The sequence below is a fragment of the Orbicella franksi genome, chromosome 11, assembly GCF_964199315.1.
Source record: "Orbicella franksi chromosome 11, jaOrbFran1.1, whole genome shotgun sequence".
In the NCBI taxonomy this organism is placed as follows: Eukaryota; Metazoa; Cnidaria; class Anthozoa; order Scleractinia; family Merulinidae; genus Orbicella; species Orbicella franksi.
In genome coordinates, this window is record NC_138155.1 from 17,739,981 (window position 1) to 17,812,069 (window position 72,089).

At 40.8% G+C, this 72,089-nt stretch overlaps 3 protein-coding genes, 1 long non-coding RNA gene and 2 pseudogenes across 4 annotated transcripts in view; 2 read left to right on the top strand and 4 right to left on the bottom strand.

Moving 5' to 3' along the window:
* Positions 1-28,718: 28,718 nt before the first annotated feature.
* LOC145502155 (uncharacterized) lies at positions 28,719-30,098 on the bottom strand (annotated as a pseudogene).
* Positions 30,091-33,279, bottom strand: LOC145460381 (uncharacterized; annotated as a pseudogene).
* A 2,299-nt stretch (positions 33,280-35,578) lies between these two features.
* LOC145502157 (protein CFDP2-like) lies at positions 35,579-35,941 on the top strand. The gene has a single exon (XM_081481427.1). The coding sequence runs from the start codon at positions 35,579-35,581 to the stop codon at positions 35,939-35,941; it is 363 nt and encodes a 120-aa protein (XP_081337553.1).
* Positions 35,942-36,004: 63 nt separating this feature from the next.
* Positions 36,005-36,880, top strand: LOC145502158 (uncharacterized). The gene has a single exon (XM_081481428.1). It carries the CDS (start codon positions 36,005-36,007, stop codon positions 36,878-36,880), a length of 876 nt encoding a protein of 291 aa, XP_081337554.1.
* A 19,566-nt stretch (positions 36,881-56,446) lies between these two features.
* On the bottom strand, positions 56,447-63,060 carry LOC145503156 (uncharacterized). Its single transcript, XR_014051441.1, has 3 exons — positions 59,903-63,060; positions 58,617-58,648; positions 56,447-58,473 (listed from the first exon to the last, which is right to left on the bottom strand). It is a non-coding gene; the product is annotated as an uncharacterized LOC145503156 (long non-coding RNA).
* A 12-nt stretch (positions 63,061-63,072) lies between these two features.
* Positions 63,073-72,089, bottom strand: part of LOC145503086 (uncharacterized) — a 9,740-nt gene continuing 723 nt past the window's right edge. Inside the window, exons 1-4 of the mRNA XM_081482523.1 lie at positions 71,740-72,089; positions 69,848-70,111; positions 67,833-68,222; positions 63,073-65,656 (exon numbers count right to left, since the gene is read on the bottom strand). The exon at positions 71,740-72,089 is cut by the window's right edge and continues 723 nt beyond it. Of these exons, the coding sequence (XP_081338649.1) occupies positions 64,721-65,656; positions 67,833-68,222; positions 69,848-70,111; positions 71,740-72,089 (1,940 nt within the window). The 3' untranslated portion in view covers positions 63,073-64,720. The remainder of the gene's footprint in view (positions 65,657-67,832; positions 68,223-69,847; positions 70,112-71,739) is intronic.

The window sequence follows — 72,089 nt, forward strand, 5'->3', positions numbered from 1 at the left end:
GCGACCGCCATTATGGTGGCTTGCATACTAAATAAGCTAACTTGACAAAATTCTCCCGAGGGGGAGATATGACGAAAAGAGCTGAAAAATGGCCTGTAATTGGCTAATGATGAGATCATCCCACTGTCCAACTTTGGTGAGAATCGAAAGTAAAGCCAATTTTCTGTCACGTTTTCAATCTGTGGTCACTGGAGTGACCAAAATCGATACATCGGTCGGGATAGAGTTTTATTATTAAAGTGCCTATGAAGTAAAAAATAATTGGTGCTGATTTTGAAAGGCTTTTCAGAGTAAAGAAGGATGGCGTTTTCCTGTTTGGAATATCTTTCTTCGTTTTAGAGATATTCACGTTTTTGTATTATAAGTGATGACGTCATAGGTGGTTCCACTAAAACAGTTCAACACTCAATCAAGAATATCTCTAGAAATATTAAAGCAGTGTTCTTTAAACTTGGCACCTGAAGTCTAAATCACAAAAGAAGCTTCCAAAAGAATCAAAATGACACCCGTTGTGCCGTCACCATGACAACAGTTATGCCGCTGGTCCTGTTTTAATTAAAACTAACATTACCAGATTTTATCTTAAACAAGGATCATCCACTCCCAACAATCTAATGGGGAGAGTTAAGACAATATGGGAATCACGTGTGTTCCGAGCAAGACCCTCTGTCCCTTTTCGAAGGGTTGCAAATTGGCATATTTGGTTTTTCACAGAAAGAGACTGGAGTCAAAAGTGTTGCCATGGCAACAACACAGAAGGTGTCATTCTCTTTCTTTTGTGATGCACATGTGTGGTGCCAAGTTTGAAGAACATTGCTCCAATATTTCTAGAGATATTCTTGACTCAGTGTTTTACTGTTCAAGTGGAACCAGCTATGACGTCATAACTTTCCTCATTTGCATAATACAAAAACGTAAATATCTCTAGAACGAAAAAAGATATTCCAAAAAGGGAAACGCCATTCTTCTTTACTTTGAAAAGCCTGTCAAATAAGCAGCAATTATTTTTTACTTCATAGGCACTTTAAATTATATGACTTGTGTGACTACTTTACTAGCCGTTTACTCGTGGAAAACACCAATTAAATTTAATCATGTTTTTTAAGAAAGAAAGCTGTTGTTAATAGTGTTATTATCGTGTAGTTCATATTGTTTATGCCCATACATATCCCGAAGAAAGTTCTAGATTAAGACCATTACGTCATCGGAGATTTGTGAACGGCTACCACTGATGGTGGAATAATACAGTTTGTGTTGATCAAGTGATCTGATGTCTACAGTAAGAAAAGAATCATCAATGACTGCTTTGGAATGTGCACTGCGTTCCGACGATAGTGCTAAGCAAACAGTTAAATCTTAAAAGCGTGGTTATAAGATCTAACAGATCTTCTTGTTGTTAATTAATGTCATTAATGACATTAATATATTTCAGTTGGTAAAATGAGCCGTATTTATGACTCATTTATTGGTTTTATTGAAACGTTATTGACCTTATTGTTTAAAACATTCACCGCTTTCATAATGCTTTCACAAATCCGAACTTCGCTGTCGGTCTGTTTTGACATTCGTGTCGCTTTCCCTATTTCGCTGGAGTAGTTTGTCATTCGTCGCCAGTTCGTGGCTCTCGTGTCGCCGTTTCAAGGCCATGTCGCTTGTCGGAATTTACCCCTAACGGGGCCTCATCATCTCATAGCGGAAATTCAAGTCGCTGAAGGTTGTATGGTTCAGTGAAGGACGTTACATATAAGAATGCGAATGCACACCGCGGCCGAGGCTGTGTATAGAAGATCTTTGACTCATTTTTACCTCAGAATGAAGTGTAGGTCTTGTGAAGGGCGATTAAATAATTTAAGAGAATTCTGGCCTTTTTTAATTGATCACTAAAACCCAAAGTCACTTTGAAAGGAGCGAAAGGGTGAAAACATTTATTGAAGTGTCACCGCGCCGTCGTCGCCCCGAACTTTGCAGAGCGCGAAGGATAATAGAACGAACTCGTCGCGGTATGCATTTTGCCGTCGTTGCCGATAAACTGGATTTATCTTGGACCGAAAGGAGGCTAGAAAAAGAGAAATATAATTTTTATTCTGTCGTTAATAAAGAAGTGTACGTGACTCCAACGGTTCGTGACAGTTGTGCACATTCTCGTTTAATTTTCGATCTTTCGACCTTTCTTTGCTTCACGGGTGTTTCTGAGTGGCAATTTTTATGCCATGTTATTAGAAGAAATGAAAATTATAGGTAGAGCGGAGTCGTTTGATTGTGTAACAGCATATTTTTGGAGGTCGTAGGTCTGCAAAGTTTCCGCTCTTAACTGCACGTCGCTTCTCAGAGTTTGACACCTGTTATTTGCCATGCGGTGCTTATACTTTGTTTAGGTTCGTTTCTATTGCAAGTTATGTTTTAAGGCTCTAAGTATTGGCTCTCCAGGGAGAATGATAAAATATTCCGTGAATATATTTGCCTACTTGCATTCTATATTGTGACGCCGCAGGTGATGCCGGACCCGGCTATTTGATTAGAACTGTTTATCTTCGTCCAGCTTTTCTTCAGAGTCTGCCGTAGCTTTATTTTGAGGACGCTATACGTTTTCCTAGAGACATTCTTTTTTTTTGCATCAATTTGGTCGAATGCATTGAAAGGAGAAACAACAATTACTACAGGATGAAATTGCGCTGCTCGACGTCTCCAGTTGGAATATGACAAACTTTCCATAAGTCCAGTAGGTAAGACGGCAACACTGAAAACCGCAACCACTAAATTGCCTCGAGACAGACTTGCTTAACCTTCAGGTAAACGTTGGAATACATATTATTCGAAATTTCAGCCTGAAAGCTAAGTATTGATAAATGGCACGGGTAATAGCAGTCGCAGCGCATTACATTCGACGAAGCTCAAGGCGACGAATTGCTGATTACAGAGGACCCGTCCCTGATGTTCTAAATTGTCAAAGTGGCACGTGACAAGACCCAACCAGGGTCTCTCCTCGCTCGCTCCAGGCGGCGGTAAGATGAGAGACCCTTTGAACGAGGTTGGTGATAATCTGTCACGTAACGAGATCAACTAACAATACATTCTGCAACACGAATAAAATCTAAACAAATATATTGCCGTCATGAACACTCAGATAGTATTGCTGTCATCGTGCAGCAAGGATATCAGAAGCCACAAGCATTTTTTCGAGTTTTCAGTTGTTGAGACAGAGATAGGGCTTATCTTAGCAAGAAGCGGGATTTTCGCGGTGCCCGTCAATTTTTCGGAAATGACTGTTTGCCCCTTTCATCGATGAAGCCTTGGAATTGGATGGAAAAGAGCGAGTAGATTATGTTCTGTGCCTCAGGATGTCTCCGGTCACAAAAAGGAATCACAAAAAGTACTCGCAGCAGAAAGGGGAATTAGTTTGCAGCACTCAATACACATTTTTGAGCTCACGAAAAACCTCGTACCCGTTGGATCAGGTAAGCGATTACAATGTTTATTCTTACTTTATGCAAGGATAAACATCCGTATAGCTTCTTATTTCACGAAGGGTACTTGGCAGGATCACAGACTTCATATCCTTACTTCAAATCACTTCACTGCCGCGTAAAATAACTCCAAGTTTAACAGCAAAATTATTTTCATGTCTCACGAGTTTTCAGGATTTTTGCAAATACTTTCATGTCGCAATCTTGTTCAAACACTGGCATTTACTCAACATTTTCACCTTCTTCAAGAGTTATTCAAAAGGGGAGCACTCGAATTGAAATATTTTACGGATATTAGAATTCCTTCCAACAATGCTAGGAAAAAGGAAAGGAAAGTAAAAGACTGACTTGTAACAAGGTAAAATACAGATTGCGTAATGAATTCGAGGTTTGTGAGGCTTTTTCCTGGGCTAGGTTTGTTCTTTCACCACATTGAGAGCTATTTGTTCTAGGGGGATGTGCAAAGTAGAAAAGAATAAATCAATCCTTTCTCTCCAAATATTAAAGCAATTTGTGTACGATATCGACAGTCCCTGGGAAAAACAAAACATCAGTTAGAATCGCAGGATTTGGGTGCAACAGGAGGCGTGGAAAACAGCACAGAAGGTCTATGTGGTCTAAGCTTGGTGAGTTTCTTCAAATTGTTTATGAAAAATTTCCATCCAATATAGTTAATGAAAGTGGAAAACCTTAAAGCATTCTCTAAATTCTCCTTCGCCCTTTTCAGGGGTTCAACCCACACTAGAGAAGGGCGTGTTCAGGATAACTTTCATGCGCATTCTCAAAACGCCGCCATTGGCGCCCGTCAACGACTGGCCAAAACAAGAATTGGAAAAGCGTACCCTCTCCTGAAAGCCAATCACATCCCAGAATGTAGCCAAATAATAAAGGTTTTAAATTAATTTATGGCTTCTTACCTTATTTTCTAAATGTTCCAAATGGAAAAGAATACTGAATAGTAACTGGATGAAGATATCGGGATAGGTTACCAGTCAATTAAATTAATTATCGACTATTACTTTCCAGCTCGCATGCGACTTGCGCTTTTGTACACGACACCCCGCGCTTAGAGACGGTTGATCTCATTTTGAAGCCATCCAAAGCAATGATTTCACTTTTTTGTCAGGTTGATGAACAAGCGAGTGAATTGATATTCCTGCGATTACTTGTCCTGTAACTGTTGGTGATGAATCTGTGCCAGAAGGTTCCACATCCAAACGGCAGAGCCTTTTTTTCCGCAAGAAGATTCAAAAGAGATACCCACGGAAAGCTCAAAAAGTTATATCTGCGATGCTTGATGTCCTGGCACCTGCAAATTCGCAAGAACTGTCGACTGAGCTTTTTGATCGTCATGCTGTTAGCAGACAGAGTCAGTTTGTGGTCGAAGCCAGGAGTGAAAAAGAGACGGAGCTTCTTAGTGCATTTGCTGAGAGCTACTTAAACGCGCAACATTCGAACACCAGACGACAAATACTCTCTTTGATGGCAGCTAAGTTATTCCTTAAGAAGAAAAGACAAATTATTCCAACGGTTACTAGCTATCGCTACAACATTGTCCGACGCCACAGGCTGTTACATGGAAGAGCTGCTCCCCTTCCAAACCAGGAGAAAAAGAGAATGAGGATGGAACCTGTAAAATTAGAACATTTTGTTTCTTTCATGACGAGTCCACACGTAATTCAAAATGTTCCTTTTCTGGAAAAACTTCTGAAATTGTTAACTGGCGAGATCATAAAAACACCCAATGTGATCAGAACAATGATACCAGAGCGTAGTATCAGCAATACTGCTGTGAAATCAACTTTGAGCCTATGAATAAGAGAACCGTACAGAGAGTTTTGGCCGTATGTTCTTCATCTGTTCGCAATTCTCTGCAAAGACTTGATAACTTTTCAGCACAAGGAGTGGGAGCATTTGATCATTTAGAGAAACTCGTAGACAGGCTTGTTGACTGTGGCAAGACTCAGCAATGGGCGAGGGAAATTAAGCAGCAACTTCGTTTGCCGAAGCAGTACCTAAAGGGCGACTACACGGAGCTCTTTCTCACCGCTGGAAAAGTTGGTTCCGCTGTCTGAACGGATCTCTTTGACTTGGCGTCTTCTCGCTATGAGCCTTCTCAGTGCCAACAGAAAGGAATCGGTGTCCAAACTGTGCGAGACTTCAATGTGTATTGCACGAATAACCAAACACGTAAAAATAACTCCGTATCTCTTTACAAGACTTCGCCCACGCTTTACTTGAAAGGGACCAAAGTAGTCGACACCGACTGATGTAAAGGGCTGCTGATCTGGGGTAAGACGATCCACAGGAAGATCGGCCATTTTCTGTTCGCAAACTGGACGTTGGGGACGCCGACAACTTACGCACTTTGATAGGACTGACCTAATTGCAGAGCTTGCCTTAACGATCGAAAATTTTTCGCGCAAAAGACTTAGCACTTATTCTCTTCCTGAGTGTCCATGTATCAGGTGACAGTGGTGAATAATTAGGGTGGACACGTGATCACTCTTTGGTAGGATGATCTGATACTTAGAATCAAAGGATGCTGGGGCTAAACCAAGTCTCTCACCAACACGTAATAGACCAACAACAAGGAGTGGGTCAAGACTCCGAAGACCGCTGTTTTTTTTGACATGCGCCACATCAACTCTTGACTTTCTAAGTGATTGGAGCTCTTCTAAGAAATAATACCAGTGGACACACTTTAGTATCTCTAATTCTGTTGCCCTCAGTTCTTCCGTGTTGATGCGCCGCCAAAGAGCGTTTAAGAGGATATTGCTAACTTCTTGCGTGTACTTGCCAATCGCAAATTCTCACGGTACCGTAGGAACCAAGCAATTGATTTATTGAGGCGATGCCAGGAAGACGTTCTTCGAAATTAATCTACTAGAGGACAAAAGGGCGCAGCCACTGACGTCGCCAGGACGGTGACGTTCACCTTCACCTCTGGATCGGCGTCTGGAATACTGCCCAGTGACGAAGGACCCTGTGGCCACCCCTCTTTTTTCTCCCACAGAAACGCCGGCCCCTTTATCCAGCGTTCAAAACTAAGAAGAGCTTCCGCCGATAACCCCCTGGATAGGTCATCACCTGGATTCAGGTCTCCACTCACATGTCTCCACGGATATGGATCCGAACCGTCTCAAATGATTGCGATACGATTAGCCACGAATGTGTGGAACCGCTTGGTTTCGTTACTGACGTAGCGCAACACTGATGTGCTGTCCGTCCACAAAGAGATTTCGCGGTTAGTGGCAAGACCAGCTCTCTCTTTGGAACTTCATCCGATTGCACTGAGACTACTGCGGCTGAAAGCTCCAGACGAGGAATTGTAACTTGTTTGAGAGGCACAAGACGCGACTTCCCTTGGAGGATTGTGCAGTCAATTGTACCATTACCATCAGACAGGGGGAGATACGAGACCAATCCAAAACCAATTTCAGAGGCGTCTGAAAAGTGATGCAGCTGACTGGACACGATGTTACCAAAGTTGGCTGGTTCAAGGCAGCGTTCGATTGTAAACTGTGACAACTAAGGGAGGTCCGTTAGCCATCTCTGCCAACGCACGTTATACTCTGTAGGTATTTCTTCGTCCCAACTCAACTTTATTCGGCATAGGTCCTGGAGAATCTTCTTGGCCTTCGGTACAAAGGGTGGCGCGAAACCAAAGGCGTCAAAGGCTGTCCCAACGACGGACAAAATGCCCCTACGGGTAGACGGTCTGATTTCGACGTTAATATTCAAACCAAATTTGCCGTCTCTATTCTCCACTAAACGCCAAGTGCCCGTTTGATCGGCAATTAATCCTTCTGGAGGTCCAGCTTCTTGATTTCTTGCGCGCGCTCTGACTCAGGCATACTCTCTAAAACTGCACGGTTGTTGCTGATCCACTTTGTTAGTCCAAAACCACCTCGCTGCAATAGGCTGCGCAACTCGCCGACATGACAAACAGCATCCTCAACTGAAGGCAGAGACTTCTGACAGTCGTCCACGTAAAAGTTCAGTCTGACTGTGTTTAAGGCATCAGCGGAGGAATCCTTGGCATTATCCTTTGCGGACGGCAAAATTTGAACAGGCTGGGGAGGACACAACGCGAAACAGGTGGATGGTCATTTAATATTCTTCTGTAGGGCATGATAATTTCCCATCCGGCCACCATAGAAAGCGAAGGAAAGAGCAGTCAGGTTCAGGAACTCTAACCTGGTAAAACATTGCGTCGATGTCCGCCATTACTGCCAGACGATCCTGACGAAATCTTGTGAGGACACCCAGATCAGGACCTTTCAACAGCAGATCATTAAGACATTTTGCTTTGTAGTTCACAGAACAGTCCAAGACTACATGTATTTTTCCAGGTTTGTGTGGATGATGAACCCCATGGTGTGGTATGAACCATGTCTTGCCTTGATAACTTAATTCCCTCTTGTGCGGGGGAACCTTCCTTGCGTATCGCTTTGCGGCACTATCTTCAAAGAAAGCTTTGTAATCATCAAGCAATCTTGGATTCTTCTCCAACCCTTTGTTCAACCAGGATGCTCGCTTTTCCGGCTGGATACGATTGTTTGGAACTGGATGCCGTCGATCTTTAAATAGTAGGGGATCTCGTAATGGCCATCCTTCAACAGCGAGGATTCCTCCACGCTTGCCATAAAACGACGCTCATCTTGGGATAGCTCAATCCTGTTGTTGGCAATGGACTCGTTGAAGGCAAGGTTGTAATAGTCTTCGACCATCTGCTGCAGTTCAATATCGGTGTTAACAAAGAAGCTTCTTGTTTGTGAGCCGTGGAGATAGCGCCCCAACGGGCGGTTAACTACCCAGCCGATGCGGGTTTTCGAGACATATGGATATCCATGTTTACTGTTTTTGACCTGGACTGGGTCGAGGGCCTCTGGGACGTCGCTTGCAATCAACAGGCCGATATCCGCACTGACGTTAGCCAGGTAAACTCCGCACAGGTGGGGCCACAGATCAACATCTTCCTGGCTTGGAATATCGTCCTTTGCGACATGTATCTCGGTTCTCGTGTAGAGGACTGGTAGCGCTATGATGTTGTTTTCATCCAGGTTGGAGATAACCAGATCTCGAACAAGAAAACTGTCAACAAGACTGCCTTTCTTCTCTAGTGTCGTGAGGAAAATCTTTGTTGAAGACCGTCGATGCCAAGTTGCTTCATCAGAGATTCCTTGCAGAATGTAGAATTCCTATCGCTGTCCAAGAAGGCGTACGTAATAATTGCTGTGTCTCTGCCTTTTCGTTTAACTTTCACTGGCACGATAGCCATACCTGTCCTCGGACGTCCGAACCCAGTAACGCTACATAAGGCATCATCGGTGCTAACCATGCGATTGCGTACTTGAGATGCACTGCCGCTAACATTGTTCGCGCTTCCAATACTGGTTTCGCCATTCGATCTTTCACGAGGCTGAGTGTGAAGCACAGTGGGATGTCTCTTTGGACAATTAGTAAAGTTGCACGACTTCCGTTGAGGGCAGTCCTTTGCAACGTGGATATCGGACAAACATCCAAAACAAAGACTTTTTGATACTATAAACTGAATACACTCCTGGTAAGGCCGGCCTCTCAGCGATCGACAATCCTCGAGATCGTGGTTAAAGTTGCAGAAGCAACAGGAGTTGCTGATAGGCGCAACAGAAGTCGTAAGTTGAGAAGCGTCGATGTTAATGCTTCTATCTACTTCTATATTAAGGCCATGGTCAGTGTTCACTTGAGTCGTAAAACTTACCTCTGTTGACTTGGGTAACGACTTTTGCACTGTTCTCGTACCAGACCGAGCTTCGAGCATTTTTTAGCTCTCTTTGATTTGACCAAAAACTGGATTGGTGGCTATCCTGGCCTTGCGGTCAATAAATGAGACAAGATCATCGAATTTTACAGGCCTCCCCTGTTGCTCTATAATATCATCGACGCCATATCATCAACAGGACGCCATATTTCTGTCACACTGTACGGTAGTTTAAGTATCAACTTCTGAATATTGTCTGGTTGATGGAACTTGGACAAATATTGGCTGCCCTTTCTGGCATTTTTACAACTGGTAAGGTAAACTGAGAATCTACTGAGAGCCGACCCATCCTCTGACTTAATAGGAAGCTAATTTAATGCCTTGGATTCGTACGCGGACGCAATTCGAAACTCGTGTCCAAATTTCTTTTCAATCAACCTGCGGGCCTCAGCGCACCCTTCACACGGAGTCAAATGGTTACAGGATTGTAAAGCTCCTTCACATCACCAGCGGTGTACTTTTCTAGATAGTAAAGCCATTCCGTACCGCTGGATGTCCCGGACTCAATCAAATTCTCAAAGGGTCGGGCAAAGGTGCGGTACTCCAGTGGATTCCCATGGAACTTTGGTACCTGAGGCTGCGGAAGTTTGCTCTTGTTCTGGTTAAGTGCTAGCATTTCCATGATCCTAGTTTGCTGCATTTGTAATGCGTTCTGCTCTTGCTACAACAGGAACTTTGGCATAAATCGGCCGAATGCCGCAGAGATGTTTAGCACCTTAAGATTGCGTCCATTAAGGTGTTTCGGGATTAAATACTGTGGGATTAACGACAGATGGAGACTTAAGTTCTTCTTCATGAAACGCTTTCCCTAGCTTAACGGGCTTCAGGCTTACAGAACGCGATGACTGTTCCGCTATCGCCGCTACCGCTTGTTCCTTTCCCACTGTTTTTGCGATTTTTTCTTCCAAATTCAAACGCGATTCTTCTTCCTTTAAACGGAATTTTTGCTCTTCCAAACCGAAGCATTTTTCTAACGTCGATCTTTCAGCTTTTAATTCTGCAAGACGTGCTGCTTCCTTGGCTCTGGCGACAAAGAAAGAGGAGATGCGACTGTCACGCGAACCGGCTCTAGTTGGGCGTCTCGAGGTTCTCGAAGTTCTAGAGAGTTACCCCGCAGCGGGAGAACTCACAGAATCCTCCGGCTTTACTTCAGAATCGACCTGAAGAGATTGAGCTACGAGATCACCTTCCACTCTGGTAATCCAATCTCTAGTCGTCCAATAGATATCTCTGAACGTTCTCTCTTCACGGGTGAGATACTCGCCAGATTCAATTTCATACTCTTCACTTCCAATTTTTGCCGCGTAATTGAGGTGAGCATCTTTAAATTTCAGAAAGGCGTCTTCAGCGGCTGTCAGTTTCTCTTTAACTTCTTGTAGGTTCCTGTCACCTTAAAGGAACTCGTGAACTCTGTTGACGTTCGCGGGATGTCCTCTTCGAGTGTTATTTAATCTGCAAAATTTTTGGCTTAAAATTCCTTCCATGTCAAGGGTGGTATTCGGCTTTCTATTTCATAAAGTTGTACCCTGTCCGACTTCTCCAGACTCCATACAAATTTTTAACGATGAAGCAACCAACAGGGTGTGACATTATCTCCAGCAAGCAATAATAATTTAGAAGCCACACTCTATTTACTGGCGATCAACAACTGAGGTTCATTGTGCTTAAAACTGAAAAAGAAACGAACAGAACAAACATAAACAAAGCGAAAATGATGCAAACTAAAACCCGAGAAAGTAATGCGATGTTGGGCTATAAATGGCTGAGATGCCCCGGAGATAAAGCAAGACCTGTACTAAATGCTTCCATTTGAGTACTACACTCCGATCGGCACTGCGAGAACTAAAACAAAGCGCTGCCCAAAGGCTATTTGAATAAATTACGTAATTATACAAGGGCACATTCCAACACATTGCAGTATACAAAACAAAACATACACTCTAATTAACCGAACGCATATTAACACTATTTAGAGGCGTTGCAGTGTTACAATATTATCAGCTGGAAAGCCCATTAGTTACGTTTAGTCCACCAGGCTGAGGTAAAGCATTCAGTTTTAGCCAAACTCGACAGCCGATCGGTGCTGTTAGTCCAGCGCTGGGCAATGAAATATACGTCCCTAAAAAATATCGAGAGACTCGGTCAGATTGGTTTGCGAAGCGAGGATTGCCATGGCATATTAATGTTGCCATAAGACGGTTAGAGGGTTGTAGGCAATTTGAATCGCAAGCACTTGTTCACGTATTTAAAAGCTGCGCCCATGACAGCGTGACTGTGGCTTCGATAACGCTTGACAGCCTGACTACAGTGAAAAAGGAAATTTCAGACCTGGAAAAGGCTTATTAGAAATAACATAACGCTAGCTGTTATCACAGGGAAAATTGAAACATCTCAGCTAAGCTGGCCAGTGAGACCATAGGAGTGGCTGTTGTAAGAAACGACTTCTCGGACCCTTCAGGTGGAGAGGGGGTACGTTATCGCAAAGTAGCAACAATCAAAGGAGACGTTGGAAGGTGCGTAAACGAAGGCAATGCATCAACGCTTTACAGCTCGAAACAGCCCTTGAATCTGGCCAAGCAACCATAGGAGTGAACGGAAGCTATGTTGCTGCTAATCTGTCAAGCATCTTTCATATCCAATGGAATGGCATAAGGTTACTGAACAATTTTGAGAAGGATGAATCTGGCGTACGAGTATAGAGAGCCTTGAATGTGGTTGCCGGTAAAGAAGTGCTATGGGGAAAGTTCGAAGGACTCATGAAACAGCGCGAAAAATTGGAAATCCCAGACACCTCATTGCAAAATGTAAGTGGCGCACCGCCTTTTAAGATTGTGAAACATCGAGATATCAAGAGAAGCTCTGTCAAAGCAGATTTCTCAACGGAAAACGAAAGCCAAGTACGAAGCAGTATTGTTCAAAATAAGCCGATGAGATGCTTTTCCCGTGTCCATAGGAAGGATGTGGAAAAGCATACAGCCGCTTTGCAAACCTCCAGACACCTAGATACTGGGAAACACCAAAAGATACTCGAACTGAAAACTCTCCACGATAGAGCTAAAAGAGAATATTCTTCTTAGCTGAGGGAGGGATCCAGTCTAATTCCAAGCGTTCAAGTTACTATCCAAGCGTTGCCGCCTCTTCCAAGGGTGAGGCCCTGAAGGCAATTAAGAAAAAGGTGAGTTTTACAAAGAAACAGACCGAAATCTTAACTGACCAATTTAAAAAAGGGAAGCAAAGTGGGCGGACAAGCGATCCACATGAAGTTGCAAAAGCAATGAGCTGAGCAAGAGACCAAGCGGGGGAACGCCGATTTCAACTTGATGAAATCCTCACGTCGCAGCAGATTAGTGGCTTCTTTAGTCGTCTTTCAGCAAAGAAGCGATTACAAGGTACAGGCGCCGGTAACGAAGCGAAAGCTAGTGGAGTCTCAGAAGTGGCCATGGAGGGTGCCGACAAGGACGAAATTATGCCGAAGCAGATATTCATCTATCTTCTGTGTGTGCAAATGTGATGAGAGATGTGTCTATTCAGCATCTAGTTTTATCTTTTGATCTTAACATCTGCGAACTTGTTGAAAAACGTACACTCACAACTTTAAAAGTGGAGAGGCTAAGAGACATGTGCATCGACCTTGGGCTGGATATTTCTGACATTTCACCTCAGAAGAGGAAAAAGCCATACCTCACTCAACTCACACAATTAGTCCAGGAGTGTACATGCACTGTCAAGTAACTGAGCACTGTGCGTTTCAACTGATCCGCTGATTATAAAAGGCGGTGCGTATACAATTTTTAAGAGGGCGTTGCGTGGCAGCAGAGTTCCACATATCACATTTCAGTCACCCGAGCTCGCTACTGCTTATGGCATCTCCTGAAATTTGTGTTGACGATTTTCAGTATATTTGGAATTGGTGAGTGGAGAAGACGCAGAAGGGATGCAAATACTCGAATTTATGTTAACGAGATGCGAAGCAAATGTAAACTAACGGCAGAGTGGCAAATTTAATCTGTTGTTAGCAATTCAATTGTTGAACCTGTTGTGTACAGAATTACGCAGAACTATGGCGAGATTCACAGGGTAAAAAAGTCGAAACTTGTTTCCCCTGTCTCAGTATATTAAAATCAAGTGTAGTTGGAGACATTTTAATATGTCTCTTGTCATTTCAACAGCCAGTGAAGCTATAACTGCCCAAAACAGTTATTTATGTACAACGTGTTGAATGTTGTTATTATGCAGCTTTTATTATATGGCGTTCGCTTGTGGCCGATATAACGCGCGGTCTGATTGGCTAAGAGCGAGATATGAGCGGTCATTATGCAGCCGTAATACCCACGGGCCGATTACGGATTATGCAAATTAGGCTTGAAATGTTCATCCATAAATCCCACAATGAAGAAGGCGAAGATATGTTGTCGAAAGCGAATGCGAAGATCGAATTAAGCTTAGTTTGAGCAGTGTATTCTGAAGCATTTGTATTTTCTTTCACCGAAAGACGGTTGTTTTGGGCGTTGACGTTTCACCCCAAAAGCCGGAAAAACTCCCCCATCAATTTGTGGTACCAGGATAGTAAAATACGTTTTGAGATTGTGACAGCGACTTTTCCGTAAAGAAATGAGTGTTTTTAACGGAATACGTAATACAGTGGTGAAATTCACTGACTGTGTAGTTTTTCCCTAGGTTTGAGACGATGAATGAATCGGTAACCGCGGGCATCGCCGGATGTAAATTGACGACTTCCGCTCCAATGATTTTTCTCTTTATTGATGAGCCATATAATAAACAACTTAATAACCTCGACCGTTCGGTCGTTACATGTAAATCTCAAACTGAGGTCTTGCCGTATTGACCGAGCGATAGCGAGGTCAATACGGTAGGCCGAGGTTTGAGATTTTCCCGTAACGACCGAACGGTCGAGTTTAATAAGTAGTTAATAATCGCGTCATAATATTTAACCGAAAGACGGCCGTTGGTCATCCTTTGATTGTCAAAGGTCCCAAAAGAATAAAACCCAAATCGTAAAGAACTATCTTTCAAGGGTTCTTGGTTGTGTTATTGTAAACTTTAAGAGACTGCCACATGTATTTTTGCCAAGCTATTCTAGACTACCTTTATCTTTATTTCAAAAGACCGAAGATGTCGTCTCTTAACAGAGACGTAGGTCGTCCAGGAATAATACGATTTACAATTGAAACCTGAAAATATTGTGGGAAACGCAGTTTTAGCTACTACAAGCTGTTTAGACTGGAGACTTTTAATTTCAGTGCAATGACACAAAAAAGTGTCAATTGTCACCGAATGCCTCCCATTTTCTTATCACGCAGTGCTACCTACCTAAAGCTCCAAAGACTCGAAACTTGACATTTGAACGAAAACAAGGTAAAGTGACGAGTTACGATTTATATCTCTAATTTTTCTCAGAAATTCAGTTTTAGCTACCAGAAGCTGTTTAGACTAGAAACTACTTAATTGAGCGTAATGGCACGACAAATTTCGATTTTAACTCCATACCTGTAAATAATTGAAACTCGACATTTAAGCAAAAACCGACCTAAAATGACGATTTGCGATTTAAATCTCCAAACGTTGTCGGAAACGCAGTTTTAGCTACTAGACGCTATTTACAGTGAAAAGCAGATTTCGCTATTAGAAGCTTTTTAAAGTGGAAACCTCTTATTTGAATGTAATAGCACGAAAAATGTCGATTTTCGCTCTACAACTCTCAGTTTTTCTAAAAGACAGTGAAACCTACCTAAAGCTCTTAATAGCCAACGACACCGAGGTAAAATGACGATTACCGATTTGAATCTCCAAATGTTCTAAAAAGCGCAGTTTTGGCAACTAGAAGCATTTCAGACTATAAGCGGCACATTTCAGCGTAGTAGGACGAGAAAAGTGAATGTTCACTGCCTTGAAAAAATAGTTCAAGCTACTTAAAGCTGTAAATAGCCGAAACTTCATATTTCAGCAAAAACTGACCTAAAATGTTGATTTACGATTTAATTTTCCAAATGTTGTTGGAACGCTGTTTAATTAGAATAAGTTGTTTAGACTGGAAAGTGTACGCATGAGGGAGATGGAACAAGAAATGTCGATCTTTACTTCATGCCTCCCAATTGCCTCTAAAACACAGTGTTAGCTACCTGAAACTAAAAATACACGAAACTTTGCATTTGAGCGAAAATCGATGTAAAGTGACGATTTAGATTTAAACCTCTAATTATTCGCAGAGAGGCAGTTTTACCTACCACGAGCTAGACTGGAAACTGCTAATTTGTGGAATATGGCACTAGAAATGTCAATTTTCACTTCATGCCTCTCAGTCGTTTCTAGAAAATAGTTTATGCTACTTGACGCTTTAAATACTGGTAACATTACGTGTTAATGAAAAGCCATGTAAAATGACGATTTAGGATTTAAACCTCCAAATATTCTCAGAAAAGTAGTTTTTGCTACTGGAAGATTTGTAGACTGGAAACTTCTAATGTGAGGGTTATGACACGAGAAATGTCGATTTGCTTTTTATGTTTCCCAGTTCTTTCTAAAGCACAGTTTTGAGCTACTTGAAGCTTTAAATACTGGTAACTTTACGTGTTAAGGAAAAGCCACGTAAAGTGACGATTTACGAGTTCATAAACTTCTAAATGATCTTAGAAACACAGTTTTAGCCGGTACAAGCTATTTAGAATAGAAAGTGCACATATGAAGTGAAGCTCTAAGTACCTAAAACTTTACATTGCAGCGCAAAGCAACGTAAGGTGACGATTTACGAGTTCATAAACTTCTAAATGATCTTAGAAACACAGTTTTAGCCAGTACAAGCTATTTACAATAGAAAGTGCACATATGAAGTGAAGCTCTAAGTACCTAAAACTTTACATTGCAGTGCAAAGCAACGTAAAGTAACGATTTACGATTTAAACCTTCAAATGTTGTGAGAAACGCAGTTTTAGCTACTGCAGGACGTTTAAACGGGAAATTGCTAATTTGAGCGTAATGGAACGAGAAATGTCTATTTTTGCTCCATGCCTGCCAGTTACCTGTAAAACACCGTTTTACGTACTTAAAATCGTAGATATTGGAAGCTGTGCATTTTGAGCAAAATCGCACGGGAAATGTCGATTATCGCTTTTTGCCTACTAATTGCCTCTTAAACAAATTTTTCGCTACTTGAGGCTGTAAGTACTTGAAACTGCAGATTTGTTGGAAACGGGACCTAAAAATAACGACTTGCGCTTTATCCTTATTAATCGCCTTTAAAACAGTGTTTGCTGCTTTAAGTTTAAAATAGTTGAAACTGCTCATTGTTGAGGAAATACCTACGTAAAATTTCCATTTTCGCGTCACTCGTTCAAATTGCCTTTAAAAATTATTTTTTTCCACTCGAAACTGTAATGCTTGAAAGTTTTCATTTGTGCGAAAACGGACGTAAAATGACGATTTTTGCTTTAAACATCCAAATTTACTGACAAACCCAGTTTTAGCTACTACAACGTCTTTACACTGGAAACTGAAAATTTAAGCGAACTCTTAAAAGAAATGTCGAGTTTTGTTTTCTGTTTACGAATTGCTTCTAAAACACATTTCTTTCTACTTGAAGATTGAAATGCTTGAAACTGCAGATTTGAGGGAAAACGGACGTAAATATCTCCGGACGTAGTTAATTCATCCAAATTCTTTCAGAAGCACACTTTTAGCTACTAAAAGCTCTTACGATTGAAAACTACACATTTAAGTGAGATTACACGAGAAATGTCGAGTTTCGCTTGATGCTTCCCAGTTGGCTCTTTTTAGCTAATTGAAGGTGTAAATAAATGAAAGTTCACATTTGAGCTTAAAACGATGATTTTTGCTTTAAACCTCCAAATTTTCTGACAACACTGTTTTAGCTACTGCAATGTCTTTAGACTGTAAGCTGCACATTTGGGCGTAATTGCAGAACAAGTATCGTTTATTGCTTTCTACGGCGCAATTCTCTACTTAAGAGTCATTGTCAGAGAAACCGGTTAGTACCAAAAGATCGAGATCGGCCGTTTACATTCATCTTTTCACAGTATAATAACTTTCTCAAAAGATTAACAACCATGACATTTGCCAAGGTAGACGTGTGTTTTTTTTTGAGATATCGCTACTTCATGATTTTGGCCTCTTAAGCGGTCTAAAATGATTGAAATTTTTGGCGTTTAGGTGAGCCTAAAAGATACTTCCAACAAATTCCAAAAACTCTTATTTTCGTGAGATAATATTTGTCCCCTAAATAATTGGTTGAGAAATATTAGAGGTTTTTAGCATTAATTCTACGGTTTTCACGAGGTGCCAAATATCGCCGCCAAATCGTTAATGAGCGTGACCCAAATTTTAGCCATTTTCAGCAAGTCGTTTTTTAAAGTGCGGCAGTTTATTTCCACAGAGACATTTTTGTGATAGTCTTTTGCACCGTTATCTATATTCGGTTAAGGTAAAATTGGTATTTACAAGCAAATCGGAGTAATTGGTCTAGCAAAGGCCAAAAAAAATCATTAGGCAGAAATATTGCCTGGTAACTTTTTTAGCAAAGAATATCACCTTATACCGACATTCTACGATCCTTATCCATGATTTACTGAAATATTTGTAAAAAATACTTAGCTCTGGATTACAGAAAAGAATATTCAACCTGTGACATCGTTGATTTTAAAATATTAGCAGTTCTTTCGGATCAGAAAAATAGCCTAGCATGCCTAGTGGCGGGGCAGTTTTTTATTTGATTAATAGCTAGCAAAAGAAATAGTGAAGGAAGGATGTCAGAGGTGGTGTCTATTTGCCGCAGCCCAATGTAAGCGATCAAACAGAGCAACGCAGATTTGGCATGAGGGTATCCGTCCTACGAAAGGATCACAACTGGAATGTGAAAAAAACTGAATAAACTTCTCAATACGTGTAGTCGTTGCAAGGTCAAGATTCCTAGCCGATGTCTTTTATTACGTTTATTGTGGTCGTTGGTATTGTCGCAGGTTGGTACACCGTCTTGGTTTCTTTTTCCATTCCTTTGATATTACCTCGTGAACTGATTCAAAGCTCTCTTAAAAGGTCGCGAAAACTTACACCCAGAAAATCTACTGAATTCAGCAGAATTAATCGAAGAATAAGGATCCGTAGTGTGTAGATATATATAATTGGTTTATAAACAAATATTGGAAGAGCTTTTTGTTACATCCAGAATAATCAAGGTCAAATTAGGGGTTATCAGCCTCAGTCTCCAGCTTCGGCTCATATGAGCCGAAGCCGGAGGCTGAGGCTGATTTTACCTAGATAACGAGTTACCAAGTTGCTGATATTACCGATAACCGAGTTCTTAAATATTCTGGATATCATAAAAATCGAATCTAATAATTGTTGTATTATATATGGAACGAAAAAAAATGGAAGTCATGTTTTTACGTTTTCACCGACGGCAAGCAACACAAAGCACGCGAACTTCACATGATTACCCGTGACCTTTAGTGTTCTTGACGTGTTATTGTATAACTGCAGAGATGAGTCAGAAAAGAGATAGAGAGTTCAATGTATAATAATACTTATAACGCAACCAAAGAGCCATACGAATCCTGGATATTATTTTCGTGATCCGGGAGAAGAATGTACTATCGCAGGCTAATTTTTTTCCTCTCTCTTCAAATTCTGCCTGTAACATTGTATGAACGATAATCCGCGGTAAACACGAACAGATTTCTGAGGTCTGAAATTTTGAGACACGCAGAGAGTCTCACTTTTTCGGGTCTGAGTTTCCGTAAGATTTTTCTTTTTAATGAACCACACTAAAACTATCTCAATTAATCTTCCGAGGAACTTAGTTGCGTGCAAAATGTAATTCAATTTACGTTCATCTGCATCACAAACATATTGCGATCTCTTTCATTACGAACTCTGACAAAAACAATAGTAAAATTAACAAGAAATTAACAATAGAAATTTGCACGTAATTTCGCTGAACTAACGGAGTTTTGTGGTCAATATTGACAAAAGCAACGTTATATCACTTCTGTCGAAAGTAAAAGTCCCAGAGCGGAAAACGAGACGCTGTTCTAACCTGCAATGATAAAAAAGGCAGCATTAAACCTTGGAAAGATTTCCGCTGGCAATACTGCCCTAGCAACGATTACACATATTGAGATGTTTCTCTCAGTCGTCTGTTCATTTTCATCCTTTGGTGGACCGGAGAGCAGGTAGCTGTATTTCCTGATTGTTTACATTACGTTGCGGCAAATAGACACCACCTCTGACGTCTTTCCTTATCTATTTCGTCTGCACGCTAATAATTGAAAAAAAACTGCCGCGCCACCGCTAATGCGAGGCTATTTTTTTGATTAGAAAGAACAGCGAATATTTTCAAAAGCAAGAGAAAACCTTTAAGTGAGATCGACATCTGGAAGTCCTCTCATCTGTCATTTGAATCTGTAACGCGTCTCGCCTTCCGAAAAAGTGAAAATCAATGTAAACAAGGAATTTGCCGACGTCCCAAAATTAAATTCAGGGAAACGCTTCACTCACTATTAACTTGCAGTTTCTTCTACTAAACAGCAAAAGAGACCAGCGAACTGAGCATCCACTCTGTTTTTCCATGTAGAGCGAAGTTAAAAATAGAATTTTCGCGGGTAAATTTAGGCTAAATTATAATAACGATTTTGGCAAAACTGAAGTTTTTCCATAGGTTAATAACGATCTCATAGCTTAAAAGTTCTTTTCTGCAGTCCAGCTTACTTTTTTACGGAGAAAGTTGGTATACATTTAAGCGAAAAGCGACTTAAAATGGCGATTCCGATTGAAACCTCCAGTTGTTCTGAGAATTGTAGTTTTAGCTACTACAAGGTGTTTCCGCTGGAAATAGTAATGGCAGAAGAAATATCGATTTTTAATTCTTGCCTATTTCATAACTCGGAAACAGTTTAAAATATGACAATATGTAAATACTAGAACATTTGCATTTTAAGCGAGACCCGACCTAAACTGACGATTTACGATATAAACCTCGAAATGTTCTCAGAAAAAAAGTGTTAACCACTACAAGTTGTTTCGACTGCAAACTTGCTATCTGAGTTTAAGTATGCATCAGATATGCCGATTTTCACTCCATGCCTTCCAGTTACCTCAACAACACATTGTCAAATTCCGGAAGTTGCAAGTACTAAAAACTTGCAATTTAAGCGAAGACTGACGTAAAATGACGATTTGCGATTTAAAGCTCCAAATGTTTTGAGAAGGCAGTTTTAGCTATTACAAGCTGTTTAGACTGGAAACTGCTAATTTTAACGATCTACGATTTAAACCTCCAAATGCGGTCGGAAATGAAGTTTTAGGTACTACAAACTGTTTCGACTGGAAACTTCTTAATTGATTGTAATGGCACGAGAAACGTCGATTTTCACGCTATGCTTCTTAGCAGCCTCTAAGACACAGTGTTAGCTACCTTCAGCTGAAAATAGAAGAAACTTCACATTTCAGCACAAAGCAACGTAACATGACGATTTACGATTTAAAGCTCTAAATGTTCTTAGAAACGCAGTTTTAGTTACTAGAAGCTGTTTACAAAAAAAACAGTTAATTTTAACGATTTACGATTGAAACTTCCAAATGTTGTGGGAAACGCAGTTATAGCTTCTAAATTATTATTTGAGTGTAATGGCACAAGAAAATATCAATTTTCACTGCATGCCTCGCAGTTTTTGTAAAACACAGTGACACGTAATTGAAGTTCTGAATACTCGAAAGATCACATTGGAAGGAAAACAAACGCTAAATAACGATTTACGAGTCAATCATTAAAGCGTAAAAGCAGGAGAAATGTCGATTTTGACTCCATGTCTGTGAACTGCCTCTAAAACGCAGTTTGAGCTACTAAAGCTGTAAATGCTCTAAACTTCATATTTAATTAAAAGTCAACCTAAAATAACGATTTATGACTTAGACCTCAGAAGGTTTTTGGAAGCACAGTTTTAGCTCCTATACGCTCTTTAAAGTAAAAACTTCTTATTTGAACATAAACATGCCAATTTTCCTCCATGACTCCCGGTTTTTCTAAAACACAGTGATACTTTCCTTGGGCTCTAAGTACTCGAAGCTTAGTATTTGAATGAAAACTAAGGTAAAAAAGGATTTAATATTTTAACTTCCAAATGTTAAGGGAAACGTAATTTTAGCTATTACAAGGTGTAAAGACTAGGAACTGCTTCTCTCAGCGTAATGGCAGGAGAAATTTCGATTGTTACTCCATGCCTTTCAGTTGACTTATAAAGACAGTTTTATTTACTTGGAGCGTTAAATATTAAAACTTTTGAGGAAAAAGCGACCTACAATGACGACCATTTAAACCTGTAAAAGTTCTTCGAAAAACAGGTTGCAACTGCTGCTCCTCCAACCTGGTTAGACTAGAAACAGGTTATTTGAGCGTAAAAACACTAACTAAAAATGTGAATTCTCTCTCCATGACTCTTACTGGCTTCTAAAACACTGTTTTAGCTAATTGAAGCTGTAAATATTTTAAACTGGTTTTTTTTTAAAGCAAAAAACCGACCTAAAGTAACGATTTACTTTGTGTTAACTTTTTTAAGCTGTTTAAACTAGAAACTGCTTATTTGACCGCAATGGCACGAGAAAATTCGATTGTCACTCCATGTGTTCCAGTTGCCTCTAAAACGCATAGTTTGCTACCTGAAGCTGTAAATACTGGAAACTTCACATTTAAGCGGAAGCCGATCTAAAAAACCAATTTACGGTTTAAACGTCCAAATGTTCTCAGATATAGAGGTTTAGCTACTATAAGCTGTTTAAACTGGAAAGTTCTTTTTTGATCGTAATGGCACGAAAAATGTGGATTTCCACTTCATGACGCCCAGTTTTCCCAAAACACAGTCATACCTGCCTGAGGCTAAAAGTACACGAAATTTTAAAGTTGACCAAACACCGACCTAAAATGACGATTTGTAATTTGAACCTCTATATATTCTTACTAAGACAGTTTTAACTATTGCAAGAGAGATGTCGATTTTCACTCCAGCTCTCCCAGTTTTCTCTAAAACACAGTTTTAGCTCCTTGGAGCGTTAAATACTTGAAAATCCACATTAGAGAGAAAACCAACCTAAAAGGACGATTTGCAATTTAAACCAGCAAATGTTCTCAGAAAAGCAGTTTTAGCTACTACAAGGTGTTATGTTTGAACACTTCTAATTTGAGCGTAATGCCATGAGAAATATCTATTTTACATGCATGCCTTCCAAATCGCTCTAAAATACCGTTGAAACTTCACATTCAAGCAAAAACCGACCTAAAATAACGATTTATGATTTAAATCTCCAAAATTCACAGAAACATAGTTTTAACTTCTAGAAGCTGCTTAGACTAGAAAATGCTTACTTAAGTGTAATTGCACGAGAAATGTCGATTTTTTCCCCATAACTTTCAGTTACCTCTAAATTGCAGTTTTATTTGCTTAACGCTGTAATACTTCAACCTGCATATTTGAGCGAAAACCGACCTCAAATGACGATTTCTTATTTAAACCTCCAAATATTCTCAGAAACGCTGTTTTAGCTATGACAAACTGTTTACACTGGAAACTACTTATGTAAGCGTACTGACACGAGATCTGTCGATTTTCCTTTTATGCCTTCCACTTTTTCTAAAACACAGTAGTATCTACCTAAAGCTCTAAATACTGCAAAATTTAGATTTAATGGAAAAACAACGTAAAATGACGATTTCTGAATAAAACCTGTAAATACTCTCAAATTCACGTTTAAAAGAAAGCCGATCTAAGATTAGGAATTGCGATTTAAAGATCGAACTTTTCTAACAAACGAGGTTTTATATTTTCAAAATTCAAACGTTTATATTTTAATCCTTTAAACGTTTCCAGAAAGGCAGTTTCGGCTACTACAAGCTGTTTAGACAAGAAACTGGTTTTTTGAGCGTAATGGCATTAGAAATATCGATTTTTGCCCCTTGCATCCCACGTGTTTCTTAAACAGAGTTTTTCTTCTTGAAGCTGCAAGTACTTGAAACTTCAACTTTAAAGCAAAAATCGACCTTAAATGACGATTTCCAATTTCAACCTCCAAATATTCTAAAAAACGATGTTTTAGTTTTTACAAGCTCTGAGCGTAATGGCCCGAGATATCTCGATTTTCACTCCATGCCTCTCAGTTGCCTTTACAACACAGTTTAAGTTCCTTGAAGCTATAAATACACGAAACCAAAAGTAAACTGGAAACTTAAATGACCATTTCCTATTTAAACCTCCACACATGCTATGAAACGATGTTTTAGTTGCTACAAGCTGTTTAGACTGGAAACTCGTAATTTATAGGTAATGTGGCACGATAATTCTTAATTTTTCCTTTATGCTTCCCACTTTTTCTAAAGGACAGTGGTACCTACCTAAAGCTCTAAATACTGGAAACTTTACTTTTGGGCGAAAACCGACGTAAAATGACGATTTCCGATTTCAACCTCGAATTGTTCTTAGAAATGCAGTTTAACCTATTACATGCTATTTCGACTGGAAACTGCTTATCTCAACATAATGGCACAAGGAATGTTGATTCTAACTCCATGCATTCAAGTTGCCTTTAAAACGCAATGTTAGCTATCACAAGCTCCAAATACTGGAAACTTTACATTTGAGCTAAGACCGACGTAAAGTAACGATTTGCGATTTAAAGCTCCAAATGTTCTAGGAACGCAGTTCCCTCAAAACACATTAATTGTCTCTGCTTGAGGATGAAGATTCTTGAAACTGCAGATTTGAGAGAAAACATACGTAAATTCACGATTTTTACTTAATGCCTCCAAATTCCTTCAGAAACACACAAAGCTTTTAAGATTTAAAACTACACATTTAAGCGAGATCGCACGAGAAATGTTAATTTTCGCTTGATGCTTTCCAGTTGGCTCTTACCACAGTTCTAGCTACTTGAAGCTGTAAATACTTGAAACTTCACATTTGAGCGTACGGACGTAAAATGACGATTTTTGCTTTAAACCTCCAAATTTTTTCAGAAACGTTATTTTAGCTACCACAATGTCTTTAGACTGGAAAGTGCACCTTGTTGAGCGTAATTGCAGGACAAATATCAAGTTTTGCTTTTTACCACGTGATTTTCTACCTGAAGTTGTAAAGACCTAAAACTGCAACGTTGAGGGAAAAGCGACGTAAAATGATGCTTTTCGCTCCATACCCTCAAATTGTGCTAGAGTTTTAACTATTAAACACTGTAAACACTGGAAACTCTATATTTAAGCGAAAATGGATATTAAACGACGATTTTCGCCTTAAATCCTACAATTTTCTCACAAACACAGTTTTGGCTGCTACAAGCTGTTCAGACTGAAAATTACAAATTTTAGGGTAATCGCACGAGAAACGTCAATTTTTGCTTCATGCCTCCCAATAGAGTCTGCTCACGTGACGTCATCAAATTTTGAAATCCAAAACTAAAGAGCCCCTGAAGGTTTTATCTTTATCAGGCATAAAAAGTACATTCTAATAAATTTATATCTGTTCACATTTTTCTAGCTTAAAAGCGTCCTTCCTTTGGAAACAAGCGTATTTTGAATTTCGAAGTTATCACGCTCTGTAATATGAAGCTGAGATTGCTTTTCTCGAAAAATATACATTTATGGCGTGGTTTCTAGCCGTTTTATGACTGAAAGTATTAGGAAAAGTGCTCGTGTAGAGGTTTTTTTGGTCCGGTTCAGATTGTCAGTTGTCTAGTTAGCCAAAGTAAGGTCCAGATGTGAACAGTATTTTTCGGGCACCATATTAAAGGACTGAGGAGCTCCTCCAACATGGCGGCTCCATACTACGTTTTATAATTTTGCGCAGAGTATCTTAATTTAAACTTAAATAACTGTCTTCTTTATTTATCGTCTGTACTATCAGAATTTCGTGTCGTTTCCACTGAATGGTTTTTCATTTTATTTTTTAGTGTGTGACAATGCACACTCTCTCTTAGCTGCTAAAACTGGAAACTGCAGATTTGAGCGAAATCGTAGGAAAATGTCTGTAATACACAGTTTTAGCTTCGTACAGCTGCAAACTTGAGAAGAAACGCAAGCAAAATAACGATTTCCATTTTAAACCACCAAAGGCAATTTTTAGTGGTAAATACCTAAAACTTCACATTTGACCGAGAGGGAAACAACCTGACGATATCCACTTCATACCTCCAAATTGCAGCAGAAACGGAGTTTTAGCTACGAAAAGCTGTTAATACTTGAAACTGCATTTTTCGGCAAAATCGCACAAGAAATGTGGATTTTCGCTTTTTAGCTCACAATTCTCTTGGGCTACTGGAAATTGTAAAAGTATGGTGGTTATTTTCCTACCCATGACGTAATCCTTGTACGTTCTGATACGTTCTTTGCTTGGCTGGCAAATATTTAATTCTACTTCCAGTCTCCGAACTCGCTTTAATAAAACAGCACGACAGTACTTCTCTTGTCTAAAAATAGGAAAAGTACTCGGGAAATTACAGTTAGATGAATGTTTATCGTTCCTGGCGAAATAAAAGTTTAAAACAAGCACGATTTTAATCGCTCTCCAAGACAAAGTTGCAATGGCGACTTATTCCATGAATGACGTTAATACTTTGTATTTATTAAATACTAGCTTCAAATCAAGCACTTCAATAACACAAAAAGGCAGTATATTCTTCACTAAATAAAGAGTAGAATATTTATAAAATTTTCAATACAGTAACGTTTTAAGAGCTTTTTGCGAACAAAAGTCATAAGTTGCGTTATTCGAAATTTAACCGAGAGGAGATCTGCTTCTTGTCACCCACAAAACAAAAAAAAATCCCCAAGTAGACCATGAACCACGCTCGGCCCGTTGCAGCGCCGTAAAAAAAATAATAAACCACGGGTAGAGCATGAACGGCCCTCTGCCCATGGTCGCGCGGTTAACTAGTGAGACAATCTCAAATAGTGCAGGGTCCTATGTATAGCTCTGGCGTACGGAGCCCATTAAGTGCCATTAAATTACACTGCCAGTTTAAAATCTGACCTGAAATTTTGTCCACGTTATATCTTTTTTCCCGACTTTTTTCCATCGTACTCTCGACTTATTTAAGACCGATTTATTTCTTGAATTTTTTCCGCGACTTTTTTCCCCACTGTTTTCTCGACTTTTTTCTGACTATTTTCTCGACTTTTTTGCTGACTTTCTTTTCGACTTTTTTCTCCACACTTTTCCTGATTTTTTCCCGACTTTTTTCTCGACTTTTTTCGGAAGTCCAGTGAACGCTTAGTGATCAGTGCTGTGAGGAATGAAAATATTGCGGAAGGGTGTAATCACAGCTTTTAAATACCCGAGGGACTTGATCAATGGTACGAAAGTACACGAACAACATCGAGGAAGATAATTAAACTGTTTCAAGGAAAGGCATCAACCGATGATGAACGTCAGAGTCTCGACTAATTGAAGAAATTTGTTAAGTCCCTAGAATGGAAGGAGCTTTCTATGTTTCTACGCTTTTGCACAAGGAGAGATGTGATCATATGTGACTCGATAGGAACTTGTTTCTGTTTACTGGAAGGGCTCCACCGACACCCTGTGGTTCGTAAATGTGTTCCCATTCTGGAGCTTCATTCGTCTTACGAAGCTATCCCGGCTCTTGCTGAAGAGTTGACGAATATCATGAAGGAGAGCCAAGCATGGTCATTTCACATAATCTAAAAGAATTTAATAGCGTTTCACTTATTTTTGTAAAACAGATTCAATTTTCTTTATTAAAAAACAAAGACAGCCCATGTAGGAGTAAACCTTTACTCTGTGAGTCCCACATTGTTTTGTTAGAAGAGAAATAGTGTCCAAGGAAAGAGAAGAGTGAACATTTAGTCTCATGTTTTTGTTACAGTTTAAATGAGTATACCCAATCAATTTCTTGACTGTTACATTTTAACAAATGATGTACATAAATTGTATTTGTTGCGTTTCAATTTTATTTGTTGGAAAAAGAAACATAGTGCATAGTTACCGTTGTTTTGACTGTTCCCCGAAAATCAAAACCCTTCAAAATAGAGTTCCGACGATTTCCCTCAATCAAAGTCCCCTCACAACCGCTCACGAATTTAATTGGTCAAAAGTGACACAGGCTAACCGTTAGCGTTTGAAAAGTAAAACATCGCGCCAAATTCGTCAGGTGTGGATGACGTTAGACTGACGGAAATCGTCGGAAGTGAAAACGACCGTAACAGTATATGTAATCGATTTCTTGACTGCTACATGTTAACAAATGTTGCACATGGATTGTATTAAATTATTTCAACAAAAGAATGACTTATTTTAATCGAGGAGTTCTTTTTTTTCGGTGATCGGGGCGGGGGGAGGGGAGTAATCACCCCAGAAAAGTAATAAACTGCGAAATAACTTCACTGGTTTTCTCAAGATCTAAAGCTTTGAAAGTAGAAAAAAACAGAAGAGTCAAAGGGGTTTGAAGTTCAAACTGATGTCCCAAGACGAATGCCCCAGACCTGTTAGATTTTGTCTATGTCCTCAAGTAAGGTGACAAGCAAAGTTGTTGCCTCGTCAGGTGTCCGAGGATATTGTAAACTTTTTCCCTCATTATGATTTCTGCCAACTATGTAAATTCATCTAAGCAACCACTTTGCGGAGGTCGATAGCAACATTTCTCCTCTGCAAGTTCCAGTTCGTCCAAGTCAACATCCACCGTATATTTCCTTCTAGCCGACATTTCCGGGAGAAAGAACAGCACATCGGGCCTTCCAGACGGAGATTCCATGTTTGTTGAAGGTCGAATTCGATGAAGATTTTACAGTCTTGCTGCGCGATGAAGTTCATCACGCAATATAGGTATGACACAAAACTTGAGACGTTCTACCTCAATACAGTCATCATCGTCATGATAAAGGCGGAAGCTCCTCATATCTCTGAAAAAATCTATCCATCAGTCTTTCTCTAGTATACTCCACCACGCTTCGATTCGTTAGTTAGAAACTGATTTTCTATAGATAAAACCATCATCCCCCACCCAATGATCTCCACCATCTCGCCTAATAAACCTTTAAACTACTGGGACATATCCAATCTCAGTTCCGCAGTCAGCTCTAATAACCCTTCCAGCTTCTCCAAGTTGCCGCACAGTCATCGAAGTACAGAAAACAACAGTAGGATCATTGTCGGTCTATCCAACGTGAAGCCATGATATTCTCCTGCTAAATCCATCGATGGCTCCATGGATACAAAAACCAAATGGCTTCAATTTATTATAGCCATCAATGTGCCACAGACGGTTGGGTTCCTTGGTTATGTATTGCCTCCTTTTTAGCCTGTGCCTTGCTCTTAACTCAACCCGTTCAGGATCAAGGATCTTTATCATCTCCCGAGCGGTTTCTTTGCCAACAACAAGGAAGTGGTCATTGACTAATCGTTGAGTCATTTGCCTGTAATGGTCAAGCGAAAGTCAACCGCTGTTCGGGCGATTGTTCGTAAACGCAGTTTTAGTGAAATCTTCGGTAGGGGGGCCATTATCTGTTTAGCAGCCTTCGCCTTTCTCTTCCGACAATCACAGCACTTTCATTCCCAATCACGAATCTCGTCTCTATCTACCATGATCCAGAATCTGGCTAACAGCAAGTACAATGTATGATTGGTTCATACTGCATGGTTACTTCTTTCATGATAGCACTTCACAATTAGTCTGGTCACCCCACTCTTCCTTGGTAGAATGACTGGATATCTAGCATCGAAAGGCACGTAGCAGATAGCGTAGTCTCCCATCTGATCGAGGCAGATCATCTTCATCTAGGATGGGGTTCAAACTTAGCAACTTGCTGTTTTGCGGAAGAGACTTGAAATTGAACAGCGCCTTGTATTCTTCTTGAAAGGCTTCGTGTTGTGCCTCTTTGATGATGTCAGTCTCTGCATCTGAGATCCCGACTGCTAAGTTCTCCAGAACTCCTCTCCTCTGACGGCGTTCCACGGTTCTTCACGAAACGATGTATCCATGCCCTAACTCTCTTGTTTATCTGCTGGGATGTAAACGCCAAGTCGTTTGCGGAGTAAGCGCGAATAGTACTGATTCTGTGCCTGGCACATCAAATGTTGCCCTCACTTTCTTGCGGACTTCTAGTGTTGCTTCAGGAGTTACATCAATCTCTGTTTCTGGCCATGTGTCCTCTTGCATGCTCAGGAACTTCGGACCCTTCCACCACATCTCGCTTCCTTTTACCTCAGTCACAGACATTCCTCTGGTTGGCAGGTCAGCAGGATTCTGGTGTGTGCTAACATGACGCCACTGAGAAGGACTGCTTGAATCATGTATTTCTCCTACTCGATTTCCTGTGAACGGTCTCAAATTTCGGCTGGGTCTTCGAATCCACCACATTACATTTATACTGTCACTCCAGAATGTGAGTAGGATCTGGTCAATCTTAAGGACCTTGGCTATAGACAGGGCCAATCTTAATCCCAAAACAGCTCCCATAAACTGGAGTCTTGGACTGCTTGTAGCTGATAGTGGTGTCACTCGTGACTTAGAGGCCACTAGGCTGTACCACCCTTGTACCGGTACCTAACGTGAGTTACTGCATCATACGCATCCCCTGATGCATCTGTGAAAGTGTGCAAGGTAACTGTTTCAAAATATGAGTTAACCTGCAGGCAACGAGGGACCTGCACGTCTGACAACTCTCTCAGCTCTTCAAACCACTTCTAGGCCTGTCTAGCTTGGCTCGGATCTAGTGGGTGATCCCAATGTAATCCTGAGGTCCATGTCTCTTGCAGTAGAATCTTTGCCCGGATCAAGTATGGCGCCAGAAACCTCATAGCGTCAAATTAGCATGGCTATCTTACGCAGGAGATTTCGCTTGGTCAACTGAAACTTCTCATCTCGTGGATTCGCTATGTAAGTCAAAACATCTTCTTTAGCCAACCACAACACACCAAGCGTTTTCATTGACAGCAAATTTCCTTTGTCTAAGTCCCCTTCTAAAACCCTGTCTTCTTCAGGCATCCTCTTAAGTACTTGTTCTGAGTTCGAAAGCCACTTTCTGACATGCATACCCGCGGAACCCCACAGCGCTGATAGTTCCTCGTAAAGTTTTACACACTTCTCTTCGCTAGGGGAAGAGTCCATCCCGTCATCCATGTATGTAGACTCCAACATTGTCTCGGTCGCTCTCGGGTAGTGCTCTTGGTTTTGCCTTGCATGCTTCTGAGAAGCAAATTGTGCCTGATATGGGAACAAATTAACTCCAAAGACAAGGCTATTGAACTGATGAACATCTGGAGGTCTTGACTAATCTACGTGCCTCCACAAGAAACGATGGAATGGTCTACCCGAGCATGATATCCCAATTCTAAGATACATCTCTGCAATGTCACATACTAGGGCTACTGGAAAACGTCGAAAACGGAGCAGTAGATGAAAGATATCCCTTAGGAGTTTTGGTCTTTGGCAGATGACGTCATTCAATAACAGTCCATCAAATTTTGCAGAGGCATCAAAAACCACCCTAGTCTTCGTAGCTGTCTTTTCACGTCTTATAATTGCAAAGTGTGGAAGATACCAGGCCTTCTCCTCTGTCTTAAAGGGTGTAACTTTAGAAATGTAGCCCTTCTGTGTGCGCTTGCTGATGACTTCTGAATAAGACTCCGCTAGCCGAGTATCCTTAAGAAGTCTCTTTTCAGTGCTGATCAACCGGCTCACTGCCATCTCATAGTTGTTTGGTAACTCGGGTGCGTTTGGTTTCCATACATGCATCTCTACTTCATATCTCTCCTCTTTGAACTGCACTGAGCTCTCAAATTCTTTTATCACCGACACTTCCTCTTTTTTCAGCAGTTCTCTTTCTATAATTGACCCAGATGAGTCGATCTCCCAAAACCTCTACAATACAGAGCTCAATTCTTCCTCTTGTTGCTGAACGAAATAGGCCATGTTAAAATTTGTTTGCTGCACCCTGTCCTCTGTCACCTTAGGTGAACCAATACACGTCCAGCCTAAAGGCGTCAGTCGAGCCACTGGCTCCGCAGGTCGACCACGAACATCTATAATGGCAAAGTGCAATTCGGCATAGTCTACGCCAATCAACATGTCGATGATTGGCCAAGGACCAAGATTTGGGAAGTTAACACCTTCCAGGTGCTTCAACTTTCCCGATTACTCTTTCCAGTTAACTGGTCTCATGTTCCCAGTCACCCGTGTTGCCGTAAATGCTCAAATTCTTGCACGAGTCTTGCCATCAATGCTCTGCAGGTCAAATTCCACTGGCATGGTTTCAAAGGAATCTTCCTCGCCATTTAACACATTAACTGTGATTCGTTTGGAGCTTCCTTCCAACCTTAGCTCAGCAGGCACATCACCATTTATGTAGGTCTTTGTTGTTCCGTCATCTAGTAAGGCATTTACAATCATTCTTCGCTCCCATTCTTCACCACCACCGGTACTGTACGCAAAGTAAGATACTTTGCTGGCTCTGGACCTTTTGTGGTTGCCATGGTTGTTGTTAAGGAGTGTTCAGGACAGGTGCTTCGCTCCCCCTCTGTGCCATAACTGTGTGCATTGTTTTCACTAGCTCCCATGTGCAAGGGTAGGATCCTCCCTGGCTCTATCACTTGTGACTCGCTAGCTCTTCCACCATTTACAAACTCATCTCCATGCAGTGCCCGATTATGCGTTTTCTGACAGTCATCAATACCACACCGACAGTTTTGAGCACATCGCCCTCCCTTGTGATTTCGTCCGAGGTAATGATAACACAGTCTTAGCGGTTTAGCCTTTTGCCAACGACTTTGCATATCAATTTCTTAAACTCTGCGCAGCTCCACACTGGATGATCTCTCTTACAAAGTGGGCAATTTGTGCTCACAGGCTTTCATGGACCACTTGTCCGACCTAAGAATGTGTATGAGCTATCTCTTCGTCTTCCTATCAGCCCACATAGTGTCTCTGCCGCAACAGTCTGGAATTCAGCGTCTTGAATGATCTACCCACGAAGTGTCGCAACACATTCCACTTTTTTCTGCTCAAACACCCATCTGTTGTAATTAGCAAGCATAGTGCTGGTCATTTTCTTTTGTGCCTTCATGTATAAGGATCCATTGCTAAGTTTCTCTTTTCATCCAGCCTCTTTCAGACTTATGACGATCACGTGCGTTAAGTCTGCCAACCTCTCTAGATCCTTGGCGTTTCCAGGACGAATCGGTCGGAACTGGTCCAATTCCTCTAAGTGCAAATCTATCTGATGGCGTTGACCACCGAATTTTCCCTCCAATCTACTCTTGGCCGCTTTATAGGCCTTAGTCGAATGTCCTAAGTACTCCACTGTTGCCAACGCGTCTCCAGACAAATACTTCTTCAACTGCAACAATTTATACTATGCAGTGGCTGGCGCTTTGTCAACACAAGCCATAAATGCTGCCTACCAGCTTCCATACCACCGCTTGTGTCCACTAAATACCGGAATAGAAACCCTCGTCAATTGTTTCCACATGTCTTTCCCGAGCTCATGTTTCGGTGATTCTTCTACAGTCTTCTCCTCCTCTTCTGGTTTAACATCCCTTTCAAGCTCCTCGTCTATGGCACCCTCGAGCTTCGAATATTTTTCTTTGCAATCTCCTTTTGCACGGGCTAATTCCTCCTTCGCCTCTCTAACTTCGGCTTCCATTTCTTTTTGACAACTGGCATATTGTTCCTCCATTTTCTTTTGCGCACGCTTGACAGATTCTTCTTTTTCGCGTAATCGCTCCTCGAACTCGGTCACGCGCTGGCCATGTTTCGTTTCTTATGAATGCAAACTTCGTAATTTCCCGGAAAATCCCGACGCTTGACTCGATAATTCATCCTTATTGGCGTCCAAATATTCTTGTACACTTTCTTGGGCATTACCAAATTCTTTCTCGATTTCATCAAGTTCGCAGCTTGTCTTCTCAACAGCATGCCGATCTCTAGCTTCCGAATACAACACAGGCAACGATGTCAAATCTTCAACAACATTCTCTTGGGCTTCGTCAAGTTTTTTCCTCGCAGCTCTTATTTCACGGTTACTCGCTATTCCATCTTCTAATAAATAAGAAGTAATTTAATTATCAAATAGTCACAGAATACCACGTTCTTACGCAGTTGCCACCTCAGTGATATCGGTTAATACAACTGAGAAGTGTTAGCTTTTCAAGAAGAAGTATTGAAGACCATCGCTACTCAGTTGACCGAGATTATATATCCTACATCGGTGAGCGAGTCCCCTTAAAGACTGATTAAATTAATTTGCGATTTCATTACGTGCCACGGAGTCTGTAGCAACATTTGAACGCTTTCCCGGTTTCTTTTGTCACAGACTTACTACCATCCTCGAGGGGCTAGCTGGAAAATACGCGGACAAGGTCCCGGGGTACGGAGTTCCGGGTTGTGGAAAACGCGGAGTTTGGAAAACGCGGCCTGTGGAAAACGCGGGGTGTGGAGAACACGGGGTGTGGAAAACGCGGGAACTGGTGGGAAACACGGGGTCTAAGTGGAAAACACGGGAGAAAGGTTTTTTTGCCAAAATATAAATTTTCCTCACTAAAATGACAAGTAGAAATTTTGTTATTTTAAAATCGCAATGAAAATCACGCCGTGAAACGCGTTTCTCAAACATCTCGTGAGAAAGAAAACCATTTAAGAGTTAACGTGCCGTGCAGTGGTGTTCTTTTGCATAGGGCGTCTATTTTATTTTTTGCAGTAACCTGCGTGGATTTTTGTTTTACCTTTGAAAAAAAATATTGAAATAATAAAGATTGTTTTCCTAAAAGCGACAGTTACCGTATTTGCTCGTTTAAAGGCAGGCTACCTGTAAGTAGGACCGCAAGAAATGGCAGCAAAAATTACCATAGAATATAAAGAGTAAACAAATAAATTATGCCTAGCCCAGTCGGGCCAAGTTTGAAACAAAAGCTTAAGAGGTTTAAAGGGTTATTAATCGAGAGAATACAGTAACCTTCTTGAAATGCCAGTTCCAAAATAAATTCTGGTGTTTTTTTATATAAAACAGAAGTCGGCCCGTTATTGTAGTTGATAGCGTTAATTTCAGCGCGAATAATCTCCACTCTTAATTAGGACCTGTGGATTTCGTTTTCGGTGTCTCCTTACACGCGACTTTACAAAAAAAAATTGTTATTCTAGTGAAATGAAAGTGTTATTCCCTTTACACTAGCTATCGAATGAGACCTCACTAGCTATTCATAAATGATCAGACTCCAGGTTTATAATTCGAGCGGGGGACGGGGATGGGGGCGGCGGAGGATTTTTAGGATGACAGAATGGGGGATCAGTCATAACTGAGAGCCCAAAAGGGAGGATCACTAAATGTCACATGCCCATACAGACTTGGTGGACGGCTTTTTGGCACTCTAAAAAGTAACTTTGCAGTTTCCAAACACTTGGGATGGTTAGTTGCTGGTATGTCAACTGACATCAGACCATATCTGTCACAGGGCTCTCAGTAGAACGGCGGAATTCTATTGGCTGTAAAATCGAATGTAACCACCTGTTCTGGTCATTGAAATTTGCCCTCATATAACAATAAATTAAGATATAAATACTGAGACGTTTCAAGAAGAAAATAGTATTTGATTAAAAAGGTGAAACAGCGGTACTTGCTACATCTAATTTTATGATCTTAAACAACTCATTTTCCGTAACACTTTCCTCCAAAAATGCAGGAAATCACATCCTTGGCCACCTAAAATTTTAAAAATTTTCTGGGGGAACATACCCTCGGACCCCGTACGCTGGCTTGTCCCTTCGGGCGAATCGGGCCTCACTTTAATTTATGTCACCTGTTATGCTTTATTCGACGCCTGTGAAAACTTCTCTTAGAACCTTGATCAGATATCGGGAAGACATGGATCAAGAGACTGCACCATGGCGGCTTTATTAATCTGTCAGTCAGCATCACGATTAGAAACATTATTGTCACATGACCGTTAAAAGCACTAAATATACATGTCGAAAGGTGAATATGTGTGAGAAGACACTGAGGGGGATCATGAAATTTATTAATAGCTATGTCACGTTGGGCTGACACCTTGCCGTGGTGGTGAAGCTTGTGTGTCTCCATGACCCGGAGAGCTGTGCCGGCGGGGACTTTGTTCCCCGGCAGGTCTAACCATGCCGGATTGGTCGAAGGGTAGAGGCCAGACGAAGAACAGCCCCTGGTCCTCCAGGTTGGGGGTTGGGCGGCGGGCTGATAACCCGCTCCCAGAAAATGCTATTTATTACAGAAACCGAAGCTAGAACTAACACCCGGTTGGAACAACGTGCGAAGCAGCGAATGACGCATAAACCGCCGACGAAATTGCTGTCGCCAAAAGCGTGTGTGAAGATCGGGCAATGGAATGTTAGGACAATGTTTGAGACTGGTAAGTGCGCACAGGTGATCAAGGAGATGCAGAGGTATGGTATTAGTATTCTAGGAGTAAGTGAAATGAGATGGAACTCTTGTGGGAAGTTGAGGGTAGCTACAGGCGAAACTGTGCTATACTCAGGAATGGATGAAGGTGAAAATCATGAGAGAGGAGTTGGCTTTATTCTGTCCAAAGAAGCTGCACAATGTCTGCTGGAATGGGAGCCAGTGTCTGAGAGGATAATCAGAGCCCGGTTCAACTCGAGGTGGCAGAAGGTTACCATCTTGTAATGCTATGCCCCAACAAATGAGGCAACGGAGGAGGTGAAGGATGATTTCTACGACCAGCTACAGATGGTTTTGGAGCAGGTGCCATGTAGAGATGTGAAGATCGTCATGGGAGATATGAATGCTAAGATGGGAATGGATAACACAGGCAGAGAGGAGGTGATGGGTAAACATGGAGCAAGAGCTGAGATGAATGAAAATGGTGAGAGATGGGCGGACTTCTGTCAGGCAAATGAACTGGTAATCGGTGGAACGCTGTTCCCCCATAAGGAGTGTCACAAGCGGACATGGAGGTCTCCTGATGGTGGTATTGTGAATCAGATCGACCACCTGGCATTTAGCAAGAGATGGAGGAGCTCACTGCAGGACTTTCGCGCGATGCGTGGAGCAGACGTTGGGTTAGACCACCACCTGTTGATGGCAAAAGTCAGGCTAAGGATTGCCAAAGTGAGAAAGGGGGATAGTGGCCGAGTGCGTTTTGAGGTCAGCAAGCTGAAAGATCTGGAGGTTAGGAAGGCATTCAAGCTAGCACTGCATAACAGATTTCAGGGTCTGCAGCAGTTGATGGAGGAGGAGGAACTGTCAGTGGATGATGAATGGAGGCAGATTGAACAAGGTTATGTGGAGACCTGCGAGCGGGTGCTGGATAGGGCAAAGGCAAACAGGAAGGAGTGGATCAGCAAGGAGACTTGGGAGTTAATCGAGCAGCGAAAGGTGGAAAAAAACACCATAAACATGGCCAGAACAAGAAACCAGAAGAGAGAGGCAAGTAAAAGATATCAAGAGTTAAATAGGGAGGTGAAGAGGAGGTGTAGGAGAGACAAGAGGGCGTATGTGGAAGCAGAAGCTGAGAGAGCTGAGGAGGCTGGAAAGAGAGGTGATGCAAGGACTTTGTACGAGATCACTAGAAAGCTAAGTGGGAGGATCCAGAAAAACTTGTAAGCCAGTGAGAAATGAGGCAGGTGTGTTGCTCAGGACAGCAGAGGAGGAGATGCACCGGTGGAGGGAGCACTTTCAAACAGTGCTTAACCATGAGGAGCCGATCAACCCGCCAGAGGTGGAGCCAAATGACGAGCTTGACATCAGGACAGGTCACGTTACACGTATTGAAATCAAGAATGCTATAAAGAAGTTAAAAAACGGGAAGGCTGCAGGATGTGACAATATTCCACCAGAGGCAATTAAGGCGGGAGGGGACACATCAGAGGAGGTTCTCCTGGGCCTCTGCAACAGGATATGGAATGAGGAGAAGATACCAGAGGAGTGGAGAAAAGGTCTGCTAATCAAGCTGCCCAAGAAAGGTGATTTGAGCTACTGTAAAAACTGGCGTGGCATTATGTTGCTGAACATGGCAAGTAAGGTGTTTTGCAGAGTGATCCTGGAGCGCATCAAGATTGCGTTGGACGAAAAGCTGAGAGAGGAACAGGCGGGCTTTCGAGCAGGTCGAAGCTGCACGGATCAAATAGCAACACTGCGGATTATTATAGAACAGAGTATCGAGTGGCAGTCCTCCTTGTACATCAACTTTATCGATTTTGAGAAGGCCTTCGATAGTATCAGTAGAGATGTTTTGTGGAGGTTGTTGCGGCACTACGGGTTGCCTGACAAGATAGTCACCATCATCAGAGTTCTCTATGAGGGTTTCTCCGCACAGGTGGTACACAATGGACAGAAGACTCAACCATTGGATATGAGGACCGGGGTAAGACAAGGCTGCCTGCTATCTCCCTTGCTGTTTCTGGTCGCCCTGGATTGGGTGACGAGGACAGCCTTTCACAGGAAAAGAGGTATTCAGTGGACCTTTACGACATCATTAGAAGATCTTGACTTTGCCGATGATCTGGCCCTACTGTCGCACAGAATACAGGATATGAGGGATAAGACACGAGCCTTGGAGGTACAAAGTGCGAAGGTAGGCCTGAAGATCAATGCCACCAAAACAAAGCTGATGCGTATTGGTACCAAACGTGGTGATGTTGTGTCGGTAGCTGGGAAGCGGATGAGTTCACATACCTTGGGAGCATTGTAAGCAAGAAGGGAGGCACTGACGAGGACATTCAGGCACGAATTGGAAAGGCAAGACAGGCATTTGCGATGCTGAGACCAATATGGCGATCCACGGCACTAACAACCAAGACCAAGCTGAGAGTCTTTGGGACAAATGTGAAGGCGGTGCTCTTGTATGGTTCTGAAACTTGGAGGCTGACCAAGGGATTGGAGCAGAAGTTGCAAGTGTTTATCAATAAGAGCCTGAGGAACATCTTGCGGATTTGGTGGCCTAGAAAAATCAGCAACAAGGACCTTTGGAGTCAAACAGGGCAACGACCGATAGAGCAAGAGATAAGACAGAGAGCTTGGGGCTGGATCGGCCACACACTGAGGAAACCAGATGGACACGTAGTCAAGAGGGCACTAGAGTGGAACCCACAGGGGAAGCGAAAGAGAGGGAGACCCCAAAACAGCTGGAGGCGCACGAGAATGGCAGAGTTGGCGGCGAAGCATGTTACCTGGAATGAGGCAAAAGGCACTGCACAAAATAGGGTTAGGTGGCGCGCGCTAGTTGAGGACCTATGTTCCACTTAGGAACGAAGAGGATTAAGTAAGTATGAGGGGGTACTTCAATAAAATAACATTTAAATGGGTGATCAGCTAAGTGTTACTGCAGCTGTCTTTAGCCAAATATCCTCCGCCAATCCCCAGGCGATAAATAATGACCGGTCTAAGTAGTAATGGTGGCTCATATGAGCAGTAACCAATCAGGAGCCGAGAAAGACAATAGGCTATTGTTTGGAGAACAATGGATGCTATTGTTCTCCAAATCCAAGATGGCGCTATTTATTTTCTGCCAATCCGGAGCCGAATTAAGAATTCAAGATGGCGGCGCCCACGAAAGTCGGCCATGTTGGAAAACAGCCCACCAGCCTCGTCGGAGGACCAGGATCGGTCTCAGGGATTTCCATGGCAACACAAATTACGCCAGGGTTACGCAAAATTGTCATGCAACTTCAAACTCGATACTTACAGTGTCCTGTGGTCCTAAACGACAAAGGTCTGTCCGGCAAGTGGTCATGATGAAGACCGAGAGACTTGGGTCCGAGTCTAGCCTATATAGGGTGGTGCAAAGCATCGTGGGACGGTGACCTCATCGATATCCAATCAGAATACTCACAGATGGGTTTCCCCAGTCCCCCTCTTTTAAGGAGAGTATTAAACCAAACATCACACAATGTCAAATGTCACGAACTTTAATATCAAAACTTTTGCACTAACATTAAAAGATATGACGTCATTGCCATGTTGATCGAGTAAAAAGACCGGTTTCTATCGTCATCACACAATGTTTCAAATGAACTTTAATGTCCAAAACGTTTGCGCTAAAATTACAGAAAGCTGGTCATTGTGTCTCAAATCAGATAACACTATCAAAAGAAACGGAACAGAAATAATTTGATCTAGCGTAAATGGGTGATCAGCGAGTAACGAGTAACGAATAATAAGCGAAGACAAAAATTTATAGGGTAAAAGGTGAGAAGAAAAAAAAACACAATTGAAATACTTCAAGTGGAAATGAATTGCTAATGGCAGTTTGCAATAAAATCTAAACTCCTTGATCTCGACTGTTCCCTTGAGAAAAGCATCATTCAAAGGAATCTTGAACAAACAAAAGGCATTTTGGGCGACCATTCAAGAATTAACATAATTAGTCAGAGATGAAACATGGAATAAATTAAAACCGAAAAGCACATGTGTAGAAGCTGAAATCATGATAGACTGTATCTTAACCCTTGAGAATAAAATCAAAGGAATTTCAAACAAACGTTTCGCGCTTGAAGTAAAGATTTAACTTCATTTACAAACACTGCAAATCGCTCCTAATTCAACAATTATAGTTGTCTAAGCGGGTTTCCAATAGCGCCAAAAATAAATCACTTACTTCAAACATAGTCCTTTCCTCCAAAGCGTCACACAACTAGCAATCGCTCAACTTCATAGCCACGAAGACAGGAAAGAATGTTACGTTTAGAAAAGAAGACGTGTGCTGAACGTTGTCACAAGTAAAATGAATTCTATCAAGACCGATTGACTTATAAACGGGTATACACAAAACAATAGACAATGTCACGTGGTTAACAACCAATGAGAGGATGGGGGATGGGGGGTACGCGATATCACGTGGTCAAGAATCAATGAGAAGTCGGGGGGGATAAGGGGTTATACCGCACAGTGATGTCATAAAATTGTTATAAGCAAAACAGAGTCTGAGTCTTTACAACGTTTATTAAATAGTAACTCAAAAGAAAGAATTGATTATAATTTTAACTCTTAAAGTCTTGACCGGTTACAAAGTGTTGGGAACTAAACTCGTTTCCAGTTTCTCAGATTCTTGGTCCCTGGCCCCAAAACGCACGATATTCTGCCCTAGTTTTCTTTGCTTTTGGTCATGAAGTCTTTGCCTGATCCGTTCCTTATTCTTAGCAAATAATTATTAATGATTTAGTTGATCGTTACGACCCTGGAAGAAAGGGAAGCGCGAAACGTTTGTTTGAAATTCCTTTGATTTTATTCTCAAGGGTTAAGATACAGTCTATCATGATTTCAGCTTCTACACATGTGCTTTTCGGTTTTAATTTATTCCATGTTTCATCTCTGACTAATTATGTTAATTCTTGAATGGTCGCCCAAAATGCCTTTTGTTTGTTCAAGATTCCTTTGAATGATGCTTTTCTCAAGGGAACAGTCGAGATCAAGGAGTTTAGATTTTATTGCAAACTGCCATTAGCAATTCATTTCCACTTGAAGTATTTCAATTGTGTTTTTTTTTTCTTCTCACCTTTTACCCTATAAATTTTTGTCTTCGCTTATTATTCGTTACTCGTCAAAGATTGCATTTACGCTAGATCAAATTATTTCTGTTCCGTTTCTTTTGATAGTGTTATCTGATTTGAGACACAATGACCAGCTTTCTGTAATTTTAGCGCAAACGTTTTGGACATTAAAGTTCATTTGAAACATTGTGTGATGACGATAGAAACCGGTCTTTTCACTCGATCAACATGGCAATGACGTCATATCTTTTAATGTTAGTGCAAAAGTTTTGATATTAAAGTTCGTGACATTTGACATTGTGTGATGTTTGGTTTAATACTCTCCTTAAAAGAGGGGGACTTGGGAAGCCCATCTGTAAGTATTCTGATTGGATATCGATGAGGTCACCGTCCCACGATGCTTTGCACCACCCTATATAGGCTAGACTCGGACCCAAGTCTCTCGGTCTTCATCATGGCGTAACCCTGGCGTAATTTGTGTCGCCATGGAAATCCGTGAGACCGATCCTGGTCCTCCGACGAGGCTGGTGGGCTGTTTTCCAACATGGCTGACTTTCGTGGGCGCCGCCATCTTGAATTCTTAATTCGGCTCCGGATTGGCAGAAAATAAATAGCGCCATCTTGGATTTGGAGAACAATAGCATCCATTGTTCTCCAAACAATAGCCTGTCTTTCTCGGCTCCTGATTGGTTACTGCTCATATGAGCCACCATTACTACTGGTCTAAAGTGATTATTTGTATAGAAAGGCTTTTTCATGGTTTAAGATAGTAAGCAGAACAATCTTTATTATTTCCTTATTTCTTTTTTAAAGGTATAAAAAAAACACGCAAGTTACTGAGAAAAATAACATAGACGCCCCATGCAAGAGAAAACCGCTACACGGCACGTTGGCTCTTGCATGGTTTTCTTTGTCACGAAATGTTTAATTAGCTCTTTTGAAAATTCATATTTTGGCGAAAAGACGTTTCCCCCGTGTTTTCCACTTAGACCCGTGTTTTGCACTTAAACCCGTTTTCCACCAGACCCCGCGTTTTCCACACTCCGCGTTTTCCACCTAACCCTTAAAACAATCAAGTTTGTCTAGACAAACTGACGCGTTTTTAATTGAACCAATTAACGTTTAAAGCGTGAACATGTCAAGTTTTGACAGCTCCGCCTAAATGTTTCTGCCGGTGAAACACAGGTTTCGAAAACGTTGCGTCGAGTTTTTTTTGTAACTTAAGTGCAGCTCCCTGAAATACAGTACAATTTGACAAGCTTTCATGCCACTAAATCGGGACAGTTTGGCTAGATAGTACGCTGGACAAAACTGTTCTGGATCGACGTTTTACAAGAAAAAATTAAAACAAGCAAAGCGATGCAAATTATTTGTTGATTGTCTTAAACCTTATTAAATTCTACAGATGGAAAATTATTTTCATATAGATTCCATGTTGCCGTGCGTCTGTTTAGTAATAGATCACAAATGACGTCAATTTGTGGAAAGAACAACTAAGTGGCATACGAGGTGATAGCCGAGTGTGTCACTGATGTTCTTACCACATTTTGACGTCTTCTATGATCTATTACTGAACAGACGCACGCCAACATGGAATCTATTTGTTTTATATAATAAAGCAACAACCGAAAAAGCTTTTTTATTTTAAAATCTTTCAACATGACTCGAAAGCCGGCCTTTGCCCACTTTGGCGAACACGAACAAAATGAAGCGATCTGATTGGTTGCTAAGAACTGTGATTTGTTCAGGAAAATCACGCCATTGTCAAACTTGACTCGAGTGTCGCTTCTTGTGGAATGAAAACTTACAGCGAAAGCAGAATTGAACTGCGAAATCTACAAATCTTACACCCACTTTTGGTGTTACGTGCATAGGCGACATCTTTCGACCATCTTTCGACATGCCATCTTTTGACATGCTATGAAAGACCGTTAAACTGTGAAACTGGTAGTTTTTCCGGTTCTTAGCGGTGGAAATGAGAAGTAAATGATAATTACCGCCGGACTTTAAATGGCTGAAGAAGATTTTGGACTTTGCATGCTTCCCTATTTACGGGATAATTCAAGAGATTTAGTGTAGTCGATCGGTTCTCAATAGTGACTTCCGGTAGAATTGGGCCGCTGCCGCTTTTAATATTCGCAACGTGTGAACATTCAAAACAGTCGACTTATTTCTGCCGGAATGACGTCTTGATACTCCTAACAAATAAATCAAATAAATCAATCTTTCATCATTCATTTCGAGTTCGACCGTAGAGAAGTCCGTTGGTCGAAAGATGGCATGTTGAAAGATGTCGCCTATGCACGTAACACTAAAAGCAGGTGTAAAGAAAATGCTGGAAAAGTCAAGTCAGTTTTTGTCACCAGAGCAGCCCTGTGAGCTAAAAAGGTTGGACGTTGCCTTAAACATTGCAGGAGTTGCAAAAATACGCTCGGAAAACTTGCGGTTGCGGTCAACCTGGAGGCTATTGGATTCAAGTTTTGAATGAAAGGAGCGTTAGTCACGGTGGAAATTTGTGTCCTCTGTGGTTGGTGATTCTCAAATCAGTTTGAAATAGTGTCGGAGAAACCTTTTAGCTGCGATACAGTAGGCCGTGAGCTGTAGTGAGCTATACTTTGCTTGCTGCTGTGCCCTGAAACGGACTAACATTCGCATCGGAAAGCAAGGTTGTGTTTATTTTAACTGATTATAAAAAGTGATCGATATTTTGATGGTTGGATGTTTCATTTCTGATATCAACCGGTGTGTCAACAGTTATTTTGAGACTGAGGAAAGTTGAATTTTTTAAATAATTAATCCCATAAATAGTTTGTTTATTGGGTTTGTTAAATTCCAGATAAAGTAATGGTTCTCGGCTTACCAAGACCAATTTTGTGCTTCGTTTAGTCGCGCTCGACTACCGACTGACACTGCTCGAGTAGTTTTCCGGAGTCATTTTCTGCTTCTCATACCTGTTCAATGCCCCGACAAGACTTTTTTGTACCTTATCTTTTGTCCAGTCACGTAAAATATTATCTAAATTCTCAATCATTCCTCCATTTTAAAACACAGAGGGTAAAACTTTGTAATGATGACGTCAATCGTGCGTCTGGCCTCTAATAGATCATAGGCGAGAACCAATCAAAATGTGAGAATAACTTGGGTTAAGATGTATAGACCACGTAAGGAAGGCTTGCGTTACAGCGTGTCTAAATTTACAGACTGAATCACAAAAGTACGGAAAATTGCGCACTAAGATAACAATTATTATCAATGGTTTACATCGACATCGTAGTGTTAGACCAGTGTTGTTGTGCGAGGAACATCGTTGCGTGTTTGTGGGTATTTCATGAATTCGACGAGATGGCATGAGGAAGGAGCGATAATCCGTTTAAAGTGCACTATAATCCTGTGATACATCAGCGGTTCAGAGAATTAAAGATTCACGTTGTGATGCTATTACTGAAGGGCCACAAAGCAAACCAAACGAAGTTATTTCAAGCTGTTATGCAAGCAAATCCGAGAAAATGGCAAGCTACTGGTAGATGGGCCCAGAAACAGGTCCGTAAACTTTCCTAAAAGCACAAATAGCAGTGCCTGATGTTCTTGGCTGACGACGCCTTAACGCAGCAGTATTTTGTGCAATTGTGGCTTGTACGAAGCGCGATAAAAGGCAGGCATCTTCAAAACAGGCGCAAGACCGATCTAGTTGCAAGAACAGTTTTAAGACTTCAGAGTTCTAAGATCATATTGTATTTCAGTGGCCAAAAAAGTTTTAAGTTTTTCTCATGCTTTCTTGTTAAAATTGTGACAAAAAAATCTACCTGCACGTAAAGAGTTTCTTCGCAAAACAACACTCCAAATCTGACTTATTTTCCTCAGACAACACGTAATTTTGAATACTTTTGTGACTCAGTTACCAAATTTGGACAAGGTGTAACGAACGCCTTTCTTGCGTGATCCATATAAAAATAAGTTTCCATGTGTGGAATTTAGTAAAGTTTAAGACAATCACAAAATTATTTGTGTCACTATGTTTATTTTAATTTTTTTGCCGTAAAAAGTCGATCTAGAACAGTTTTGTCCGGCATACTATGAACTTTTTGTCTCTTTCATAGAGAAAATTGAAAGAGAAATAATGAAAGAGAAATAAATAAGCCGCTAAGAAGAAGCAAAAGGTTTCCATTCCCAATTTGAACCCTAGCAAACGCACTATTGTAGTTTGATAATAGCGGAAGATATTTGCTGAATCGAGCTAGAGGCAATTCTAAAAGATACGCAATCACAGTAACGTTTTTTGCTCTAAAACGGGAGAAGTGGCGTCACTCGAAAAAATAACTGCTGTCCTCTGGTCATATCACACGACATATAAAAATCCACGTGGCTCTGAGGATGAAAACGGAGTATATCACGCTAACATTAACAATGCTAGAACGCATGCGTCTTACATGTTGAGTTCTACCACAAGGAAAAGCACTCAACGTTTTTGTGTCGTGTGATCTCAAATGAATCGCATCTTTTTAAAACCTAATATATAGTCAGCACGATCGCTAACTAATCTGCGCATGCGTGTAGGGCAAATTGGTTTTGTACTAATGAGAATAGTACCACAAGGATAGCAAGAGGTTTCCTAAGGGAATCAATGGAGAGTTTCGTAAAGGAGTCACTGCAGACCAGGGTTGTCACCATGCAGAACTCCTGATCGTCGGTAGCAGTAACAAGCTGATCGCTTCTCGGCCTTTTGGCTAAGATCAAGTGTAATTCTTAATTCTTAGTTCGAAAGCCAGGAGAGTCCTCTTTTCACTTGGGACTATTTCTCTAGTGTCTTTATAGCATATGCTTCTGGAATCTGCTGTGTATCTTTTGGCTTTTGTTCCTCGCCGACCGGTGCCTGGTTCTCGTCACTCAGCAGTGGGGGTGAGTACGGCGGTGTGTTTTTTGTTCCTACGTCACCTTGTCACGCCATGGCCCTGAGGAAGCCACGTGCTCAATTTGCTCACCGTTGTGAACGCGCTCGAGAAATCGCGCGCCCTCAAACTCCGCTGGGTTCCCCTCTTGGGCGATTTTACCTGCGAGAAAAAATGGGTCTTTTTCGCGCGATACTGGATCGGCTTTCCGCTGAGCCGTAGAATGAAAAATTGGGCGTTTCTCCGCTCCAATGATCTCCCAAAGCACCTCGGGGAAGTCAAACCCCCCATTTACTAGCATGTTCTTACCGCTGTCGACCGTATAGGAGTAGATCTCAATCTGCTCTCCGACCATCGTGTAAAGACCTTTTATTCAAAGCTCTCACCCCCCCCCCCCCCCTCTCCCGAGCGGTTGCTTAGCGCTCTCCAGTGGGAACGGAGGTTCGATTGCTCTTTTAACTGGCCTAAAATTTGGGAACACATGTATGGTCTCAGCACGAACTGGGAAAGCGACATAGCCTGGCGGATCGCTCACGGGCGACTCGTGTGCGGGTTTTGGGGAAAAGGAAACTATCTCCCATGCTTTCTCCGCGTGCCGGCTAGTGTCTCCTGTGTGGAGCTGGGTGTCGACGCTAATTAACAAATTATATACCACTCCTATTTTACTAACTAATCCCCTCATTCTGCTTCGCCACGGCTTACCCCGGGGCAAGCAATTTCACTTTTCCAATGAGCTCTGCTCCTTTCTCATTAAACTCACTTTAAATGAACTGTGGGCCGCTCGGAATCTCGGAACTTTGGAATCCAAGCGACCTACTTTTCAAACAATAATTTCCAAAATCAAGGCCCGCATTCGCCACAGGATACGGGCGGCTTTCAATTTTTCCCCTCGCCCCGATTTCATTAAATCGTGAGCTCATCGCGATGCCCTTTGTTCTTACACAAATTAGCAGTTAATTATTCATATTTAACTTTATTATTAGTCATATTTTTTGGGCGAGATTTCCGTGCGCGGACTCTGTGCCCGAGGCGGATCACGGGCTTTGCGCTTGGGATCCTGCTTGGCGGTCGCCTTAGAGGACCTCTTATTTGAGGTATTCTATTGGCGGCGCCTCAGGGGCCCTCCGCGAGGCCTGTGTTTTCTAGCCTTGGGGATGGGGACTCCGGATCTCTTACCTTACTTAACCAAACATACCTAATTATTACTCTCCTTCCTGTGCTAGGTCTCCTTAATTGGTGAACTGCATGGAAGTCTTTCCTTTACTTTAAAACCGTCATACAATTTTATTTTTCCTGGTTTCACTGTGCTGGGTCTTCTTCATTGGTGCACTGCACAGCGATTTTTTATAGGTTTATCTTTCTTCCTGTGCCGGGTCTCCTTAATTGGTGTACTGCACGGATGACTCTATTTTTCGTACACAAATTTTAAAATTATTTTCTGAATTTCCACTGTGCTGGGTCTCCTTCATTGGTGTACTGCACAGCGGTCTGCGTTATTTATACTAATGTAGGGGGTCTGGGGCGAGAAAGGTCCCAGGCCCTATTATTATCATTATCATAATAGCCTTCATAAAACCTGTAATTTCATATGATTCCCAGATGATTCCAATTACTGTACTTACCGTAATTCTCAATCGTTGTAAATTAGACATATCATCATTTTTGTACAAAAAAAACTTTGATTTAAAAAAAAAAAAAACAAGCTGGTTTAATTATCCTCTCGGATTACAGCACTCAGCAGCACTAAGCTTCTTTGCATTTTTCATTGCTCTCTTAGGGACAAAACTCACGCTCTCATACAAGTACACCCGGAATTTCCAGAAACTTATCTAAAGAATTTAAAAACAGCATTATTGCAAGGTTTTCAAATTCGAATATTACACAAGAAATAGAACATTCCAGAAGGTTTTAGGTCACCGCCGAATAACTTCCATTTCGAGATTTTAAATAACAACAAAGAGCCGTAATTTTTGCGAAGGATTGGAATGATCGAGAATGAAGTAAACACACGGATAAGGGGAGTTCTGGGGCCGGGGCAAGTTTTGCTTAACTTTTGAGTCTCGCCTCGCGGCTCGCATCAAAAATAAACCCAAACGTGACCGTTCCCAGAACCTACACTATCCATGTGTGTAATCGCATTGGCCGCTGTGTGTAATCGCATTTTCTGCTCGGCCGCCAATCTGGGGGTTTTGCCTTGTGATTGTCACACCGCAGTCTGTTGTCGCACCACCTTTTAAACATCGCCGACCCCTTAGAAAAGAGATGGCGACAGTCTTGGAACCGGCTCAAAACCACAAGTGAGCTACTGCAGAAGTTGCTCAATGAACAAGATCCGACCATGACCGAGCGTTTTCAAAAGATGGTGATTGATAAACTGCCAGAGAAAACCCACTCGAAAAAACATGTGTGGAATTGCAGGGGATAATCCCTTTTTTGTATGGTCTGATAAAACACCGCAGTCTGATGACGAAAACTTGCCTACGCTAAAAATATTAATTGAATATTTGCAAGTTTCTTGTATAGCGATGGGGATAGCGATGGGGGATATTATCGACCAGTCAGCTGAAAACATGAATAGTCTTTCAGAAGAGGAACTTACATTGAAATTGTTTAAGAAGATTTATGTTTATAGTGATGTGTTTTTAAAACCACTGTTTCATAAAAAGGTCGAAATTTTTATTAAAGCGCCTAAAGAAAAAAAAGTAAAAATTTTAAATCAAATTTGAAATCGTTTCTCGTTACCTCCACCTTCGAAATATGATATTACTGAAGAGGAAATGGACAACGCGATGAGCCTATATAAACTTATGCAAACATGTTGAATAACGATGGCGCTTGCAAACAACGTACCCACGGAAGAGGATTTTCAAGACCTCGTACAAAATCTACCCGACATTACACCAAATCAACAAGTCGAACTTGATCATAAAACTGAACTGCAGCAAGAAAAAGAGAAAAATTATTGCTGCGATGCCTGTGGCAAGAGATTTACTCAATTGAACACGCTTAAAAGGCACAGAAAATATAGTAGTAAGAATTTGGAAACAGATAGGCTTTCTAAAGAAAGCTGTCCAGGATGTTCTAAAATGTTGCATAAAACGACGGTTTATAAGCACAAAAAAGTGACTTATACTCTAATCACCCTGAAACGATTATAAAATATTTTGCAACTAATCTTAATAAACACAAACACAGCATCAGGGGCGGGCATCTCGTTTATTGATGCAGGATACAGCGAGCGTTACATCATCATAAAGAAAATACAGCAGTGAATAAACAGAAAAATTAAAAAGCAAAGTTGAAAGAGATGCCTTCGAGTGGCTCTTGCATAACTTACAAATTCTTAAATAGCCTACTAACCCCTTAGGGATTCACGCCTAAAATACTTCTACAGTTAACACGAACCATACATAGTGAACATACTCCAGTGTAATTAGCGAAACGTTACAAAATATATTTATACTCTAATCACCCTGAAACAATTATAAAATATTTTGTAACTAATCTTAATAAACACAAACACAGCATCAGGGGCGGGCATCTCGTTTATTGATGCCCGCTTTCGAAAATAAAGAAAGAGAACAAGGAATCTAAGTGTGCAAACTTCAAGAAACTGAAAGTAAAGATTCTAACTTATCGTAATATAGCCGTAGCTAGCCGTCCTTGGCTCGATCAGTCTCCCATCTGTCGTGACATAAAGAGTGTAGATTGCTGATGCCTGCTCCTTAGCGGCCCCTGTTCTTAAGCTATGTAGATCAAACAAGTGTATAAGATATCCTAGTTCCGCAAACGTATGCCAAGTCTAAAACTTTATTTTACTACGAATTTTTTGAGAGCAAAATGCTCTATCTTTGAAGAAGATAAATTCATAAAATTAAAACTAAAAATTACATATAATAAACATCTGTTTTGCTCTCACATGTATAAATTCTGACAAATGCATCGCAAAAACTAACGTCACAACAACGAAGGCTAGCTAACTCGTTGACGCGGAGAAAAGCCGATTAGGCAGTCACGCAAATTGCAGCTAAGCGATGATTAGAGGGATTAGCCTTGGGGCGCGCAAACCTATTATATATCCTCAAAATCATCTCGGGAGTAACAGCGCCCCCCTTTTTATGGAAACAGGTTTTGCAAGCTCAATTTTAGCCGCCTCGAGAATACTTCTATCACAAGTCAAGTCACAAATCGGAAAGCCATACCGATGGTGTGCCCAATTTATGCCATAACAGACAGACTCAAGTGTGGAGTAGAGGGAACTCTGCTGCAGCAAAATACCCCAAATAAGGAGCAAATGACGTCTCATCAGACGGCAAACAAGCGACTTCCTCAAAGCGCGAAGACCATTCTCTAAATGTTTGAAAGTCACTTGAATAACGCTCTGTTGTTGAAGGGCCTTTGCTTTAAAGGAACGCAAGGGAAGACCTTCCGTTGACTTGCGAAGCCGTCTGGATCTCTTGAGTGGGCAACCTTTGAAGTAAACACATATCCACTTTGTAGACTTGAAAGATAACAAAAGAAATGTGAGAACAATTAGAAAAAACAAAAAAGCAACAACACGCAGATCAGAACATAAGGAAGGCCCAGAGGCCTAAATCTTGCATTCAGCACACTATATACTGGCAGTCCTGCACAAAAACGGCATGGCTCAACGGCCCTAACATCAACACGTGATAAACGGGCAGTCCCGCAGAAAGATGACATGGTCCAACGGCCTAAAACAGTGCAATCACCTAAGATCAACACATGATAAACGGGCAGTCCCGTACAAAAATGACATGGCCCAATGGCCTAAAACAGTGCAATCACCTAAGATCAACACATGATAAGCGGGCAGTCCCGTACAAAAATGACATGGTCCAACCGCCTAAAACAGTGCAATCACCTAAGATCAACACATGATAAGCGGGCAGTCCCGTACAAAGATGACATGGTCCAACGGCCTAAAACAGTGCAATCACCTAAGATCAACACATGATAAACGGGCAGTCCCGTACAAAAATGACATGGCCCAATGGCCTAAAACAGTGCAATCACCTAAGATCAACACATGATAAGCGGGCAGTCCCGCACAAAGATGACACGGCCCAACGGCCTAAAACAGCGTAATCGTGACCGCTCGGCATGACTTCTCCATAAACAGGTTCTACTGGATACTGTACTGTACGGCCCCGACAGGCAACTAAAATTCTCCGAGCCAAAAAGGGAACTGTTATTTGCCCCACGGAGACTGATAAACATCTTTACCGTTCTCAACGAAGAGAAAATCAATAACAAAAGACCTGAAACCCCACCTACGATCGCCAAAAAAGGCCAAAAGGGAGCTGAAAGGCCAATAAAGAGTAATCAGTTCCATTGACAAAAACATATGTGGCGGATGACATTTTTAACCAACGAAACAGGTGGCACCAGCCAACAGGTTTCTCCTACCCAACTAAATGCTAGGGAATATTCGAATAGAAACTGGGAAAACTTGAATTTTTTTTTTTTTTTTTTAACTGGGAAAGTAATCAATTGAACAGGGACCCCAATAAGAGGTTACTTCATGAAAATAGCTATCTTTAACTGACCAGTCATCAATCGACGATCTTGCATAAGTAATCAGCTGAACGAGGAATCAACTCAGCCTCGATTTTGATATTACTTTCTTTGGCGGTATCAAATATATCACCGGCGAGTTGAAGCGAACACAGTTTCATACTACCAGAATCGACGATCAAAGGTACAGCTTGGTTGTCAGTAAACCACTTGCCAGAGCACCCTGAAAGAAGAAGTGCAAACTTTTCAAAGCAAAACAAACACAGTGGAGTTCTCTCCACGTGGTACTCGATCTGGTATTCGTCTACATAGAATCTCAGTTTTTGCGCGAAAACAGGCATGTTACCAATGGCAATGAAAGCAGCCAATCCAATAGCGCTAACATCCGAGTATACAATACGAGATAGTCTGCGAGCAACGTCTGCAAAACACTGGAATTGAGATAAGAAACATTATTCTTCCAGAACTCTAACTGTATGGAAACTGACAACGGGTTAACCACAGCAGGAGCACGCGCGCACTCGACCACTGAACCTGTGGCCAGAAGATCAGAAATAGCCTGCTCGACAAATCACTATACTGGACTGGATGGCTGAGCGATTATTAGAAAACTGAGCTGAGGGTAGAATGTAAATAAAGAGAATCTGATACCCAACAAAAATAGTAACGCGAATAAAGCAAGAAGCACTTATATGATTTCAAAACTCTACATAAACCTTAAGGTTGCCTTTAACTTAAATATAATGCGTTCCGTCCTGATAATCAGTCTTTTATTCATTCATTCAGTCATCAGGGCTAATACAATCGTTAACCCTCGAACTAATGCCCCCATCGTGGTACAAGGGGGATGAAACCCCCTCCGTGGGTTTTCGTTCTATTAAGGCACAGAAAATATATTTACATTCATTAAATAGAAAGCCCTGAGCTTGCTCTATAAAACGATGACATAATTTTTGGCTGTGAAATAGCATGACGTCATTTGACCCGCCATCTTGGAGCCGTCATCTTGGATCTTACTATTTTCTTAAAAAAGTCAAAAAATAATCTAGAATGCTTATGAAGCCAGAATGCTTATGAAATGTACAATTTGGTAAAATTCAGCAAAATGATGAACAAAGCTGAAAAAAGAAAAAAATACACAAGTATGTCGAAAAAGTTGATTTTTGTCCAAACCTATACGAAGTTTGTGGTTGTCATGACAAAGTCAAAAGTAATGGACGCAGTTGACATATCCAAAATTTACGCGAACGATAAATGAACAGCTACAGAAATTTTTCAGCCCCTTAGAGTAAATTGTCTTTCCTAGACTTCCAAAAAACCTTGAATCACATGGTTCAACAAAATTATCAATAAGTTCAACTGGTTCAAAGTCTCTCAATCATTTGATTATATTGAATAAATTATATACTCATCTTATCCCATTCTCTTCAATGCAGCTTGGTATTTGCCATAAGTATGTATTTTACTGCTTGGAGGGGCTGCAGCGGCTCCTCTAAAACGGCTTGGGCAGGAAGATGGATTTGCTCAGAGGCTTCTTTGGCCGCAGCTGAAACACTTGTCTGCTAGTTGAGGCTGACGTCCACGAAAGGACTGCATGCGGAAAAGACAAAAAGGCTGATTAGAAGAAAAATAATTGCCAGTGGACAAACCATAAGTAGATGGAGCTTCACTGGATGTGGAGCGGGTAGCTGTAGAGTTGGCCAGCTAGACGCATTTTTCCGCTTTTTCTCCCGGATCTTAGCTAGCGCTCGTCTTTCGGCTGATCAGAGCTTTTTCCTCTTCCTCTGAATCTTCGGCGAGTTCGTCCGACTCGTACTTGCACTGCTACCCAAACAGCGGGGTTCTTGTCCACGGAACGAAATAACTTGGCTGCTGAAAGGTTTCCTTTTGAGATGGTCTTAACGGTCCCGTCTGTTGCATCAAGCAGAGAGTTGCTAGACTCGTATTGTACTTTAGAGTTAAAGAACTCGAAGCGTTGGATACCGTTTTTAGCTTCTACAGTTGAGACTGAGTGGCGGCTTGTTTCTCGTCGAGATCGCGTTTGAATGCAGCGAACCTCTGATCAAACGTAACGTCCAAAAGACGAGGAAACAATGTTCGTGAAGCAGTCTTATGAACAGGATCTCCCTCAGTGAAGGATTGCGCGATCGAAGCGGGAACGCTCGCTCGTTCAGTATCCGACGACATAACAGCAAAAGCAAAGTTGAAAGAGATGCCTTCGAGTGGCTCTTGCATAACTTACAAATTCTTAAATAGCCTACTAACCCCTTAGGGATTCACGCCTAAAATACTTCTACAGTTAACACGAACCATACATAGTGAACATACTCCAGTGTAATTAGCGAAACGTTACAAAATATATTGTACGAAACCAAAGAATTGAACAAGCACGCCGCAGACCCATTTGAAAAATTGCCTTCTCTGGTTATAAAATGGCGGCTGAAGAATTTAATCAATGGATTGACGATGTGGACGAAAAATTCGAAGAAAATTGACACCCGTTGAGAAAAGCTAGAAGATTCAAATAGACTTTTAAGAAGTTTTACCGTTTTTGGGGCAGGCTTTTTGGCTGCGAGTATAGCAATCGCTGTGACGCGTCTAGTTTTCGCTCCAGACAAGGAAAAAAGTAATTACAGATTTGCAAGTCTTTGGTAAAATGGGACCCGGCAGGAATGGTTTTCTCAATGCAAGCCACATGAAAGACAAAAGATTGAAAAGGGCAAGGAAAGAAGAGCCTTACTGGGGCTTGGTAAAAATACATAAAGAGAAAAGCCACAAAGAGGAGGTATATCTGTTGGAAACGTCATTGGTTGAATTAATGCAAAGTTTAGACCCACAAGAAGCGGTCAAGGCACTTTTGAAATAAACAGCCAATTTTATCTTTGAAATTCTTGTGAGCAAAAGAGAACCTTTTTTTTGTCCAAAAAAATAATAGGCTACATGATTTAATTACAACAAAACTAATCATGAAAGGCCTCAACAACTTCGCACGTCTCTCTGCCACTCAGGAGTGAAATATTCATGCACGAGGAAAGAACCAAGTGGAAACTGACAATCATGTTTATGTAAAATAAAACTTGACGGTAAAAAAAGCAAAACTGGTGGCCTCCAGAGCCTCTCGGGAGGGATTATGAGCGCTAACAGACTCACCACGTGAGCCAAGAATTTGATTATATGCCCTCCGGCTTGAGGCTGAACCGGCACTTCCGCCGTGTTTCCACGACCATAGCTCTATATGCAAATGAACCGAGTGTTTGCAAATGTCAGTTCGAAGCGGTGAGGTTGGTTATTTGTTTTTATAAATTCGGCTTTAACTTTGCCGCGGATCTCTTTCTCCAGTTTGTCAGCATCGACAATCTTTCCGCTCGACGGTTGTCGAAGCAGCTTGGCTCGGACTTGTTCTTTTAGAACGTTGTACTGCTGAAACTCGAAAAGAATGATGTCAAACTCGTGGGCAGACACGGCGTTGTTGTTCAAAGCTTTGGATAACAATCTGTTGACTGTGTCACGTTTGGCGACGGCGAACGTGGTAATCTCTTGATACTTTTTTAATTTTCGCCTCAAGTTTCCTGCTGGCGATTATGAGCCCTGAAGAAACGAGAGCGAAACAGCCGCCAACGCCGCCTCATGGAACTGTGGCCGGCAGGCCAGCCACAGACAGAGCCGAACCGAGGCTCGCGCTTGAAAACGCTGCAGAGAGAACACTAGAGCCCGCAGCACCCCAATTAACGAATTTTTTGGCCCGTTTGTATTTTTTCCCAACGAGGCGATAGTGTCTGACTTCTTGTTCCAAAGTGTTGGCCATCTAGTCGATCTTTTGCAAACGGAAATTTTCAGGCGCCGTCAGTACGGGATAGAGAGGCTCCTCAGGAGGAGCGGAAGGCAGAACGTTCGCAGACGACATAGTATATAAAGCGCTAATTAATTTCTAATTCAAATTCCAGAGGCAAGCCTTTAAAATCAAAGAGCTCGCCATGTTCATCTTTGACGCTGACAGTTATGCTATTTACATGGGCGTCTGTGGAGCAGTCACGCAACACCTGCCCAAAGAGCCTTGTTTCGCTGACTTTTATCAGCCCAGTGAGCAGCAGAAACAAGGCGAGCTTCTTTTTGTAGGCGGCAGCGCGCTCGCTCTCGGCTACGCGGCTTTCCGTTTTCTTTGAATAAACTCGAAGGTATAATAAATGGACGCCAAGCTCGCCAAAGTCTACTATAGCCTACAGGGTTACTGGAGAGGCATCGCTGCCATCAAAAAATTAGCGGATGCCGCAAAAGTCCCTGAAGAAACCGCCAAGCAGTGGCTTATCAAACAAGCCCTCTGGCAGATCTATCTCCCCGCGCCGCGATACATTCCACGGCCCAAATTCGACGTATCTTCGCCTAACGCGGTCCACCAGGCGGACTTTCTTTTTCTCCCTCACGACAAACTCCCTCGTGGTCGCAAAGTTTACAAATACGCGCTGACTGTTGTCGACGTCGCCAGCCGTTACAAAGAGGCAGAGCCTCTGACCTCCAAAGACTCTGCGGAGGTTGCGAAAGCTTTTCAGTCGATTTACAAGCGCGGCCCTTTGGCGTGGCCTCAGCTGCTGCAGGTCGACCCTGGGCGCGAGTTCAAGGGAAGGGTGACCAAAGAAATGGAAAACCATAAAACAGCTATTCGCGTCGCGGGCGCCCTGAAATTCACAGAGACCAGGCTATCGTGGAGCGTTTCAACCGCACTCTCGCCGAGCGCTTGTTTGGGCATCAGTATGCCGTAGAAATGCTGCTGCCTTCTGGTCAGCGGTCGACTGCCTGGATCAAAAGGCTCCCCGACGTTGTTGCCGCTCTTAACAGCGAAGTCACTCGTCTTATCGGAAAAAACCGGCTGTCGCTATCAAAGAGAAATCTGTCACCTCCAACAGATCGCAAATAACACTTGATGAGGGAACCCTGCTTCAAACTATAAAACAGATGCCTGGTTAAAATCAAAATTTTGCTTGCTGTTGTGACAATTGACACAGTTAAACATAATCAATAGCACAATATAACGTTGAACCCTTTTCACGAGTGATTATAACTGGTTTACTTCTAAACTTCTGGTTTTGAGAGCTTTAACACTAACGGTAAGCTAACGATAAAATTTTGATCTGACTTGGTTCTCTATCACAGCGGGCGCCTTTGACTTACACTAACTTCTTCGTTTCTGTAATTTTTCAAATGACTTCTGTTAGTATTAGATGAGACTCCATAAGAGTGATTTGTTGGGTATTCTGGAGTGATGTTCCTGTTGTTCCCGATAGCATTGAAGTTTACAAAGGAAAACAGGAACGATAAAAGAAGCGTTAAAAATAGCAATAGACACAGCAGAAAACTCTCACTCGCCTTCGTACACTGCAACCAACGATGCAAGAGAGAGAGTACAAGATCAGACTGCGCGTCTTAATTCTGCCATTCGCGGATAACCGCAATTCCTTGCGCCTTTGATCTTACCCGTTCTCTTTGATCTTACCCATTCTCCTTTTAGTCAGCACCAAGAATTGCGACCTCGCGATTCTTGGTGCTGACCAAAAGGAGCGCGGATCTTACCACTAACGACAGAGCTGAAAAACGACTGCGCATGCGTAGGGTTTTCGCGGGTTAGTCGACGAGTGATGGCATTTTCGATCGTTTGGAGCCATGCGATGTTTTAAAATTAAAATTTTTTGGACTTATATCATCCGAGAAAAAAGGAGAAGATGGAACTTTCAATATGGTTTCAGTCAAGCAGATGTTCCTGATATCCTGAACATATTTCTATGCAATTTTTTATGTTATTTTGACGGCTTAAACCCAGCAAATTCCGGAAGACATCGGTCGCAGCGCCATGGTGAGTAGTAACTGCTTTACGCCTGTAGCTTTCAAGATTAAGTTTATTTTGGATACCACTTACGGCTGGTTCGAAATCGCGGAGTGCGGAGTGTACAAAAATAACTAAAAAAGAATCTAAAATTAAGAAATAATATTAACAATAATAATAATAATAATAATAATAATAATAATAATAATTAAAAAACTTATGCCGTCTGGACCGTTCATATCGCGGTCATTTCATTCAGTCAAAATGATATATTCAACTCACGATTTTCATAGTCAGCAGTTCACGTTTAGAATTTTAGGAGGCGGAGTTGACAAGTACCATGTTGAATGGTTCAAGGTTTATTTTTGGAAAGCAAAGCGTATTTGTTGCTAGGCAACACAGCTTTTGCCCAAGGAAACAGAAGGTGGAATAGATTATTTTAAGTTTGAATCGTGATTTGTCACATTTTTTAGACATGGTCAAAACTGGACCGTTCTTCACTTTTTTCTAAACGTGCACTGCTAACTATGAAAATCGTGAGTAGAATATACCATTTTGACTGAATGAAATGACCGCAATATGAACGGTCCACTTCAGGCGGTGCAAGTTAATATTATTATTATTTCTTAATTTCCTATGTTTAGTTTATTTATGTATTTAATTATTCTTTCAATTCACTTTTAAATTTTATTTTATTTCTGATTTTTCTTTTAATTTTTGTTTTTTAATATTTTTTGTGCACACTCCTCACTCCGCACTCCGCGGTTTCGGAACAGCCTTCCACTTACAGGTTAAAAAAGTGTAAATTTTGGCTACCTTGTTGTAACTGACACGCAAGTATAAACCTGCTAACGTAAGTTCCCGTTAAATCACATACATTAGTATTTGAGCACTCGTTGCTTACGGGAAAGTAAAGCAGTCAAAGCAGAGTAAAATCGAATCTGTAATAAATTGGCAACCATTTGTTCAGCAAATTCAGTTGATCCAGTTGGTTTATTCTGAGCTATTGTACTATACAAGTTCTCAAGTCAAGCACGGGTTTAGTTCAAATGCTATATTCTCAATAACCCTTGGTATGTAATGCACTATTTTGTTCTATTTGCACTTTTCTTTAAGGCTTTCGGTTTAGTTCGTTTCTTTTATTCCATTAGTTTCAGTTAGCAGTCGCTCTTTAGCTGCCTTTACTAGTTTTGTGTTTTTGTTTAGTATATTTCCTCAGCTTTCTTGACCTTTAGTGTAGCACAGTATGTAGCTTTATCTCTGTTCGTTTATTTTACAGTTTTTACTAGTAAATATTGTATTATTCGCTTACCACATATCCTTGTTGATTACTTGTGATTGTAAGAACTTTGGAAATACACAGAAATGCACAACCCGATTTCTCGCGATCGATGAGGTCGGTATTTTGAAAGCTGAGTTTGCGTGAGCAAAACAACTCCTGTACCGCCGAGGAATCGTGCTCTGCAATACCTGAATGAAATAACAAAGAATTATAGACAAGGCATCTCGTAAGCTTCTCACGAGTACAGTGAAGTTAATATATCCTATGAAAGGAAGAAAACTAATAGCAAAACAGCACGACAGAGTGATTGAGAAATGCAAAAATAACTTACCTTGAAAACTGCAACCAAATCCCGTCAAGCAGCTGAGCAAAGAAGAAAAATGTCAACGCAATATAGCAAGAGCTGGCAACAATTACGTCCTACAAATGTAGCATTGGCCATCCTCTCTCGAGAACAATCATTTGAAATTACTAGTTTAATCAACCTCCCCTTCTCTTAAAATAAGGACAACAACAACTTTGTGTGGCTGAAAATGGGGAAGTGGGTGACAGAGTGCTCAGTTAATATTTTAGGCCCATGAACCCCTGGAGTGTCAAGAAAACAAAACCTACAGCCCAAGGAGATGTAGACAGTGGATGGAGAGAAGGGAGTAGGCCTTCACCCAGGGCCACTGTAAACATTCCTGGGTAGAGAGGAGGGAGTGGGCCTCCACTAACCTAACTCCACGGGGTAAAATAGGAGGGAGTTGGCCTCCGAAAATCGAGTCTATGGGGACAAGAGTGTGACGAGAGGAGCACTTCATCCCCATTCCCGTGTTTATTTGACCAAACTAAACAGAACTTGCAAAGAACGGTAACGATATAAAAAGTATAAATTGTGAATTATGATCTCAAGTCGTGATCTATTACTGGACTGGCAGAGTGTTCTAATCTACATAAACAAACCTAAGCAAGGTAATTAGTTTCTATAGTTCGTTCAGAAAAGTAGCATACTTAAGAGGCTGTCTCTGTAAGAACCGACCACTGATTTTACTTCGAAAATTCGATTTTTCTCATAAGCTGGGATTTCGAAGCCCTTACCTAGTCCATCACTAAAATGATTTTTATGTCATTAAAAATTCCAATTGAAGTTTTCTAGGATTGATTGAAGTTCGGTCCGCTCGACACAAGTTTCATGCCCGCCGAAACTGGAAAAATAGCACATATTGCCGGCGCTCTAAAAAAAAAAATATTTGCTCAAAAGTCCCAATTCTTTTTTTCAACTATAGATATATCATAGCAGTTTGCTTAGCCATGTTGCAATTATAATTCAATGTTGTTCCTTCAACGGTTAAAAGAAAATTTTCTACCCGCTAAATCGAGTTTTGAACCAAACGCTAAAATAGCTCTACTTTGAAGGCACGTTTTAAAAATGTGGCATCTGTTTGAAACTGCTGAACTACATGAATAGAAAGTATAAATGTCCCTTAATTTAAAACAATAATAAAATTTGTCTTCCCACTAGGTTTTCAAAACTAACGACCGCTTAAAGTTCAGGAAATTTTGAAAATATTCCAGTGGGTAACTAACACACTCGCCTTCGTAAAGTGCTCCGATAAATTCCCATAAATCTCTTACCTGGCTTCAAGATTAAAGTTTTGGTCCTTTGTAACGATCCTTGAAACATAGGTTGCATTAAAACTGCCAGCTTTTCCTTCCAACTGTAGGTTTGTTTATAAAGTAGATTTATACGTTCCTCATCTGTGTCGAGCGCGACCGTCACATACTTCGATGTTCTTTGTATTACTGACCATTGTTTTCCTCGAAGCCGGTTTAATCATGTAGACTCCTCTTGAAAGGTTTGCAGAAGCACTCTTTTGGACAACTCTCGGCACACATACATGCATGAACAGTAGACGGTGATTCGGGAAGCCAAGGAAGGATTGATAAATGCCACGGCCATTTTGTGTTTACAACAAGTGATTTAGTTCCCAATCTTCCAGTGAGTATCTTCAATCAATTGTGATACCCAGTCTACCTGTCAGACTTTTCATCCTTCCAAGGCTCTTTCACGTGACATCACGTGCTCAAACTGACTGACAAGATTTTGCTAGCTATATGGGCTTATGCATCCATATTGCAAAAACAGCAAGAAGCTATTCCTCAGAAAGAAATAGTGTTTCGTTTCCGGAAAGATATTCAAAGTCTGAGAAAGGCTGGGGTTTTGATATCTTGTGCATGAGAAGTCCTGGGGTGAGGGGGATATGTGCCAATGCGCCGCTTTGCATCGCACTGATCTGCTCAGTTGCCAGAGCCTGGGTTTTTCATCCAGGTGAGGTTTAATTCTGAACCTAGCAAGAGCTAATTAATTTAAGTTGCCCACACATGTATCAGTTATTACAGTCAACGCGCTTCGAAATGTATTTACTTGTGATACTTCACTTTGACTCTGCCCTAGGGGAGGGGGTGTTCCCTTATATCGGCTATATAGGTATGTCCAGCGTCAGACGGACTTGTTTTTTTAAGACCGTGATTTTAGTCAGAAGTAGAGTATCGATTTTGGTCATTTTGGTCTCAAACTGGGTATGGTTTTTGCACTCTAGTCTTCAATTAGGTATGTTTTTTAGAAGAAGCTACTTTTTTCATCATTATCGATAAGACCAGCAACTAAAGCCATTCACATTACCTTTAACATCATTCTGAACTAGAGAACTACGGAAGGTCTGAAACAGGGTATTAATTCAAGGGTCAGGCCATAAATAGGTTAGAAAAATCGCAGACTTTGGTCTTAAATAGAGTAAGTGCTTTGGGAAGCGGGCCGCACAGCCTCGCCAAATGTTTCAGAAATTCAAAGTATTGTGTGTGAGACTAAATAAAGGTAAGAGGCATAAGCATTTGACGCATAATTTTTCCATTTCTATGCCGGGCAGTCCTTGATTCGAATGGATGCGGTACTCTACGTTTCGTTGTCAGTGACGTAGTATATTTTTCTTTTCAAAAAGGAAGCTTCATCTGTGACGACAGTTGTGCAATTATTCCTCCACTTTCGCTTTAATACTATGACGCTAAAATACAAATGCTATCGGTGTTTTCATGGAAACCAGCTCTTGAAATGTGGCGGTATGTCGAAATACCAATTTTCTTATTTTTAAAAGTGCGCTCTAAGTAGTAAAGCTACTTGAATTGTGGCGGAAAATTCGAGAAATTCAACTAAATCTGGAAAATGTCGACACCTACGATACGAAGAAAACCTCATAAAAAAGCCATATTGTGCCTATTTTGCAACATACCAACGTTAATTAAATTACAATAAGATGAATTGGTTACCTTCCACAGTATATCGTATCTGTAATATCGTCCAAACGCTCCAAGTGCGTGTTCTTCTCCCGTAAACAGTCACAGAAAACAGAAAAGGGGCGGGATTGTTATTCCTGAGAAGTGTTCTGCATGATTGACCAAAATTATGTCGCCGTTCACATTTAAATCAAGCACGGAAACAGACATCTTCGTTTCTCTAGAATACATCGTTTCAGTAAGACTTAGAAACATTTAAGTCGCCAATTATTTCTACTTGCATGACATCTTAATTTCCGTTTCTTTCCGTGCCACGAAATAAAATTTAGTTTCGACAAGTTATTTTTGCTGAACATGTTTATCTTGTGAATTACAAGCGTTTACCCTGATGACATTCATACTCACTATGTCAATAAATCACTCTGAAACGGAAAACAGTACCATTTCTTTGTTGAACTAAACAAAACTAACTGCTTCCATCGGCTTAAAATATCGCATTGGTGGACAAATCGCGTGGTGTGGCGGTGTCTCTACTTCGAATATATAATTCTTTTTCACTATCACTATCAACTCCAGTTCGCAGTTTTCTTGTGTAAGATAATACCGAGAAACGAGAGTTTCCCTGAAATGTTGCAAATGCACCGAGTTTTGGCTGAAATCTTGCCGCCGTATTTACATTAACAATTACGAACTTTACTCTGATTGGATATTACCACCACTATGTTAGTAGTTCACCCCTGAACTGAAAACAATACCGTTTCGTTTCTGAGGAAACGAAACAACAAGTTATTTTTGTTGAACATGTTTACCTTGTGAATTACAAGCGTAGTCAAAACTATAACAAAAGTCTCGAACGTGATTGGCTATCAGCAGCCCGATTTGAGCATTAATTGGACAGTGTAGGCGTCATGCTTGTAATTGGACAGTACGCGTCATTTTGCGCGCGCTGTTGCGGTGCACTTTATTGAGTAAACTGCTGTGTTTTTCAGCATTCATAACGACGTTTAATCGTTCAGCGATCAATCGATGGTTCGTTAGTTTCTCGAATTTTGTCATAGTTTTGATTAATTGGTAACAGGACTTCGCGTCGTCCAATTCGGTCTGTAATCATACTCGTGATTAACAAATCGGACACCCGCTTCGCGGCAGTCCGATTTTGTTAATCACTCGTATGATTACAGACCGAATTGGACTCCACTCAGTCCTATTACCATGATTAACTGGCTGATAACATTCACACTCACAATGTCAATAAATCACTCTGAAACGGAAAACAGTACCATTTCTTCGTTGAACTAAACAAAACGAACTGCATTCATCGGTTTAAAATATCGCATTCGTGGACAAATCGCATGGTCTGGCGGTCTCTCTACCTCCAAAATAAACTTCCTTTTCACTACTACTATCCGAATAGAAGTCCAGTGTGTAGTTTTCTTGTGTATTTTAACAACGAGAAACGAGAGTTTCGGTCGTAATTCCTCATTTTCGAATAAAGCAGCAATTGAAATTGACGTCTACGGCAGACGGCAAACGACAAAGATTACCTCTGATTTTTTATTCTTTTCGTCTAATCCTTAAATAAACCACACAGAAATAGAAACATGTCACCTACTATTCACTGCAAATACAAATATTTTTACTCTACTGTACAGACAGCTGAAGATTCATTTTTGCCGTTTGCCCTGGCCGTTTGCCATTTGACGTAACGTCATGCTTAATCTCAGTAATTATGAACTTTACTCTGATTGTATATTACAGTTCACTATGTAAATAGTTCACCCCTGAACTGAAAACAATACCGTTTCGTTTCTGAGGAAACGAAACAAAAACTGTTTACTGACGCAGTGATGTCATATTGACAGATATAAGCCAACTTTTCCATGACTTGAATTAATAAAACCTTTTGCAGAGTTTACGTCACCACTGCATGATGTACGCCCTAAAAATTGAGATAAACACTTTCCCCGACCCACAATTGAACCGAAAATTTTGACACACAATTAACCTGAGTTGTCTGAGCTGACAGTTACAAGCTGATATGAACATAGGCTCGATTTCCGCCGCTTGTTTCTAAAAACGAGTGAGACAATCTCAGATAGTGCAGAGTGTAATTTACGGCTCTGATGCAGTAGTCACACAGGTCCTCACCCCTGCTGTTCTCTCCCTCGGTAGTCAACTAGGCCATTTCTCCTTTGCAGAATATGAGCGGACAAAAACTTGATAAGACATAATCTTAGCAGTGTGTGTGTTTCATGTTTGTGTTTTGCCCAAAAATAACTTACAATTACCGTTTGTCAAGACGATTTTAAATTTGGCAAACACACAATAGTTATAAAACAGCAGAAGACATTTCTTGAAAAAGGAGAAAAAAAGGAGAACTGACGTTACCTGAAATATAACTACTATCCCCAGCCAAAACGAGAGTGTGATATCACTCGTTACAAAAGAAAACAAAAAAAAAAACGTGCATCTGAACTCGAGAACGGAGTTTATCACTCTAGCAATGCTAGAACGCATGCGTCTTACATGTTATGCTCTACAACAAGGGAAAACACTCAACGTTCGTGGATAGTCCCGTGTGAACTGTATCTTTCACCTAACATATAGTCGACTTTAACGCTAACTAATCTGCGCATGCGTTTGGAGCAAATTACTTTTGTTCTTGAGAGAATGGCACCACAAGGATGGCGCGGGATTTGCAAAACCATATATACATTTTTATCATGTTATCAAGGAAAGAAATGTAAATATGACAAGTTTTGCGTAATGCACTCGGGTACCTACTCCACCCAGCCCGCCTTCCCGCCAAGCTAATTGATTAATTGGAATTAACTAATTAAACAAACATTAAAGTTTACACCTCATGGCATTAGTGTGTTAGTTGATTAGTGCCTTAGCGAAGTGCACCCTCCTAACCCCTCCCAATAGTGCACTCTGCACTAAAAACCACCTCCATAGATCAATTTCTCGTGTTGAATTTGGTAAATATGCTAATTTTAAGAATTTGTTTCAAACTCATGAAACAAACTTGCCAATTTTAGCAAAGGAAGATGTGAATTCAACATGTACTTGGAATTGACCAATTTATAGAACACAGCTGATGATTTTAAATGAATTGTGTTTAAATTAATTACCATTTATTTTTTATCATTAATTTTAAAGCTAAAAACCCATAACATGACGATTTTGTTTTCTCTCAGCCTTCACCTTTGGTGTCAGATTCTCCATGTGTGATTTAGATGGTGTATTTTGTTCCTGAGGTGAACTTTCATGAACAATGTTACTGTTACTGATAGATGTAGATGACCTTACATTCTCTGAAAGGAGTGTCTTCCATGGTTCTACAGTTTTCCCCTGAATATCAGGCTGATTTTCTGTTTCTTGGTCACCTGATAAAAACACAGCTATCGGTGTATTGCTATTCCAGTTTACCCAAAGACTTTTACTAAGAGGATCTGTAGCTTTCTTCAAGTCTGGAAAAATCCCAAGGTCTTCCACATGATACTGAAGGCACAAACTGCTTCTTGTAAGAACTCCTTTGCTTTGTTGATTTTTTGCAAGGTTGGCACTGTAACATATTTGCACACCACACCTTTGGCATACATCTGATTCTGGCTTTGCTTGGTCCAGCTCTGTGTTTTCCAAATCTTGTCTATTATTGCATAACACACAACAGGAATGAGATTCTAGCAAAGACGTCAAATTCTGACAAAGCACTTTCTTATCAGTTTCTACATACTCAACTTGGACTGGAGCAGTTTTCAAAAAGTTATCCTTGTGAAGATCAGCTGTAGTGATCCATTTTTGACAAAACATCTTAGCCTCAGGACTAAGTTCATTACTCCTCCATGTACCACTCTCTTTATCCCAGAAATGCCTTCCTCCCAAATCTTTGTCATCTTGTGGTGAGACAAATGGCTGGTAAAACAAGTCCCCAGTAGATGACATTTGAAACACAGTAAAACCCTTTTGCGGATGAGAGGTGTGAGGCATGGTGCAGACACCTATGAGTGGTTGCGAAAGCCTTGAAGCAGAGACTGGTGAGAACGTGAGGTCACTGCTAAGTCCTGTGTAATACCACTCATTATAGGATGACACCTGCAACAACAAAAACAACAAAATAGTTTCTTTAAAATCTCTGATTATTGAAAATCTGCAGGTAAAAGTACTATTTTTAGTAGTAATGTCACAGTCATAAAGTAATTTTTGTCTAGGTGATTCCTCTAATAAATTATATTAGATAATAATATAATTTAACTAATAATTTACAGTCCTAAGAAAATATGTGTGCTGATTGGTTAAAAATCGTGTTTCTATAACTTGATGGAAACACAGAACTAGCATGAGCTGTTGATGTAATGATGGCACGAGCAAAGAGAATTTACATTTTGGTAATCAAAGTTAACAAGTTGTTTTCCTTTTCTTCGTCACAGTGTTTTCTAAAAGAAATAGAAAACATGTTCTGTGTTTCTATCGAGTTATAGAAACACTCGTGAAAGTTTGGGAGAATTCAAAAAAGCTGTGGAAACACTCGCCACAGCATTTCTCACTCTCCCAAACTTCCACTCGTGTTTCTATAACTCGATAGAAACAGGGTACATGTTTCCTATTTCTTAAATAGTGTTGCAGTACCACATAGTGAATAAGATCATCACTGAAAATGTTTTTAAGCATGCACCAACTTTGAAGAATTATGTACAGTCTGTTCATGCAACCAGTGGTCACTACTTATGGGAGAGTTTTTGAAACGCTAGTTGACTGAGAGAAAAAAAGGTTACTGGCATTTACAAAGTGGTCATTAAAGGGAAGTGGTTGTTGAGAGAGAGTTGGCTGTTGTACAATTTAAATTTCAAATTAATTTGCTCTATTTTGTGAAATCCAGAATATAATCAACTCAGTTGAATGGTAATTTACTTGTAAATAGAGTCAACAACTCAGAGCATTTTGTAAACATTCAGACATCCCATCTGCGTGGTAGTGTTATTTCAGTCAGCATTGGGCTGTCAAAGGGATTTCATCACTCGAACACTATCACGTAAGAGACATTGTCTTAAAGTGTATATGACACAATTTTTTTTCCGCTGATTCTGCTCGTTAATAATGATGGAAAAACGGTGGTAAAATTTTTAGATCGTGAGAATATTTTGAAACCCCTGTTTTTTTGTTTGAAATACACACTACTTTCATGTTGAAATTGTCCCAGAGATCGTGCAGCCAAAATGTCACATGATTTACGTCCATGACGTCACTGTGTTTGATAAACAAACCAATATAGCTGAAAGCAAAGGGAAACGTTTGAAGCATGGGGGTCGATATTGCGTGGCAAATCACTTGCACATTTGAAGCCATGTGCAAGAGAAATGACAAGGCGGCTTCCCGTGACAGCAATGTTATCAAACACTGTGACATCACAAACAAAATTTTCGTCCTCAGTTTCCCGGGACACTTTTATAGGGAAATTGGCTGTATTTCGGCTGCAAAAAAATCATCCAAATTATTATTTTTTTGCATTTTCAAAACATTATTCATTCATTACTTAATTATATCAAGGAAGGAAAATACTTAAAAAGTTTTTTTGTGTCATATACACTTTAAGTGCACAGAACTGCTCTTTAGTTAACTTGGCAACATAAAACTGCATACCTTTATGTCACGTTCCTTGCCGTAACTGATAGGAATGCACAGCTAGCATTGTGTAATAGATACAAAGCTATGTATTATCAGGCCCATATCTGTAGCTGCATGTCCCTTTGTTCGTATAGCTCAAACTTGCTGTGAGCCTAACTATATTTATATTATCTGTGTCAGCTTTCCCACCTCACCCTTCCCCTATTCAATAAAGTTGGACTACAGACTTGGGTGCACACCAGCTACTTAGTGGCGCACATAGCAGGCTGGGTGGGACCCTTACCCCACCTTAGCTTTTAGTTACTAGCCGGGTGTAGCATGCGCAACACTCGCTGGCTCATCCCCTAGTATTATCGCTAGCACCAGGTGTGGCATGCACCAAACTTGTCAGCTCATCCATCACCTGCAGGGTGTGTTGCTGCCACCCCTTTTACCATTTCTTTGCAGGGTGTGTTGCTGCCACCCTTAATTTATTCCCAGGGAGCACCCAACAACCGTAGTACCATTTACTGCCAGACAATTGTGTAGTTCCTTGTGTGCAGGAGTACTTAACAAGCAAAGAAAGTTGTGAAAGTCTCTTCTTATTGTCTCATCAGCTATAAACTTTGCTCAAAGCTTTTACCGGACTGTCAAGTAAGCAACTTACCTTCCATGGGAGAGATGTTGACTGAGGTGGTAAACACTGTTGTTCTGTAGTAGGAGGGAATGACCCTCTTACTCGTACTTGGCTATCAGAATACTGAAAGCAGTGCGTCTGTCGATGATATGAGCCGGATACAACCAAGACTGTGTCACTACATTCAGGGATTACATTGTAAGCCACATTAATGAACTGAACTGGATCTTCATTATGATGTCTCCACTTTAGGACTGGGTGATGAAGAAATCGATCATCTAAAATCATGAGCGACTGATCTGTGCCTAATATATAGTGATGGGTATTTTGAGGGTGACGCTGAATGGCAGATATACATTCAAAGGAGTCAACTTCACTTGATGGGATGGAGAAGAATAATCTTTGGAATAACCTTTTAACCTGTACAATAACAATGAATGGCATTGTGGTGAGAGGTGTTTAGTGTTGCTTGACATGAGGCACATGAACTTTGACTGAAATTTTCAGCAAGTAGCTTCCCATAGATTTTAGACCTCAATTGCATGTGAGAGTTGCTGTGGCAAAGGACTAACTTTGTGTTGAGTTGAACAGAATAAAATACGTCTGAAACATTGAAAATCTACCAAGTTTCAAGTCAGTATTTTTTCACCAGGGATCCATATTCGCAGTCACCTGGTCATCTGTGACAACTAAAAAATCATAGGAACAACAAAAACAATAAGGAAACTTGTCCGCTGGACGACTTTAGTTTGACACTACCAGAAAAAAAAAGAACAGTTCTTGAATTTTCTTACGAGTTCCCTACACTCTGACCACTTGTTATCTATTTGGACCTTGTAGAAAACAGCGACAGATTTGCAGCTTTCTTTTGCGATAAAATCGTCATTTTAGTCCGCCATCTTGAATGATCTGATGAATGAAATCATGACAGGCTCAATTTTCATTTTGTCAACTGCTGATGCCCTGTACTGCATCTGCATCCACAGAAAAACGTGGTGCGATCGCATCAACTGTTTTGGTCATTTTCATCAGGATGCCGTGTTAAGTAATGTTGACTCTTTGGAAAAACAAGCCAGATACAAGCAGGAAGAGCAAAAGCGTTCCTTTCAGCCTACATGGCAGTTGAAGAGGCCTTGGTTTTCATTTGCACCTAGTTTATCTGTGTTGGCTGACAGCTGCAACTACGGACATGATGTACTGGGAAACTGGTAACGTGAAAGTACGAAAAAAGTAAACTTTCCATTTACATGCTGTTCTATTACAACCCCTACGATTTCACGGTAATGATTGTTTCCAGTAATGTGTCGTTGCTGTGATTCAGAAATAATGGAACCGAAAAACTGTTTGTCATGGACATCTTCAGCCTTGCTGAACAAAATTTATTTGATAAAAAAGTTTTTTTTTCTTTTCTAATTCCCAACAAAAAGATTAGCACTCCGATTATATATGAAACTAAAATGTTGTTTCGCCATATTGTATCCATCCCAAAGTGCATCACATGGTATGTGAATGGGCAAGTATGTCATCTGGCATACTTGCCTAGCTGACGACTTGGAGAAAAAACCAATATGGATCCCTGTTTCACATTACAGTTGTCATCAACTACAGACAGTGACTAAAAAAAACTATTGAAAAAGTCCATAACCTTCAAAATGAAGGAGACATGCATGATGTTCTGAAGGTTAATGTATTGGCTCTAGAAGAAGTACATTTAAATTTGCAATTCAAATCAAACCTGTACCATTACTGAGGTTATGTATGTTGCTGTGTAAGTAATGCATAGTAGAATTACAACTGTTTCTTTTATTTGTTTTGTATCATTAAATAAATTAAAAAAATAAAAAATAAATAAAATCAAGACAAAATACTTGCAGAAAGAGCATTCAAAGACTCAAGTTCTTTAAGATGGCATCTATATCAGGCAAATGGCAAATGGCAAATGTACTAGGCAAAGATAAAATGTACCAGGCAAAGATAAAAAACAGTACCGCTACTAATACATTGTGAAAAGAGAACAAGAAATAGGTTAGGTTCAAATTACTTACTCTGAAATCCAACAAATCCATTTCTTTGCCATCTGCCATTGCAACGCATCGAGGATTTGCAGCAAAGACACACTGGTACCATGGAAAAACATTACTCATAACATGGTTAGGTTGATGCACAGTCCTTAGTGAGTGCTCACATGACCAAAGATACACTCTGCCATTTTCTGTCACAGTGATGGCTTCTCCTGGGATATATGGGCTTACAGTAATGCACATGGCTTGCTTAGTGAGAGCTAATGTCTGAAGAGGCTTTAAGGAGATCTAAGAAGAAACAATGAATTCCTTCATACAATAAATTTTTTATCATAAATGGAATGATGGGACATAGGGCTGTAATAAGAATTTTTTCACAGATACTATGTCTACCTTGATACACTGGCCATGATAAGATTCATGACATAATGTGCAACAACTCTTGGACAAGCTACCAACAACAATTTGCCAATTTCTGCATGCTTTGCCCTCTGGATATCAGCCTTGTCACTGAATGGGCCACCCTGGCTAAATAAAGTTTACCTTTACCTTTACTTTGTTTGAGGATATTCAAGGTTGTAGAGCTAAAACCAAAGCATGTGTTTTGGTATAATTATTATAATTATACCAAAGCAAATGCTTTGGTTTTAGTTCTACAACCTTGAACATCCTCAAACAAAGTAGCAAAGCATGCAGAAATTGGCAAATTGTTGTTGGTAGCTTGTCTGAGTAGTTTGCAGTCATCCAAAGCCATCTTGAAGAAATCAAGTAAGATAAAAACAAGCAAAGAAGTGTAGGCTGTTTGTTGTTTTATAATGAATTGTGGTAATTATATCATAAAATATAACACATTCTTGGCTTCTAATAATAATAATAACAATAATAATAATAGTAATAATAATAATAAGTATACGTAATCATACAGTTTCAAGTTCAATTTGGAATTAATTGCATGAGTGAGTTTTTCAAAAAGCTGAAATTGGGTGAGTGCAATTTCACCAAAGTGTTTTTTTCACAGTGTCTTACACAGCTTAGGCTTCTTCATTTGCTTTATGATATACAGGTAATGTGACGAAAAACAATAAAACATGCTTTTTCTATATTTTACACTCTGATAAAACATGGGTTTTTGACCAATCAGAGCGTGCACAGGGTCCTATTATATTATAAACAGTAATAATGAGGACTTGTTACAGTTATTAAGGAAGGAAAATTTCTGCACTTGTTGATATCATCAGTTTTTATTGTGTTGTTAGTTATATGATGATAAAGAAGATATTGAGAAGCATTTTAAAAGAAATAAATGCTAGCATATAATGTTTTGACATCATCTTGCTTGCTTGCCCTGCAGTAGACTTTACTTTTCCCAATGTAATATGCCCTGTAAGTATAAACAAGTCACTGAATTGCAAAACCTTTTCCTGCTTGCTTATAGCCTTCCTGTGGACTTCGTTGTAACAAGACTCATAAATTGACACATAAACTATCAAAATCTTGATACCTTTGGAGGACTGTATTCAGAAAACAATAGCTTCAGGGTAGGCTCTCAGTTTCTCATCCCTCGTGGCTTCACCTTTGCTTGTGCCACAGTGCATGGGAGTTTCATGGATAATCCGCTCATCTCTGGATCAGGTGCTCTGAGTGAGAGCCCTGGCCAGGGACATTATGTTGTGATCTTGGACAAGAGAGTTTACTCTAACAGTGCCTCTCTCCACCCATGTGTTGTTATATAAATGGGTACCAGCTAATGTAATGCTGAAGGGTAACTCTGCTATGGACTAGCTTCCCATTCAAGAGGAAATAGGAATACTCCTAGTCACTTTGTGCTACATAGAAACTGGAGATAAGTGCCAGCCTGATGGGTTACTTGGCTTGCATGCAGACTTTCCCTTTACATAACCTGGAGGTGTACTTACCTTATCTCCTTCTCCAGATGCACTTGGACAGCTTTGAAAGAATGAGCAATGGTACTTTGATCTGATTCCCACAATAATGTTGCTACGACTGTATGAAGCAAAGTCAATCTGTTTTATCCTGTCTTGAACTACAAACTGCTGTTTCGAAAGCTCTGGCTTTAAAGGTGATGGATTGTATTTGGCATTTTCAAAATCTATGGACTCACAACACTGTGAGATGCATGAAAAGTTAAAAACCTCTAATCCAGAGCCACTTGGATACATCAAAAGGCCCTGGTGGTCTGTTCCTAAGGAGTTACAAGCCAAACTATTCCCCAAGAAAGTGTCATATTGGAATCTTGGGATTTCCA

Excerpts from the sequence above, each read along its gene's own strand:
- LOC145502158 (XM_081481428.1), top strand. The coding sequence starts at position 36,005 with ATGGTTTTGGAGCAGGTGCCATGTAGAGATGTGAAGATCGTCATGGGA.
- LOC145502157 (XM_081481427.1), top strand. The coding sequence starts at position 35,579 with ATGACGCATAAACCGCCGACGAAATTGCTGTCGCCAAAAGCGTGTGTG.